Source organism: Hyaena hyaena, unplaced genomic scaffold, assembly GCF_003009895.1.
Source record: "Hyaena hyaena isolate Hyena2069 unplaced genomic scaffold, ASM300989v1 scaffold_393, whole genome shotgun sequence".
Classification (NCBI taxonomy): Eukaryota; Metazoa; Chordata; class Mammalia; order Carnivora; family Hyaenidae; genus Hyaena; species Hyaena hyaena.
In genome coordinates this window covers 223,070-295,158 of record NW_024081025.1, presented here as the reverse complement: position 1 = coordinate 295,158, position 72,089 = coordinate 223,070, and the positions used below count along the sequence as shown (strand labels likewise).

Sequence of the window (72,089 nt, the reverse complement as noted above, 5' to 3'; positions counted from 1 at the left end):
TCATAAGGCTATAGCTGGTATAGATAGTGATTCTTCTGAAGGATCTGGTCAAAGTAAATTGAAAACCTTCTGGAAAGAATTCACTATTTTAGATGCCATTAAGAACATTAGTGATACATGGGAAGGGGTCAAAACATCGACATTCACAGGAATTTGGAAGAAGCTCATTCCAGCACTCATAGATGACTTTGAGGGGTTCAGGACTTTAGGGAGAAAGTCACTGTGGTAGAAGATGTGGTAGAAATAGCAGGAGAAGTAGAATTACAAGTGGAGCTTGAAGACGTGTGTGAATTTTTTGCAATCTCATGATGAAACTTAGAACAGATAAGGAGGTGCTTCTTATGGATGAGCAAAGAAAGTGTTTGAGATGGAAAGTTCTGTAGGAAGATGCTGTGAAATCTGTTGAAAATTGTTGCAATCTTATGATGAAGTTAGAACAGATGAAGAGGTATTTTTTATGGATGAGCAAATAAAGTGGTTGGGATAGAAACTTCTCTTTAGAAAGATGCTGTGAAAACTGTTGAAATGAAGACAAAGGATTTGGAATACTACATAAATTTAGTTGATAGAGCAACATCAAGATTTGAAAGGATTGGCTCCAATTTTGAAGGAAGTGGTACTGTGGGTAAAATGCCATCAAGCAACATCACATGCGACAGAGAAATCTTTCGAGAAAGGAGGAGTCTAGTGATATGGCAAACTTCCTCATTGTCTTTTCTTAAGAAATTGCCACAGCCACTCCAACCATCAGCAGCAATTGACATCAAGGCAAGACCCTCTAGCAGCAAAAGATTAATGACTTTGAAAGCTCTGCTGATGATTAGCACTTTTTAGCAGTAAGGTATTTTTAATTAAGGTATGTATATTGAGTTTTTAGACATAATGCTATTGCATCCTTAATAGTTTACAATATAGTATAAACTTTTATATGCACTAGGAAAACAAAAAAAAACCCATTTGATTTGTTTTATTGTGATATTTGTTTTACTGTCGTGGTCTGGAACTAAACTTGCAGTATCTCTGAGGTATGTCTGTATAGATGCATATATCTTTCCTGAATCTGTCCATTAAAAAAGACTAAGGCAGTGATATCTACATAACAACTTGAAGAAATAAGTGATTCTGAGGCTGGGGTCAGCAGAGTTAAATATGAGCCATGATTATCTTGTGGTGCCAGAACATAAAGAATTGCTCAGAAAATGATAGAGATGTGTAAGAAAGACACAGGAGCTAGCTTGAAGGGGTAACCACAGGCCAAATTTGAGACAATTTGACTATCAAAATGCAGACTGCAACAAATGAATCTGTTACAAATGTAGGACATAATCTCTCTGGAGTAGGTGCTGAGAAAGGAGCTGACCTAAGTAACTTTGGAAAACAATATTTTGATTGGAAACCATCAGGCTAAAGACAAAAGAACTGTGCATAAATATTGTACTCTGGTTTGTAAACTTGTTTTTCACTAGAGTGTGGTTTATCAATTCTGAAAGTATGTTACTTTTGTACTAGGGTTGAACAAATAAACAAATTAATGTTAGATTATGGGAGCCAGGTTTCTCACTGCCAGAGAAAGAAAATACAGTCAAGTGGAGAAGTCTAGAATGAACCACGTGGTACTAAGTCAGTTGAGACAACAGTTTGAACACATGTTTAGGTTTCTAGATACATGGAAAATAAATAGATATATAGATGATAGATGATTGATAAATGATAGATAGATAACTTTAGGTATATGTACATACATCAGTTAATATACATGCATATAGGGGCGCCTGGGTGGCTTAGTTGGTTAAGCGTCTGACTTTCGCTTAGGTCATGGTCTCGCGGTTCGTTGGTTTGAGCCCCGCGTCGGGCTCTGTGCTGACTGCCAGCTCAGAGCCTGGAGCCTGTTTCAGTCTGTGACTCCCTCTCTCTCTGACCCTCCCCTGCTCATGCTGTCTCTCTCTCTCTCTCCTAGAAATAAATAAATAAATAAATAAATAAATAAATAAATAAATAATAATAATATACATGCATATATTCCTTAGCATTGTTCACTAGAAGTAATGATATCCCAATAGCAATTGGGAAACTTGAAACCAGATCTTGGTTTTTAATGCCATTCTCAACAGAAGGAGAAAGGGCTTTTCTAGGACTAGGGCAAAGAAAATAGAAGATGAGCCTGGAGCATGTTTCAGAAAGAAAGTAAATAAATGCTCAAAAAAACCTGCAAAAGAATACAGTCTTATCAAAACACATAGGAGCCAATGTGAAAGATCTCCCTTTGGCCAAAGCTGAATAATTTGAGCAACACGATAAATACCATCCTGTTGGATTATAATCCAAATTATAAAATAAATATACAAGAGTTCATAGCGATATAAATAACTGAAGAAAGAAAGAAAGGAAAGAGATAAATTCTCTTTATAGAAAAATTATAAAAAATATATGTAGATATTTCCTTCCTGAAGATGCAGGCTAATCCCGTCTCTCTCTCAATGTGAACTGGATTTACTGATACCCCCAAAGGATAGAGCATGGAAAGGGAAAATTGGTAATTTTACAGTGGAAAGAACCAACAAAGACTATATTAACCAGGTCATCAAGACACTGATGATAAATTATGCTAATATCATATACTCCCTGATTTAATGTGATACTGTTGCTAAGTAAGAAACATTATTTTTCTTAGGAAATGCACACTGATCATTCAGTGGTAAAAGCGTATGATATTAACATGCTATTACATGGTTCAAAAAAATATACGCATCACATATATGTGTATATATATATATATATATATATATATACATACATACAACACAGAAAATGACAAAGAAAACATGGCAAATATTAACCATTGGTAATTGAGATGACAAATCTACTGAAATTCTTTATACTATTCTTGCAGCTTTTCTGAAGTTTTAATGTTTTCAAATAAAAAGCTAACAAAATTTAAAAATGACAGTTTTTATTATTACAATATCAATCAATACATGGTCATCTGAAACAATTTTTGAGAAGTAAAACCAAAAAATTTTAGAACGAGAATAATACCCATCGATTATGAACATTTCATACTTTAAAGATGCATTTACCTTTTTTAAAGGAACCCTATTAGATAAATTGATTATTAATCTACTTTTTTCCTGTGTTGTGAATATTTTGTCATATCATTATAGTTCAACTATTTTAATGACTGAGGGGGATTTCATTATAGGATTATTTCCCCAATTCCCTAATGCTACTTATTCAGATTGTTGACATTTCAGCATAATAACCAACACTGATGTGAAACATATTTGCAGCTAAATCTATTCCCACATGCATAAATATTTTCTGAATATGATTTTCTACCAGCTATCAATTTTTCTGTTAAAAAATAACATTATAAATAATAAATACTTTTCTACATATAGATATATACATAGAAAAAAAATTCAACAACACCTAGGGGATCTACAGACCCCAGTACCTTAATTCCATCCTGTGGATGTCATGACTATAAAAATGTGTTGTTTTTAGTTCTGGTGGTTCTAACTGGATTATAATTTTAAACCACAGAGCCCTTCTTCTTTGTCTGTCTACTTCCAGATATGAAAGGTGAGAATTAGTGCACTTAAATCACCACCCACCTTTCTTCCCCCCTCTACCTTAAAAATTATACTATAATCTTGGATTTATTATTAGTGAACATGAACCATAAGCCAGGCACTATATAAAAAGGAAGAGTATCAGAGAAAGAATAAAGGAAAAATAAAAATATTTTATTTTTCTTATTCTTAATTGATCTATAGATAACTATTCAAAATAATAAGAGCAACAATGTATTGGGTGATTATACTATGCAGATTAAGAATAGGAGAAGGAAATTAAAAATATTCTGTTTTTTTTTAAGTTTATTTATTTATTTTGATAGAGAGAATGTGCAAGCAGGCTCCACACAGTAAGCACAGACCTGATGAGGAGCTCAAACTCATGAACCGTAAGATCATGGCCTGAGCTGTAATCAAGAATTGGAAGCTTAACCAACTGAGAATACTCTGCTATAAAACATGTGCACTATCCATGAAACATTATGGTGTTACTCAAAGATGGACTTACTTTGCTGTAAATGTATACTGCAAAGTCTAGGACAACTACTAAGAATGTTTTAAGAAGTAAAATTGATATACTAAGAGAACAGAGAAAATGGGAGTCATGTAAAATGCTCAGTTAATACCGGAGAAGGCAGAAAAGATTAAAAAAAAAAAAAGGGAAGACAGAAAAGAAACAAAAAACAAGGACAATGAATAGAAAGTAGTTACAAATATGGTAGGTATTTTTCTCCCATGTGCTCAGTAACAGAACTATCTGCTGTAGGGTGTTGCAATGATTACCTTTTCTTCTGTTTGGATCACTTGTGTCACCAAGTGCCAAGGATTCTGATACTTAGAAGCTGTCCTGCTGCTGCTGGTGATCAGAAAAGTGGAAAGAATATATTATATTATGTGTATCTTAAAGCTGTAGTGAGGAGTTCTGGTGAAACTCTTCTTTCAGTTTTTATCCCCCAACCCTTCTTTCTAGGAAAAAGCACGAATTCATGGAAACTGGGTCAAATGATTGTCTGAAGGACAGACACATTTTTTTTTCTCAGAATCACTGTCCTTTCTTTTTCTGAGATAAAGTCTTTAAATCAATCTTTGTTTATTCTGAGAAGCTCTTATAGGTGGTGGGAAGCACTGGTGACCAACATGAATACAACCAGTTTCCGCCCTCAGTAACCTCACATTCTAGCAGAAAAGGTAGAGAACAGAAATAGACATCATTATGTGGTAGTATAATAGATGCTATGACAGAAAGAAACATACAGTAGAAGCACAGAGTAGAAGTAACCCAGACTGGAGAGGCTATCAAGATAAGTCTTGAAAGGTGGGGAAGTGTTAGTTAGGTGAAGAAATATATTATAATAGACAATGTGAACAACATGTTCAGGAAAATGGAGGTGAGAGAGAGCCTGGCATTTTTAGGGCTGTGGTAACATTCTTAGGGTAATTTCTTTTAAAAAAAATTTGTTTTGGGGTGCCTGGGTGGCTTTGTGGGTTAAGCGTCCGACTTTCGCTTAGGTCATGATCTCGCGGTTCGTGGTTCGAGCCCCGCGTCGGGCTCTGTGCTGACAGCTAGCTCAGAGCCTGGAGGCTGTTTTAGTCTGTGACTCCCTCTCTCTCTGACCCTCCCCTGGTCACGCTGTCTCTCTCTCTCCTAGAAATAAATAAAACATTTTAAAAAAATTTTGTTTTAAGTTTATCTATTTATTTTGTGGGAGAAAGCAAGCAGCAAAGGAGGGAAGAGAGAGGGAGAGAGAGAGAGGGAGAGGGAGAGAATCCCAAGCAGGCTCTACACTGTCAGTGCAGATGTGGGGCTTGAACTCACAAACTGTGAGATCATGACCCAAGCTGAAATCAAGAGCTGGATGTGACTGAGCCACCAGGCGCCCCTAGGATAATTTATTTTTTTAAATTTACCTGGTTACTTTTACAATGTGGCTACTGTCTGGGCCTGCATCTCAATCTACCAGGCATCTATAAAGCAAGGGTACATAGTTAAAGTTCAAAGTGGAATCATGTCTGAGGAAAAATCATTGTAAAAGCATTGCTAAAAAGAGAATGCAAGAAATAAAACAAGGAAGAAGAAAAGAGACAATACCTAACTCCCTTCCCCACCAAATGTCAGGAAGTAGGTGTTTGGTTCTGGGTCAAGAAGTGGCCTTGGAAGATGGAAGATACAATCAGGCATGTCATGCAGAAGATATTTGCACTAGCATATTTGTGACCTGAGAAATACCAATACCTGGCAAGTTAAAATATGAGAAAATATAAGACTTTGAGAGCAACTGTCAAAAATGGCAGGTGCCAGCTTTCCTAATATTTGATTCAGTGAGTTCTCATCCTTTGCTGCAAAAACAACTCCAGAAATTATCTGATGATCTGACCTGTGTTATCCTTGGTCACTGGGCTGACATAACATGCAGGATGTTTGGCAGTTAAGAAGACAGTCAGTTGTATTATTTAAGGAGCATGCTTTGGGGTCCCACATTTCAGTGTCCATAGAAAATCTAGCTAATTTTTCTTTAATTTTTATGTCTACTTTAATACATAGTGTCCTACTATGAGTTGAGAAATCAGCCAGTGATCCCTAAGCAGACTTCGATGTCAAAATCTATCATACTTCATCTTGTGAACAAGTTAAACAAGTTGCAATCTTGACAATATGTACCAACAGCAATAAATTGTAAAATTAGCATGTCAAGGAGAACACGTCAAGGCAGACCATAATATAATTGGTCATCTAAAGTTCTCTCTGCAATGAGACTGGATTTTGAAGGAAATGATTTTTTAGAATGTCAATGAAAACGCATACTCTTAACTCCTTGCCTTTCTTTTCTACTCTGCTCATTTTTTTTTTAATTTTTTTTTAATTAATGTTTTTTATTTATTTCTAGGAGAGAGAGAGACAGCGTGACCAGGGGAGGGTCAGAGAGAGAGGGAGTCACAGACTGAAACAGGCTCCAGGCTCTGAGCTGGCAGTCAGCACAGAGCCCGACGCGGGGCTCGAACCCACGAACCGTGAGATCATGACCTAAGCGAAAGTCGGACGCTTAACCGACTAAGCCACCCAGGCGCCCCTCTACTCTGCTCATTCTTGATCAAGATTACTAAATCAATAATGTTTTTGAACTTTTACCTTGATTTCATAAGCATTATTATCTCTAGCTTTCATAAGCATTATTATCTCTAGCTTCACATCTTCTCACTTTTCCCCTGGATTCAATCCAAAAGTCAGCAAAGTGTTCTCACCTGCTGCTTAAACCACAGCAATTCCCATTCAGAGCAGTTCTTTTCTTTTGCATTATGTCCAGGTGATTTAGTACAAAATAATTTATTTCCTCAAATTAAATTTTGAACTAAATGAAGGTATTGAGTAGATTTGCTTTCTAAATATGTTTTCAGAAAGTTTTATGTGGAAAAAAATTAAATATAATATATTGCTTCAGAAATTATTGGTTTACGTAAGTCTTTTATGTCTGGTAAGAACCTAACCCAAGCTTTTGATATAGATATACCTGTTTTGTTTTTAAAAGCTTAAAGGATCTAAGGTAGCATCTGGAAAAATAAGTAGATAAGAACATTTAATAAAAAAAGATTTCAAAATCCTAGACTGAGCTCTAAAATGCCCTTCTAGATAATAAAAGCTATTCTGAAATTAACATAACTTTTATGAGGCCATTATAACGTAGTACTAGACACAATTCAATAAAACAGACTTGATGGACCAGAACTGACTCTATTATATGTAAATTATAATATAATATAACATAAGAAGCACCACAAATCAATGAGAAACAGATGGACAATGCAAAAAATTGCATTGGCCAAAAAATTCAATGTCATAGGAAGGATGGAAAGAGACAATTAGAGACTTAAGAGACACAACATGCAACATATGTACTTCGGTCTCAGAAGCAAAGAAATCAATTGTAAAAATACACCCTTGAATTCTTAGGGAAATCTGAATATGGACTGAGTATTAGTTAATATTAAGGAATTATTTTTAATTTTGTTTCATGGGATAAAGGCATAGTAATTATATGTACCCATTTTAAGAGAGAGAGAGAGCACGAGCATGGGAGGGGCAGAAAGAAAAGGAGAGAATCCAAAGCAGGCTCTGCACTGACAGCAGGGCTCAATCTCACAAACTATGAGATCATGACCTGAGCTGAAATCAAGAGTCAGTCGCTTAATTGACTGAGCCACCCAGGCACCCTGGTAATTATATATTTTAAAAGAAGGTGTCTTTCTCAGAGAATCATACGAGATTATTTATGGTGAAATCACCAGATCTCTGGGATTTGTTTTCAAATATTCCAGATTAAAGAACAAAAGAAGGGGAGAAGAGGAGAGATGAAATAAGAATACAGAATGATCATTGGTGAAGTAGGAGAATTCATTATATTGTTCTTACTATTTTCCTACACTTTTGAAAATTTCCATAGCAAAAAAATTATTTAAAAAAAACCACTGGAATCAGTTCTTCAGATAAAATCTCCAACATCATAATAGGAAAAAAAAAGACAAAATATTTTTCTCCCATCCAAGTACTAACCAGGCCCGACCCTGCTTAGCTTCCGAGATCAGACGAGATCGGGCGCGTTCAGGGTGGTATGGCCGTAGACGACAAAATATTTTTCTAGAGGAAGAGAGAAGAGCTACAACTTCCTAGCTCTTCACCCTTTCCCAAGAGAGCCCCTCAAATGTATCAGTGGAACATGGCTTGAAAACTGCTGCAGCTCCTTGGTTCAACTCCCTAGGCTAACAGCATAGGCTCTTTCCAAGCATCAGAGTTTCAGAGTTGACTGTTCCCATCCCACAACTGACCTGTTTATAAGAATACATATTGTACTCACCTCCATGTACAATCACCTCCTCCTACCTCATCAGGTAGTAATCTTCCTTGCATTCACACTGACCTTACTGCTTCCCTTGTTTTTGATGACTAAGCACTTGGTAAATATGTTCCTCACCTTTTGATTTGGTGTCCTTTTGGGTAGAATATTTCACCGTAGCACTAACCATAATTTTCATAAAGGACTGTTAAATTGGAAAGAAAATACCGTTGAGGCAATTGGTCAACTATTCAGAAAATTTAGTATATGCCTTAACATACATTTATCAAACTTTCAAAAGCAATAGTCAAATGTAAAGTAAAAATAAAAGCATAAAATGAAGAGTTAAGATAAAATTGTAGTTGAATATCAAATCTCTGTGTGAAACATAGGATTTTGTAATCTTGAAAGTCAAGATCAAAATTTTTTACTATAGAGTCTAAGAAATTTCATACCAACAACATACCAATGTTTTAAAGTTAAAAATCACATAAAAAGCTAGAAAAAGAGCCAGTGGAAAAAAAACCCAAGTGGTTAAACTTTTTATTATAAAGAGAGCTTTTCAAAACACTAAGATCACAAAAGAGCAAAAGGCAAATGTCATAAACAGTCATTTTATATGTGAAAATACCATAAGCATAGCTATATATAGATAGATATTATTAATGTCTCTATTAAGTTAAAAATGTAAAATAATGAGCTTTACTTATTAAAACAATACTAAAAGGTATCAAATATAATTCTTGCTAAGTTTCAAAAAGCCTTTATTATTTAAAAAATTTTTAAAAACTTATTTTGAGAAAGAGAGGATGAGCACACATGCAGGGAAGAGGCAGAAAGAGGGAGAGAGAGAAACCCAAGAAGGGTCTGCACTGTCAGCACAGAGCCTGATGCAGAGCTCAAACACACAAACTGAGAAATTGACCTCAGCCAAAATCGAATGCTTAACCAACTGAGCCACCCAGACGCCCCTCAAAAGGCCTTTAAAACTTTGACTCTAATTCTTAATATTTATCCTAAAGAAACAAATGTTAAATTTTAAAAAATGAACAATGACGGGGTGCCTGGGTGGCTCAGTCAGTTGAGCGCCATCTTCGGCTCAGGTCATGACTTCAGTTTGTGAGTTCAAGCCCTGCATACATTCTGTGCTGACAGCTCAGAGCCTGGACCCTGTTTCAGATTTTGTGTCTCCCTCTCTCTCTGCCCCTTTCCTGCTCATGCTCTATTTCAATGTCTCTCTCTCTCTAATATAATATTAAAATTTTTTAAAAAAATGAACAATGTTCATTAAATGTTATTTATAATAGCAAAAAAATTGGAAACAAATTACTGTTCAACAACAGAAGATTAATTAATAATGGCTCAAATGCTTTTGAAAAGATTCTGTTATTAAAAGATAATCTACTGAGTGGGAGAAGATATGTGTAAATGATATATTTGATAAGGGGTTAATATCCAAAATATGTAAAGAACTTAGACAGACAAAGAAATAAATAAGCCAATTAAAACATGGGCAGAGGAACTGAATAGATATTTCTCCAAAGAAGATATACAGATGGCCAACAGACACATGGAAGATGCTCGACATCATTAATCATTATCAAAATGCAAATCTAAATCACAATGAAATATCATCTCACACTTGTCACCAACACCTGTGTTGGTAAAAAGAAAGCCTCACACACTGTTAGTGGAAATGTAAATTGATGCAGCCACTGTGGTAAACAGTATGGAGGTTCCACAAACAATTAAATGCCATATGATCCAGTAATTCCATTACTGGGTACCTACCCAAAGAAAATGAAAACACTATTTCAAAAAGATATGTGCATTCCTATGTTTTTATAGCATTATCTACAGTAGATAAATATGAAGCAACCCAAGTATCAATCTATAAATAAATGGATAAAGAAGTTGTGATAGATATATATATAGGAAATATTACTTGGCTATGAAAAAGAATGAGATCTTGTCATTTGTGACAAGGTAGATGGACCTAGCAAGTATTATACTAAGTGAAATAAGTCAGACAGAGAAGGACAAATACTGAACAATTTCACTTATATGTGGAATCTAAAAAACAAAGCAAAAGAATTTAAATAACCAACAAAAAGCAGAAACAGACTTACAAACACAGAGAATAAACTGATGGTTGCCAGATAGGGAGAGAGGGGTGGAAGGATGAGCAAAATGGGTGAAGGGGAGTGGGAAGTAACAGCCTTCCAGTTATGGAAACAGAAAGTCACAGGGATAAAAGGTAGAGGTAGGAAATATAGTCAGTGATAGTATAAGATCACTGAACAGTGATGGCTAGTGACTGCACTTACAATGAGCATAGCATAATGAATAGACTTGTTGAATCACATGATGCTGTAAACCTGAAATAAATGTAACATTGGATGTCAACTGTATTTCAATAATAAAAAAAATTCAAACTTAAGAGATTCTGTTAATGCAAAAATGCTTACATTTTATGGTTAAGTCTAAAAAAATTGAAGGATTAGGTTTGCATACAAAACTGTTCCTAATAATTTCAAAATAAAGGCAAGCTTATTTATAAATACAAAAAATATTAAAACAAAATCTCTATATTTAGTCATTCTTTCCTTTGGATATTGAGATTATGTGAGGCTTTTTTCTTTTTCGTTAACTATTAATTTTTCAATTTCTTTCAAATTTTCTCTAATAAATTTTCACCACTCTTATAATTTTGTTAAATACTTTTTGGAAAAGATATATGCGGTACTTACAGTGTGAACAACTAGTGTTTATTAGGAAAGAATGACAAAGAAGTTGGGCAATCTAAGCTGTCCCCAGATCTTCACAGTGATATAGTGTGCTGTAATGAAGTTTATCTTGTCCTTTAATTACAGAGCTTTGTCTCAAGCTGCTAGCTAGGCAGAAAGTGAAAAGGAATTGCTGAGTACACATGAGATAGAAGTCTCTGGCAGAGGTCTTCATCTTCCCTTGGACCTTATGAAAGATAACACTTTATGACATATAACACCAAGAACTGCCATCATAATCAAGACTTTTAATAATTACGAGCCAAACATAATGTCAATCATACTACGAACCATATGCTGATTATGAGGAATGGTGAAATATTTGAGATATATCATGTAGGGGGAAAAGGACATTCTGCTAACTAAAATGTTTCTTTTAATTTTAAATACATGGCTAGGTTGTGTGTACAAAAATTGCAGTGTTGCTTGTAATACTGATGTAGTAGGAAAAAATAAAATACCCAATAACAGAGGAATAATTAAATATTATACAGAATATTCATTCTGTAAAATGTTATAGAGACATTAAAAATGAGGTAGGTCCATATAGTTTTACATGAAACTTTACCATAGAGAATAAATGATTCATAAGGAGCATGTATATGTGTATAATTTGGTAACATTTAGGGGGTGGATAATAAGGGACCTTCACTTTTTTTTACATACTTCTACCTTTGTTTGCATTTTGTGATGAAATGGCATTGTTTTTATAACTAAAGGAAGAGAAGAGGAGAAAGAGGAAGAGGAAGGAGGAGGAGGAGAAGGAGGAGGAATCAGCAGTGACTGTACCAACAGTTACAGCAGCAGCAGAACAAGGAAGGAAGGAAGAAGAGAAGCGAGGAAGGAAAATAAGAAGAACTTGGAGCTGCTGCCACCAGAGTCATGTAGGGCTGTTCTCTAGGCTTGACCTTGATTATCCACAGAGAGTATCACACTATAGCATTATCTTAGTAAATTCATTGTAGGCCAGGGTATGGGTCTGAAATTTTGCAACTTGAATGCGCATTTACCAAGAGCTGATCTGTTTGTGAAAGGTGAGGTGAAAATTTCCTCCAAATATGAAGCAGATATAAGAACTTGGAATTAGAAATAGATGCAAGTATTGGACTGGAGCCTTATATTCTCTGATCAGCCTAGTCCCCTCTACAAGGCCATTTGGGACAGCAGAATACTTAAAAGAATACAGACATGGTTTCAGATCTTGGCTGGGCCATTTACTTTACTTTACTGGTCAAGTTACTTAACGTCAGTTTACTCCTTTGTGAAATGCAAAAAAGGTGATATTAATATCCTGAGGAGGGAATTGGATGAGCATAGAAAAAGAAGGAAGAGATTTGATGCGAATGGTTAACTTCAACTTATGCAGGTTTCCCTAATGAAGATACCTCTGGTTTAGAACTAGAGAGGTGTGTGTGCTACAATTGCATTCAGAGATTAGCAGTCAGTAATTGTGAGGAGTTACTGTTACTTCCATGCCAGACAAAATGCTAGGCACTGATGGCAACAGCAGAGAAAAAGACAGAAGAGGCTCTCTTTTTCATAACAGTTGAGTATATGCAGGAAGTCACACACTGAATCATTTAGTCCATGTGATAAGAAGAGGGCAAGGTGCCATAAAGGGTATAAAATGAGCATAAAAAGAGAAAGATTTGAGGAGGAAGCAAGATTTCAGCTGAGAAATGAAGGGTGAATAGGAGGTAGCCATGTGAAAGGGGAGGAGCAATGTGATCTGAGCAGAGGAAACCATCTGTGCAATGACCACTGATGGGAAGAAATCAAGAGTTTCAGAGGTACTGGGAAAAGTCTAGAACAGCTGTGGCTCAGAGAGCCCTGAACAAGGCAATGAGACAGAAGCCCAGCTGATGTAATGTCTGAGAGGCAACTGAAGGATTGTAGTCATTATTTCCATAAAGACAAAGGGAGCCATTAAAGATTGCTAAACTGGAAATGCATCGTTCTTTCCTTCTCTATTCTTCTTTTTTTATGTTAATTATAATGCTCCTTCTAGCTACTGTATGGTGGAGACACATTCTGACTCACCCTACAGATTTATATGCATCAAATTCTCAGAGTTCTGAAGGTTACTTATATGTGTGCCCATCTACTATAAGAACTGAATTTATTTAAAGTGCTTCTCACCTTGTTTTCTTTTCATATTTGTACTATTCATATTTTCTAGTCCTTGTATACATCATTGAAGACGGTTTAAGACACTAAGACTTGTTTTCCAATGACCTTGTGATTATACAAATTGACATAACACTGCTTCACTTATAATGTTTATATAAGTAGAAAGTACACACACACACACAAAAGAAAAAGAAAATACAGGTAATGTTTTGACACTGAATTTGACTGTACTGGATTTCCCCCCCAGCATTATCACCTTTCTCTTTGTTCATTTCCCTTGAAAGGAATTGTAACTATTAGTTACCATTTTCCATTTCTCAAGGACTCGTTACATATTCTATGTACTTTATTCATATCTCATTTAATCATCAGAACAACCTTGCAGAAATGAATTTTTATTTTTGTTTATAGTTAGGAGACTGAAGCTCAGTGGTTATAAATCTTGTTCAAGGTCACACAGTGAATAATGACAAATACTAACCCAAGTAGTCTGCTTCTGCCAGCTTCAAGAATTCCTAGAACCATAAATTTAAATTAATTTAAAAAAAAGTATTGGAGCACCTGGGTGGCTCAGTTGGTTAAGTGTCTGACATCAGCTCAGATCATGATTTCATGGCTGGTGGGTTTGTGTCCTGTGTGCTGGCAGCTCAGAGCCTAGAGCTCTGATCCTGCTTCGGATTCTGTGTCTCCCTCTCTCTCTTGCCCTTCACCCATCCAGGCTTTCCCTCTCTCTCTCTTTCTCTTAAAGATAAATAAACATTAATAAAGATTAAAAAGTATTTCTACATAGACTCAAAAAACTCATGTTTGAAACTATGGGCAATTGAAAATTATGGGCAGGTGGCAGCGCCTGGGGGGCTTAGTCTGCTAAGCATCCAGACACTTGATTTGTCATGATCTCATGGTCAGTCTCCACACTAAGCATGTGCATCCTGCTTGGGATTCTCTCTCTCTCTCTTTCTCTCCCTCTCTCTCTGACCCTCCCCAGCTCTCATGTGTGTACTTGCACACACTCTCTCAAAATAAATCAATAAACTTTAAAAAAAGTATGAAAGGAAAAGTATTCTACTCCTCAAACCTCTAGCCTACAAGCAAAATATGTAAAATGTGATCATTGATGAAAAATACATGTTACTTGCTATAAATGGAAATGATGGTAAAAATAAAAGTACACCATGTCCAAACCATCAATACAGCTTTACCCTGACATATGGTTGTATTTATGGTTTGGGGAGATACTAAAAATAACAAGAAAGGGCACAAGGCTTGTTTAAAGCACCATCTTTTAAAAATCTGTAGTGTGTAAGGATGAATACAAGAACAATTCTTATTTAATGCAGCAAAACATTTTCATACACCATTTTCTTGAAATTTCCTAATCCCACTTTTGTCATTTTTGCTTAACATATGATTTCACCACACTGCACACGTGTATTGATTACCCAAGGCTTGTGAACACTTTTCAAGGAGCAACAGAGTTTATGTTCTACAAATATTGGAAATTCCCCAGAAGTCCTGGGATTTTTGGAAAATCTTAAGACATTCATGCTTCTAATTCTTGAAAACATTCGCAGCCTTAGTGTAATGTGGCTTTTAAAAACAGTGCCTGCACTTTAAAGGTCATCTTACATTTAGCCACAAATTGAGAGGATTGTTAAAAATACTTTTTAAATGAAAAACAAAAACCCGTCGAAATACCTGAACCAATCATCAGATTGTCTTTGTCACCACAAACTACAGGTCTTCCTTAATTTACGAGAGGATTACCTTCCAATAAAACCATCTGAAGTTGAAAAGATCATTAAGTTGAAAATACATTTAGTACATCTAACCTATGGAACATTATAACCTAACCTAGCCTAACTTAAACAAGCTTAGAACACTTCTATTAACCTATAGTTAGGCAAGAGCATCTAACAGAAAGCCTGTCTTCTAATAAAACATGGACAAGCTCATGTAACTTATTGAATACTGTACTGAAAGTAAAAAACGGGATGAGTCTAGGTGCAGAATGCTTGAGTGTTTGCCTTCTGATTGTGCGGCTGGCTGACTGGGAGTCCCAGTTCTCTGCCTCTGCTCAGTATCACAAAAGAGGATTCTACCCCATATTGCTAGCCAGGGAAAAGATCCAAATTCACAATTTGAAGTACGTTTCTACTAATTCTACTATCACTTTTGCACCTTCATAAAATCAAAAGATCCTAAGTCAAAATATTGTAAATTGGGAACCATCTGTATGAGTTCAGCCCTGTGTTAGACTGACTCATGACAAATCGAAACAGTGAATTTGTTTGTTTCTTTTAATATGTTATTTCCAAAGCTACAGTGCTACTGTAAACCTACCAAAGCTGTAAATTCCAATTTACTAGCTAACCACATTTTTTTCTATCAGAGCTGCTCTTTTTTTTTTTTTTTTTTAACAGTGTTAGTGTACTTTATGTGAACATATTCCCACATTGAAGTGTTTCTCTAATTCGGTGGCACTTGGAATACGTTACAGCTTCTTTAGCTCTTTTTCTGCTCACACATAACAGTTAATTATCATAAAGAATCATCAGTTTAAAGGGAGCTTGGCTATAATGCTGACTAAAAATGACTGGTCAAATGCCAGGAAACACCCTGGTTCCCACATTTGCCACGTCTGGAGTTTTAGATAACCATCACCTATGGTCCTTACACTCTTTAATTATAAATGCTGCAAGTCCTCCAGACAAGTGAGGACCAGAGTAAAGATGAAAATCAAATGAATATTTTGATGGTTTTCAATGATAGTCTTTAATTACAAATGTTAAACATCTGCTAGATTATTCCAGAGTTACTACTGAAATGTTTAACTTGGCACTTGTTTGCTAAAAAGAGGATATTTATGGGAGGAAGGTATAACATATAAATGATGAAAGGAAGTCTTTCTACCACAAATTCACAAACACCTAACACTAGTCTAACAAGAAAACTGCTCTAAATGTGTGTAAGAAATAGAAGGGAAGGAGTTTGATGGAGGCTTTATGGCATTTCATCTATTTTATCTTCAATTGTAGATTCGGGGTGGAAAAATTCTAGAATTGAAGCTTCAGCTATAAACAAATCTTGAGAGAAAAGTGTATATATATGTGTGTGTGTGTGTGTGTATACATATATACAGCTATCACAAATCAGAAAACTGATGAGATGTTAGACTCGAGAAATTAAGAATATGAAAATGGAGAAGAAATGTGATTTAAAGTTCTACACTGAAATGCCCTCAATTGCAATCTTATTTATTGTATCTGCTGCCATTGTTTTTAAAATTGTGAATTATAAAATTATAAATTATGATCTGTTTTAAGTATACAGAAATTTATGTAACAAGCAAATCTCTGTTATAGTTTTAACTTACATTGAATTATAGATGACAGTATGCTGGATATAGTTACATTTAATTTCCAAATTACTTTGGTCTCGCTGAAATCTGAAACTCATGAATACAAAGTGGTTTTCCCCAAGTACTTTCAAATTACCTGCTCCCCAAAAAGGCAGTCATTGACAAGCTTGGCCAAACTATGGAAAATTGTCTCAGAACAAACATTGTCTTCAATTAGTTCTCCTGTTGTTCTATCTTTGAGTAAATCTTTATATAGTGAATAGCTTGGATGATTAGAAATCAATATGGTAGAGGACTATAAAGGCCAATGTAATTCCAGTTTCTCTGAGTTGAGAAAAACTTGAACTACAGCCACAGTCACATCAAAGTGTTCAAGGGCAATGACCAACTCAACTTTGGGCTTTCTGGCTGGACTTGAGATTTCAGGTGCTGTTTTTTTGATTCTCAACATTTTTCCCTTTATTCTCCAGAGTTGAGTTAACTTCAACTGTAGTCATTTTCTCACAGTTTAGGCTTAAGGTTAGTTTGCATTTTATGTAGGGAAGGTTTTCTAACTTAGTTAACTGTGTTTAGAATTAATAAATATGACTGAATATATGAAATATGTAACTCTGACTCAAGGTTTTCGAAGCACAAGACAGTCTTACACTTTTCTTCATTTACTTTTAAAATATATTGCATGGTTTCTCCTACCATAGCAACTAAAAACTATCTTATTGTCTATATCAATTCCAATTGAGTTTTGGAAAGAGTAACTGAAGGACAAGACATTCCAGCACAAATGCCCGGCCAGGCTCCAGTGAGCTTCATATTGTGTAGAGGCACATGGCTCGTTGCATTAAATAAGACTCAGGCCCAGGCTCTGCTTTCAAAGCGGGTGCCTGTTGGGACAGTTTTTGTATTCAACAGGAAAATGTGTAGGCATTGAAATTACACGTCATAGCCTAAATAAGCATTTGGGTGTTTTAAAGAAACATCCGGACACCAGGAGAAATAATCTGACTTAAAATTTCAACACTTTTGGAGACCAGGAAACAAATGAAAAGTTTTTCCTCCAAATTAGCTTTCTTCTTTACACGATAGTCTTTATTCTTGTTGAAGCAGTGTTTCTATGGTGTTTGTTCCATGACTGCTCTTGAGCTCTGAAAATTGCCAGCTGCGAATTCTGACCTGCCAAGGGCTCGGCTCTATTTGCCCGACCAAGGAAAGGTAAAAAGAGAATCTCGCAGCCAGTAAAGATTATAAACGTGTTTCTACACTGTTGGTGTGCTGTTTATAGAAGGAACTCACTTTAAGACTTTAATAAGCCCCCAAACTTCATTATTTTGCTCTCCCTCAGAGTACAAAGCACAGATGTTTTGGCATGTTGGAATTTGAAGTTTGGAATTTTTAGGAGAGGCACTGTGTGGGCAGAAAGCTAGCATCCTGGGCAGGTTGAGGTTCAGTAATTTTCTCAAAATAAGGTAAAAGAACAGCCCATGGCCTGAAAACTTAAGAGACACTCACAAGGGTTAGGGTGCTAATGCACTGGACCAAATAAGGGCACTGAACTTCTTCCTAATATTTGAAGACATTAGACAATCAATCGTACCCCTTTTAAAAACAGGCAGCATAAGCTTGTATATAAAATTCTGAAGCAAAACAATGGTAACATAAAAATATATGATTACTTAACAAAAGACTAGTGAATTTCACATAAAAGGAGAGGCTTTGTTTAAAGTAAGAGTTTCCTAGTGTTTACAGAATAAGAAATACTGTTACAAGACTCTAAAAAGGACCTCGGAGTTTCTGTTCCCTGGTCCTTTCTAACATGACCATCCTCTCCCTCATTTCCACTCAATATTAAACTTTTTTCCTCCCCAGCAGACTCTAGAACTGCCCTGTCCAATATATCCACTAGCCACATGTGGCTATTTTAATTAAAATTTAAATTAATCCATTTCTTCAGATTCACTAGCCGTATTTCAAGTGCTCAATAGATTTATGTGGCTAGTAGCTATGATAGTGAACAGAATAAAACATTTCTACCATCACAGAAAGTTCTACTACTTCTAGAAGATTCCAATTTTTATTTTTTTAAATGTTTATTTTTGAGAGAGAGGAGAGAGCGAGCATGGGGGGTGGGGGTGGGGGAGGGAGGCATAGGACCCAAGTAGGCAGCACAGAGCCTGATATGAGGCTCAACCTCACAAACTGAGATTACGACCTAAGCCAAAGTGAGATGCTTAACTAACTGAGCCACCCAGGCGGCCCTTAAATTTTAATTTTTTAAACATGAAATTTAATGCAAAAAAGTATATATTTGTGGAAATGAAGCTGCATTGTTTTCTCACAATTTTTAAACACAGCTCAATTTATTTTTAGGTGTGGAAAGCAGGCAGTCAATTAAGCAAACTGAAGTATGGAACATCGTTTTAAAAACTTCTGGGAGTAAAAATAATAGATACTTCTGGAAGGATTCACATTGTAAGCTTCCTTGGACTGGAATTATTCTAAAAATCACCACTCCTTAACAAAGTGCCTGGTATGTGGTTGGTGTCTGACTCTTGACAATGATTTCCTCTGGGAATTAAAACTTCTCTGATGTATGTATACATATACAAAACTGTGTATATTTACTATATGCTTATTATTTTTTTTTTGTAGATAGTGAAAGCTTTAAATTTGGGAAATGGTTAGAATGCACTTCCTGAAAGCTGTAACTTGCCCTCCCACCTCCATACACCTATATCAGAACCCTATTTCATACCTCCACTCTCCTGCTCCAACATTTGGTGGTCTAATCATTTATCCATCCATATCCCATGAACCCTGCATGTGTACGATGTAGAAAAACATTCAAATAATTCATTTCTCTATTTTCCAGAGTAAATGCAAATACATGCACAGAAAGCTTGCCTCTTCCATCAGTTTCTCAGCCAGCCAAATGATAATACCTGAAGACATGTTGACATTACCAATTTTGGTAACTGACTGGAAAACTGGTTATTAGATAATCCTTTGATTTTAGGCAAATCTCATAACCGTTGCTCATTAAAAAATAAACAAAAGAAGCAATTGAACTGGACTAGATTATTTCTAAATTAGTAATAACTTTATGCTCTAATCTAGTTTCTTTTGGGATAATGTGTATGCAAATTTTTAAAAATTAAAACTCTTGAAATGTGACTCAGAAGTAGTATTAGTATATTTTATATGTTTAAAAACATTTTTTTAATGTTTATTTTTGAGAAAGAGTGTGAACAGGGGAGGGGCAGAGAGAGAGGAAGACAGAATCCAAAGCAGGCTTCAAGCTGTTGTCCCAGAGCCTGACGTGGGGCTGTAACTCAAGAACCACAAGATCATGACCTGAGCTCAAGTCAGATGCTTAGCTGAGTCACACAGGCACCCCAATATATTTTATATCTAAAATTATAGCAATATTATTCACTGCCCCAAACTGTTCTACTCCCTCAGAATGACTCAACTGGGTGGGGGGTGGGGTGTTAGGAATTTCTAAAATCTATTTTTTTGTATTTTCACAATGTCTTGGTAGAAGATTCCTAGATCTATTTCATTCTTTTGTCAGAGTATAGCCACACTTAAATGACTTTGTTCTTAGTCTTTTATCTCCAGGAGGCTCCACAGCTTTAAAATTACATCCTTAACTTTTTATGCTTACTTCTCTCATGTATGGATCTACTAAATTACTTAACATTACCTTATTTTAAGCTTTATCACACATAGCATTAATCTTATATTCCAAGTTCAACACTTAATGTACTTTATCTTCTCTTAGTTGAACAAATACTCAAAAATGTTATCAATGTTGCACTGAACCTAGCTAATGACATTGTTTTTAAAGACTCCTGAATCTTGTGAATCTTATTTGCCTAAATCATCAAAACTAATGGAAAAATGTCTTTGATAATTGTGAATAGATGGAATAAAAGTTTTAAAAATCACACAGGATATAGATGCTATCCTTATACTAAATTAAAACTTTATTGAATAAAGAACACTCTCCAGAACACATGATCTGCAGGACTAGGTCTACATTACATGCAACGAAGCTGAACAGGACAGTAGTTTAACATGGAATGTCAAACAAATTAGTATTTTTCATTGTACAAAACTGTTTACGTAGCTGACATGCAAGAAAAGTATGGTACTCTGCATTTTCATGAATCATCTCTGATGAGTTTTAAGAAGACATTTGAAGAAACTGGTAAATTTATTTAGGGTATATTTCAAATAAATTACTTACATGTGCACTACTGAAACTTCTTTTCAACTTCTCTTGCATTCCAAATAAAGTCTTAGTGCAAACATCAAAGTTGCTGGTCACTCCAAAAGACTGTCAAACTCCTGACAGAATACAAGTTCTGAACTAATGTGTATTAAGTAGGACAAAACCAAGGATACCAGTTACTGCAAAATTCATTTAGGCACACTTAAAAGCCCATTCTAAGCATTTCTTCTAAGTGTCTCACATTAATTACTAAAGCCTGTTTACAGTACTAAAATTCTATCATTCAAGCATCCATGATTACATTTCAGAAAAAAGAAAATCATTCATTTCAGCAATAGCATTACTGCTATATTCTAAAAAAGAGAAAGAAGGGGAAAAAAAATCATAATTAACAATACCAGTATCCATAATAGGATACATGGGAAAAAAAATACTTAAGGGGAAAAAAAAGTGTGCTTTACTTGCACAGCAGGAATTATAGAATGTAAACACCATATTGGCCCACACCACAAAATCCATGAGAAAGGCTCAAATTTGAACACTGTGTATGCATTATTTTCAAATCTGTGTTTGTGAGTTTATACTGCATCTGCTTGTACCAATATATGACAATAAAACACACTCTTCCACACACGTACATATACAAGTGATTGTTAAATATTGAGCATGGCTTGCTTCCCTGACTCTAATTCAAAAAATGTTAAGTGACATCCCAACTGTTTAAAAATGTTTACAGAAACCATTAATGAATGTGAATAGTAGCTGAGGAATGATGAAATAAGTGATGGCAATAATATGTCACAAGTAGATGTAAAAGAAACAATGTACATAGGACTGGCCGAGATTTGAAAATGCATGGGAAGTGTCTTTCCGTGGGCCTTGTCTGGACTTTTAATCGCTACCAAGAATAACAAATATAGTGTCACAAGTCCACTGACACGTGGAGGGTCAGGCCTAGAAAGCTTACCTTCAAAGTGCAAATTTTAACAATGGAATGTTTTAGCAGGGACATAAGGACAACCCTCTAACTTTTTCTTGATAAAAAGAAACAAGATGTCCAGGAGGTATTTTTTTTTTTCCTGGTCTAAGTTATTTCAGTTTCATGGTAGAATAAAAAAGTACTTGTCCAAAAATATCACCCACTCTTTCACATACACAGAATTATTCTTAGGGGTGTGTGGGGGGAGAAAAAGCCCTTAGCTATGTATCACCTAATGCAACTTATATTTAGAACTAAAGTTCTTTGACCAACTACATTAAATACCAACATGTACCTCCCTTAGCCCCTCCCTCTCCACCCACCTATCCCAAATACCCCCAATGAACCTAGGTATTCTAATGTCTTTGTGTTTTTCTAAGCCTCATGATGAAGGCTGTTGAGTACCACCTCCACTGCAACAAAATGAACACCTAAGGTGCACTTTCTACAGCACCTTTTCTCCACAAATGAGCAGAATCTTGATGCTCTCAAGTCTGGATCTAGATCTCCAGGTCATCAGGCCGAGGTCGGCTGCTGGCACGGCTGCTGGCTCTGCTGGAAGGTCGCTGGTCCACAATGGCTAGTGGTTGCAGTTCATGCCCAGTAGCTAGTTTTTTAGAATTCTGGTTGTCGTCAGGGAAATCAAAAGGCTGTGCGTGGGAGTTGGAGATGGTGCTTCCCGCCTGCCCCATTCGATTTTGTTCTGCACTGTAATTAGCCCAGTTCTGCTCACTTGCTTGTTTGTTGTAATTGCGGCAGGAAGAATTGTTTCTGTCTCCAGTAACCAGCTTATACCCAGGAGGAGACATGGGTGAGAGGGGAGCAGTTGGTGAGGAGCAGCCATTGAAATATGCGTATTTCGGAGATCCACATTCTTTGGAGGGGCTCAGTGGGCCAGTGGTAGCATGGTAAGGATCGCTCTTCCCTTTCACGCGATCCTTAACACCCTTGAAGAAGACATAGAAGAGTTCGATGATGTTCAAGGCAAGAGACACCAAGGACACTACCAGCATGAAGATGATAAAGATGGTTTTCTCCGTGGGACGAGAGAGGAAGCAGTCTACCTGATGAGGGCAGGGATCTCTTTTGCAAGTGTAAACAGCACTCAAGCTGAATCCATAGATGTACCACTGGATCAGCAAGAAGGCCACCTCAAAGACAGACTTGAAGAGGATGCTGATGATGTAGGTTCGCAGCAGGCCCCCTCGCATTTTCACCTTGCCATGTTCTTCAATACCATACTTGAATTTCTTGATTTCAATCTGCTTCAAGTGCATGTCCACATTGACACCATCCGTTTGGGCAACTTTGAGTTCTTCCTCTTTCTTGTTCAGTTTCTCTTCCTTCCGCATCACATAGAACACGTGCGCCAGGTACAGTAGTGTGGGAACAGACACAAATATGATCTGGAGGACCCAGAAGCGTACGTGAGAGATTGGGAAGGATTTATCATAGCAGACATTTTCACAACCAGGCTGCTGAGTGTTACAACGAAAGGCAGACTGCTCATCACCCCAGGCCGACTCAACCGCTGTCCCCAGTAGCAGGATTCGGAAAATGAAAAGAACCGACAGCCACACTTTCCCTCCAGCGGTGGAATAGGCTTGAACCTTGTCAAGGAGTTTGCCTAAGGCACTCCAGTCACCCATGTTGCCTGGGCACCTCCTGAAAAGAAACAGAAAGGCAACTAAATGATCACAGACTGCAAATTATTAGTTAAAATGTATAATTGTTTCCAGTCAATAGTCAAAATATCATTAAAGGTCTCTCTTTAATCTTTCTAGCACTCTCCTCACCCCCCACCAAAAACGTGAAGGCTCTTCCTGTACCATTTTCCACTTGCAAAGAAGTCTCACAATTTTCTTGAAGTAAGGTAAGTCTTAGAAACAACAGAGCTGTTGTGTCCAGTAAATTGCAATCTTGACTGGCAAAGATACGTTACTTGTTCAACCTCTGCCCTACCATGTAACTTGGGAAACTGTCTATGCTAAGTGCCTCTGCTTATTTTATCCATCTGATAAATGACAACAGTCTTGCCAGATAGGGTTGTGTCTGGATGCATGCCCAAGCAAAATGCTGATGGATGGTATTCAAAAAGTATGAGTGTTTAAGAACTGAGGTAAGAACACCCATGAACACATTTACACACAACCGGTTTCCAAACTTTAACGCTATTATACAGCATTTTATTCCTAACTGTACTCTGAAAATGTTTCACCTTGCTATTTCAAGCATAATTTGTGTGTATTCTGTATTCTGGTCATTTATGGTTCTGTTTCTTCTGAAGCAGCGATTTATATGGTCCAGAAGTCTGTCTTCTGCTCAAAGAAAAATATGTTGTACTAAAATACACCATTTTGACATACTGCGTCATTATATGCACGCCACTACTTTCAATAAAGCAAAGACTAAATAAATATACATCACATTTCAAGTAAAAGTTCAATTTGTCTCAATACTATTAGACCACTTTAAAGTGTTATATCTAGCAAAAATGATTGGTTTTCATCTTTTGATTGCTGTACACTTTCAAGTTCACTTACCAGGCTTTGGGCCCTGAGCTGATATACTATATTTAACTTCCTATCAATACCTAGATATCTTAAGCCCAGGACTTCCCCATTGCTGGGGATGAGAAATAGACCCAACTCTATAGAGATGACATGGATCCCAAAAGTTATTTATCTAATTCGATTTATACTTCTAATTGTCAATAGTTCATTTAAACGGATGAAGTTGAGCTCTTAGGGGTATAGGAAATATTAAACTATTAGTAGAGTCACAAGAAGACTTATGATCCCAAGGCCAAGGATATCTAGGACACCGCACTGGTTTTAAAATTATAATAAAGCTGGAATATTAAGTCTAGAAATGTTTTCATGCTTTCATACAATCTTAGCAAGGGCTGAAAGCTGGGAAGAAATGAGTAACATTACATGTGGCAGGCATAGAGAATACAGTCTAATTTTCACCATAGTAACTGGAGAGTTACAGAAGAAAGAAGTGCTCGAAGATTATTTAATAATCAAAAACAAGCTAAGCAAAGTCTTTCTAGGAGCTTCGTAATAAATTTTAAATAGTGTATCTGAAAGTAGGATTATATAGGCTTCTTAGAAATAGAAATATGTTCATTATCTGAATATAAAAGTTCCTCAGCTGGTATTGAACTATAAGTCACCTTCTACTTGTAGGAAGTTAATGAAATCCAAGGGAGTCTTTCTTCCCTACCATGCAAGATTAAAGGGCGATTTAATGCCTGCACCTCCAGGCTGAAGAGGCCAGAGGAAATAAAATGGAAATCTGGCTTGGAATTTCCTGGATCGAATCAAGAGATGGTGGATCCATAAAGCGAAACTATGTGCCAGCTATCTAAATTAGCAGTAGATGCGTATCTTTGATGGCAACCCAAAGAATGCTGAAGGAAGAGGGGGAGGTGGGTGGGCAGGTCACAGAAGTAATGCTTTTCCAATGGTCATTAAAACGGAAGCTTCCCTTCTACTTTTGGGAAGGGCCATTTTAGATTCTGAAGCCACATGTTAGACAGTGAAGCTGATGTATGGAAAGAGCAGTCAAAAAAGAACAAAGGGAAAAAAGAACAAAGGCTTACAAGGTTGACAAAGAGAGTTAAAGAGTCAAGGGGAGGCTCAAAGTGATAGGAGTATTTAGCTATGATGGACAGTTTAATGGTGAGAGAACGTATAAAAAAAAGAAAAAACAAAACCAAACCACCCTATAATTTAGCAGAAAATCCTGCACTGAGAATGAAGAAGTACAGTCCATGAGGGTCAAACAAACATAACAGAATTTTTGGAGCAATATCAGTAGATAGTTTCTATGTGATGATGTGTAAATTGGCCTTAATTCTGTTTGCAGAGAATTACAATATTTTGCCAGTGTCATCTGCTTTTGCTCAATACTCCAATTGCTGGGGGAAAGGAGGGGACCACAAAAACAATCAACTATAAAATGATAAACTGTCTACAAACATCTCATCATATTCACCCAATGATGGAGCTCAAGACAAACTTAACATGTTTAGATATTACCAGGCACACTGAGAACTTGTCATTTTGGTCAGTGTTTCATCATTATTCAAAGTAAAATAAGATTATATAGATACTTATGGCAATTAAGTACTAAGTTTCAGTACATCCTATGGAAAATAAAACTTAACTTTCATGTAATTCTGAGATTCCTAAAAACCACTCCATAATGCAATAGTATGTGAATTGGGTCACTGGGCAGTTCACTAGGTAATAGTTCTTTATTAATACACCAGCAACTTAACTGTAAAGCTGTGTTTTCTTTAAGCACTCACATAGTTGTAATTTGCATTAATGAGTTATACTCTTTCATCTGAGTAAGATGAATTATCTAGTTGCACACCTAGTATCCTGTAACCTGTTATTACCACTATCATAGAGACCATCAGATACTGTTTAATGTGATGGCTTATAATGTTTGCGATTTTCAAGGAGCGGTAACAAAAATAGTTACCTTGTCTGGTAGTTGTTCACTTTGTTGTGAGTCAAAAGTTCTATCAACTAGTTAACCCTCTACCCCATTAGTATTTTAACTTTTCCAAATCTTAGTTGAAAAATTATTATCTTTTTTATAAAGAATGGCATAATTATGTTTACTGAATCCTTGGCATTGATTTACAGACTATATACCTCATTCATATTTACCATCATAAGGCAGGTATATTCCTTATGTGATACAGGAGAAAAACACAGGAGCTAAGTGTACTTCATGTATACTCATGCCTTCACCTCTAGGTTCCCAAGCTGGGACTTTATATGTAGAATACGGTCTAGGTTAAGGAGTTATGCAAAATTCTCATTAGAAGCAAATGCTTGACAGCAACTGATCATCCTTCTTGTCTTCTGTATACCATGTCAGGTCACAAATTTTTCCATTGCTCTTCATGGTCCTCTAAACCAGAGTACAAAAGCCACTGGCATCCATGCATGACCTCTCCAAGGACTCCCGGACCCTCTGCAGTGGTTCCTGAACCACACCACAATCATTTGGTAGTAGTTGTTAAAAACATACATTCCTGGTACTCACCAGCCTGACTGAATCTGGTTGGGGGTGGGGGGGAGTGCAGGGAAATTAGGGTTTTTTCCTTTTTAAAACAAATGCACCAGGTGATTCTGAAAAGTTGAAAAGTTTCAGGCCAGGAGGCAAACAATGGATCCTTGACATTTTTGGTGCTCTCTTGTTGAAAAATATTTAGGATTGGGGAAATGTTAGAAGAGCCGAAAGGAACAGAGTATCTAAAAAGGACAAAGGGGTGGTCTAGGATGAGGAGCAGAGGCTCTCTGGGCATCTAGGAACTGAGCTCACCCTTCACCGAACCACCCCGTGTCACTCCACTTCCATCAGATGCTCCCCAAGAGCACAAGGATTCAAACACTATTCAAAATGAAAAGAAAGTTTCAACTTTAAGTTACTTTTGACTGTCCCTTTTGCCAGGGCCTTAAAAACAAATCACCATGCCAAAGTTGTAGTCAAGTCGCTCCATGTCATTAACGTCCTAATAATTGTTAGGAAAATTAGAACATATTTTAATTTCGATTTTAGAGAATTTCACAAGTGACAGCTGTAATGAGTTTAGAGTAGGGACTTTACTGTCAGCAAATATTATAGGCTTTATCTTCCCCCAAACCCCAGATTGACAGAGTCTCCCCGCCACTTAGCTTGATCTCGGCCATCATCACCTCTTTGGGTTTCAGGTTATTAGCCTAGTCACCTGCTTGCCAAACTATTCTCCTCCAACAGCCAGTCTTGAAAGAAAAACTAACAAGTTGATCTGCCTTGATCAGCTCTGCTGTCTAGGTGGTTCACTTTGTCAGGTCTGTAGATCTCCCTTCTGGTCTCGCTTCATCAGCCAGCCCTCCAGTCCTGTCACTTCCTATTTCCCTTTGTCCTGTTTCTGTTTCTTTAATGGTCTTTAGCTCTACTTCACAGGTTTTATATACTTTTAGCTGTTTGTTTGTCTCCCTCCAGGACAAGGACTTATTTCTGTCTGCTTTCCTCAGCCAGAATGCAAGCTCCACTAGGGAGACTGTCCACTGCAGTCTCCACAGTACTTAAAAAGGCACCAGGTTCCATTCACCAGTGTTATTACCTCTTTGAGATTCTCTTACATATATCCCAAACTTCTGAAGTTTCAAACTAATTTTAAAGAAGACTTTCATAGTATAAAAAAAAAAGGAGTATTGTCAGCATCTCATATTATGCAGACATTAAGTTTTCAAGTGATAATTGCTAAAACAGAAATTTGCCTGTTGAAACAACATGCTTCAAGTGACTTCTGAGCAGGCAGTAAGGACTGAGGTAAGTAAAAAGGTTCCTTAACAAAGAGCTTCTTGAATATACTACACGACATCATAGTAATTTGGGATTCTTGCAGAACTGTGTCAGGTGTGAGAGATGTTTATTCAGTCTATTATGTTGTTACAGGTTAAGATTTTAAACAACAAACTTGTGCTGTCATCCCCCAATTCTGCAGTATTCTCACTCTGTACACTAAGTGGTTTAATTGTTGCCCAGAATAAATAACACCATAGTGTCCTGCAATACAAGAAATAGCCTGTTTAAATATCTTATTTTTTTTAATGTTTTTTATTTATTTCTAGGAGAGAGAGAGAGAGACAGCGTGAGCAGGGGAGGGTCAGAGAGAGAGGGAGTCACAGACCGAAACAGGCTCCAGGCTCCGAGCTGGCAGTCAGCACAGAGCCCGACGCGGGGCTCGAACCCACGAACCGCGAGATCATGACCCAAGCGAAAGTCGGACGCTTAACCGACTAAGCCACCCAGGCACCCCAGAAATAGCCTGTTTAAACTTGTTTCTATTTCAAAAATGAAAAATTTTGAGGTAGGGCTGGGATTCTGAAGGGGAAGAGCAGCAGCTGATATTAACCCTGGTTAACATAACATCTCTATGTAGCCTCAGTCTATGCAGGCATTGAATGATCTGAATCCGGTACCATGGCAAATACTCCCAGTTCATCAAGTAACACACAATCTTTTCTTCCTCCTATCTGGAGATTTAGCCTACCTCTGTGGTGTATCAAACCTATTCCATTTAAACATCTATTCTATTTAAAAAGGATACCATTGTATTTCCTCAGCTTTGATGTGTAGCACAGAACTGCGTAGTTTTTTTTACAGGGTAGGGGGTACAAGACTTTCGTTCCTTGGTTCCCTCTTCACCACAAAATCAACCTGCATCAGCCTCCACAGAACAATAAGAGATAGGGGTTGAGGGACTCCGAAGACAGTATGATACCTATCAAATAGAGACACCCCTCCCCCCTTCAATAGCTACCACTCAACTCCCCCACTAACAGGAGTGTCTCATGATCACTTTAGGGATGCTAGAAGAAAAACCCTAAGCCAGAAGCTGCAGGCTGAAAGCCATGTTCTTCTATTGTGATGTGGTAGACCTTAAAAAATGTAATTTCTATTAGTTCTTGGTGTTCTCCTCCACTTACCTCCAGATTGACTATTTTATTGAACAGTCTGGTTATTTTGTCATCACGTAAACACACTATGAGGGTACTCACAAGCGTATTGACTAAGAACAGTATCTTTTTCAGTGAGCACTGAATAAGAAAATTCTTGTACTTGAAGCTTGTAGTAAGAGCTCAATGAAGTTTAGCTCTTATTCTTTAAAAGATCTTTAGATGTAGATATAGTTCATTTATTTTCTTATCTTGGAATAATTTCTGTTGCAAAATGGCAACTAGGAAATCATTAACATTTTCCTAATGATAATCAAAATTAGTTTTCAAGAAGCTCTTATAAAGATTACAATATTGCTATTTTAACAATTCCATAGAGATCTAGAAGAATTTACCCTTTATCAGCTGATAAGGAAAAAAAAAAAACCCATGAAGAATCTGCCTTGTCTTTGTTTCTATTTGAAGGCATCTTCCTCAAGTCATGAAAAGAGCCATAGTCTATAGAATGCATCTGGCTCACAGAAGTTGCTTTAAAAAAAAAAACAAAACAGAAAAAACCCATACCATATTACTGTGAATTTCAAGCATTCCATAAAACCTTTATTTTCTAGAACTTACTTAGAAAGTTAGGGAAATTTGAATTTGGAGATTATGGCAATTTTTAAGGCTAAAGCCATTGATACATATCTCACCATGATTTGTGTTTTCATTTTGGCAAAAACCAGTATGTCATACATAAATGGTGAATTTAGAAACGCACAGTGAAGAATTTTAGGTAGTTATCACAAGGATCCAAAAAAAAAACCAAAAAAAAAAAACCCCAACAACACCGCACAATTCACACAATTAACCTCCCATGAAGGAAAACTCAGGATTTTTTTTTTAAACTTGACTTACCTATATTGACTACTGACCTTAATAATAAACACTAGATAACTACTTTTCACTTCCAAGCTGAGCTGAACTGGTGTCTGCGGATAAGCTTCAACAATCTATTCAAACAACCCAGAATCTTGGAGGAAGTCAGAACAGGAAAGGTGGAGTAGAAGGTATTAATCACTGGTGACTTTCCTATCATTCCCTTCCCTCGGGTGTCATATATAAAAGGCTCTGAGGCTTCAAACCAAGCTACACCTCTGGATATTATAAAAGAAAGGAAGGAATGCACTGTATCATGAGTTTCCATCCTTTATGCAGGAATTGGAAACATCTAAGTAAGAAAACAACTTTCAATGTCTGAAAACACACCCTTTCAGATGCTTGCTAGAGTATCTTTGGAACCTTGTTTCCCAGTCAGCAATGAAGGAATCACACGGGAAAGGCTGGAAAATCCAGTGGATGGGGCAGCTGTGGTGATAAACTCTAAAAGGCATTAGAAAAATGTGAAACCTGTTTGAACTGTGAAGAAAGGAGGAACACAGCACTACCACTGCATGTTTCACCCAAAGGACAGGTGACAGCTATGCCTTGACTTTGGGAAGTACAAAGCATCACACACACTGCCAGGACAGAATGTACTCCTGCCGCTGGTATAATTTCCAGTCAATTCGGCCTACCTAGAAAAATTAACTTCCGACTTATTTTCTAAGCAGTTTATTTCATTATTTAAGATGAAATTAATGAGATCTCTGCATTAGTACTGGCTTTTATTTTCAATAATCCTCGTACAAAAGTAAAAATTAGGCTCCTTTAAGAAATACCAATCGATTTTTTAAAAATTGCAGCGGGGTACTTGGTGATCAAGTGTGCCCAATTTTCGGGGGGGGGTGTAGAGATAAAGTATGTTTTCATTACTAACTTGGTTCGTGAAGTAAAAGAAATTAAACTAATTTCCAAATAAAACCAAGTCTATTTTACCAACAATTTATAGGTCTCCTCTTCCCACCCCCACCTAGCACTTGCAGAGAGACAGACGCGCTTCAGGGTGAGGATGAGGATGAGGCTGGTCAAGGGGAGATTATGATAAACTTTATCAGAAACGCTCAGTAAACATTTGGATGCCTAAGTGGATTTGTGGGCAATCCGCTGCTCGGAACTCAAGGTTGGAGTTTCCGAATCCTGTACTGATTCGCCTTTGGACACGTCATTAGTTCTTTCCTCATTTCATTATCCACTCCCCCCCCCACCCCTCCCCATTCTTGGGAAGTTTCGAGAACTTGCAGGAATTACAAGTGCAATACGATCACGGTAATTCCCCAGGTCTTCAGATTGCTTTACCAACGTTTACACAGTAGGACTCAACAAGTTTGAGAAGAAAAAAAAGGGGGGGAGAGGTGAGGGAAATTGGATTGACACGTTTAATTAATCGTTTGCTCTTCTTTTACCATTTGGCACGCCGTCCTTCTGCCCCCGCTCTCTCCCCCTCCCCTTCCTTTTCAGTGGCGGAACGCGGACCTGCGCTCGGTTTGGCTGCTAAGGATTTCAGGGAAACGTCTCAGCAAACCTCTCCAAACCCCGGAGCTCGGGCAGCGCAGGAGCCCGGGGCGAGCCAGACAGATGCTAAGATGGCAGAGGCGTCCCGCGCCACCCCCCACCCCGCCCCCGGCCTCCGCAGAAGCTTTCATTTTTATTTGCTTTTCAGCATTCGCCGGTGCAGATACTTCAAACTGTAGGGTCGCACCAAGAATTTAAACTAATTACTTTGGCCTGTGAAGTGTGAACAGACTTAGAAGGCACGAAAATGCATGGTTGCATTTCTGGCTACCAAAATGTGTTACCAATAGAGCATTTAAGGAACGGAACCCTTTGAAATAACAAATCAACGCAATCACTGCCTACTGGCAGCACCCTAGCAGCTCCAACCCAAAGTCGCCCCAGAGCTCTTAAGTCTGTTACAGGTTCAGACCAGCGGAAGAGGGGCAGGAGTCGGGGGCTGGGGGCTGGGGGTTGGGGGGAGGGCGGGCGGCTAGCTCCCTTTAAGGCGCTGTTTAAGAAATTTTGTTTCATATTCTTTCTAGGAGTTTCAGTCTTAGGAGACAGTTTTGGAAATGCACCCTAGCACTCAGTTTTTTCTAAAAGTCTCTTCCCTTTTAATGCTTTGTGAGTAACCACCACCCATTCAAGGGATTTCATCTGCTGAATTGCCAACGTGGTCGAGTAAAAAAGGTGGCTTCTCGTAGGGTCTCGGTTTTTCCATAGCGGTTGCTAACATAAAGTAACTATTTACTGTTGTTTTAAAAACCTCAATTACAACTCTGATTTTTATATCTTTTTGTTTACTGAGGAAAATTCTAGGAAGGGACCACGTGGAAGTCAAGTAACCGCAAGGTCTTAACAAAGCACTTTGTTAAGAAGTTTGCATTGCAAGGCTAAAGAACATCAATCAAGATTTACATATGAAAAAGTACAGAGTGTAGAATTCTATAGCAAGCACGCTAAGCAAATTTGCACTTTGATTTTTGTGCTGTTGTCAGTCAAATTCCCAACCCAGGCCAACACCCCCCCCCCAAGTTACAAAGCACCTAACTATTATCGACTTCAGAAAAAAGAAAAATTATTCTCTAAAATGAAGAACCAAATATCCAGTAAACTAGTGCTTCATATTAATTGGAAAAGTTTGAATCTTATTTTACCTGTTGCATTGTTAGAAACTTTTCAACAGTCAAGAAAACATATACTGAACGTTCAATTTTATATTTAAAACTACAGACATTTATTTTCAAGTTCACCATTCCATTTATAGTATCATATCAAAGCTCCATTTAATACATTTTCAAACTTTAGAAAACTTTTACTTGTAGAAAAAGAAACGAACAGGTAAAGTATTTTTAAACTTACTCTTTCTCTTAAAAGAAGTGAAGTAGGCACGCCAAGTGATTGAACTCCTTTGAGGATGAAATGAAAAAGCAAGTTCAGGCACTCAGACCTGTCTATTTAAAGTTTAAAAGTCTGCTGCTGTTTGGTACTTTCTTCACTCCTTCCCCCTAATGAAAGAAAAGTGCTGATACCTCGTAAAAGCTTTTTTCTAATTGGAGCACAGAGCTTTTAAAAGTTTCAAGCCACTGACTCAAGAGGAGGAGGGGCTGAAGAAGGGGAGGGGCAGAGGAAAGGCGGGGAGGAGAGCGGAGGGAAGGCCGGTGAATGTGGAAGGGTTGGGGAGAAAAGGCACTGAGGAATAGCCAGGTTGAGATCAAGTTGTAGTTTAAATTTGCTGACCAGAAAAATGGAAGAGCATTAGAGGCGTGAATGCCACTACTTGTAGTTACTCTTTATAGATAGCAATTACTGGTTTTAGTTAGTGCTTGTTTCACCAAAAGTCCAGGGATAATAAAAAAGTTCTCTATTTTATAATATTACAATCTTTTCTAAAATTATATATATTGCATATTTTATGTTGCAGTAAATAAGAATGGTGGAACAGAGTATAGCCAGTGCAGACTTGTTTCATAATGGCCAAGGTGTGTGAAGTTAAAGGTGGGTGTGAGCTATTTGATGATCTAATGCCTTTCCTCTTAAGTGGGGACAATTAACAAAGGAAATGGTGGGATGGGAGAGAGACATTGAAAAAATGAATATACATAGTGGTATGCCCATCCCAAATCTCGAATCTACTTTCCAACCCCCCCCAACTGCTTTGAATTTTTACTCTTTCCTTCAGTTTAGCAAAAACTATATTTATAACTGTATTATCTATAAAATATTTTGACTTCGAAATTGTGGTATCAGACCTTTATCAGATCTTTGAGGAACTGAACATTTATATTATCTCAGTCCCATTCATGGCAACACATTGAAAATAAATATCTTTTGTAGTGAAGTGTCAAGATTTTTTTTTAAATGAAGTACTCATATGATAAATTGGGATTAAGTGAGTCCCATAATTATCGACCCTCCAGGTGACCACCTCCCTCTCCAAAACCACTGTAGAGTTTTCTTCCCAATGACAGTAAAGCTGTGAGTATAATTTTTGTGTATGTGCATACAGTTTTTATGTGATTTTCCTCCACTTCCATGGCCTTCCCTCTTTGGTGCTCTGCATTAGTGTTTATAATAACCTGAGTCATGTTGCCTCATACTTAGAGTGGGTAGCTCCTTTGAGGACTCCCCAGATGCCATACCACAGGACTGTGGTAGGACAATTCCCCATAAACAGGCTTCTCTGATGCTTCTGAAGTTGGGCAGGGAAATCTCTTGGCCATTATTTTCTGGAAACAAAGCAAACTCATCCAGCCTTGATATTCCTTACTGTTTTCTCAGTAATGCAAATACCAGGAAAACAGAGATGGGAAATATTTCTTGACAGGTACCTTTCCCTAAATTTAGTTTTATTAAAATGATTATAATTCATCTTTTGAAATGTTGTATTTTAAGACACTATTTTGCTCTCATTTGCTGGGCGATACTATTTCCAAGGGTACATTTTCTTTAAGTTAAAGAAGGGAAATAAAGAAATTGAAATCTCACTTTCTTGTCTCCAAGTTCCGCAACCCATGAATATTGCTTCGGTCTTCTTTTAATATTGTCCTTTCCTTCAAATGAGGCTACTGTGTTGTCCTTACTAAAAATTATTCAGTTCAAAACACATTAATGAAAATGTGACTTATTCTCTGTATTATAAGAAAATCTGCTTTTTTTCTTTAAAAAGAGAAGTCTATGCCTTATTTAGTTTATATAACTATGTGTTTTACTTTAGTGAAATTATTTACCTAGTAAATTATTACTGAATTTGTCCATCTTATTTAAAAACTTTATTAAAATGCTAATTCAGAATTAGTTGCCTGATTTAAAAATTATGATTATTTTATAACATGGTTTTTTAAAATGAAAAATTGTGTTTTTTAAAATTATGTTTTGTTAGGTGTATAAAAGAATATTGATGTCCAAGTATTCTGCTACCTTTTCTTTTTAGTCTATGCCTTTATGACCAACTTGAAATAAGACTAAAAAACTTCTTTATACCAAATTAAGTTATTCACGGATATCACTTGAACCATTTTCTAAGCCAAAGGGATTAGTTAAAGCATGAACCAGTAATCAAATATTCCTTTAACATATGGAATATACTATATCTCTTATCTCTAAAATTATTTTCACGTGATCCTTCATAAAAGACACAAAATGTGATCTTCTTTTCTTTTGGAATAATTATACCAAAATGTGATCCAATAAGTAAAAATGCTCAAGGGGCATTGCGTTATTATGGATGGCTTCCTGGTGACAACACCAACAACATAGTTTTCTCTCATGAACACCTACCAGCTTCTCCAAATGCCTAGTAGTAGTTTCTATTATACTTCATACTCTAGCAGTGCTGATGAGTTACATTTGGCCAGTAATGTACTTTCATAAAGAATCTCACTTATCTGACCTTAGAATCTCATCTAATAGAAATGTTTTGTAAAAATTGTGGGACAGATTTTTTAAAATATGTTTTTCTCAAACTCTCAGAAATACTAATGCTATTTCATTAATATAAACACTGACTTCCCATTACCAGAACTTCTGAGATTGCGAGGTCTTATCTTTGCAGAATGGATGCACTTTGATTTGCTAGTCAGACAATACTGCTCCTGAGGGATGAGGGGCAGTCATTTACAGTTCCTATCATCTGTATGGCTTCTTTAGGCCCCACCATGGCCAGGCCTTTGAGTCTGCTTTATCCATGTCACCCTGTGTGTTGAAAAATACACATGATTGGCACAGTGGAGAGTAGACTCTTTTTCAGAAATGTGAGAAAGATTTCTTAATATGGGAGCCAACTGCATTTTTGGAGTTTTACCTTGTTTCCAAACATCAATTTCTGAAATTTTAAGAGATAAATGGATTAGTTTTTAAGCTCTTTAAATGCCTATCTCACGTAAACTGTGGTGGATTACTCTCACTTCAATGAGTAGCATAAACATTCAAAAATAATTTGTGGCTATAGGTTGGAGACCAGTAAGGAGAATACTGTAATGGTAGATGAGTGAGTCATAAGAAATTGAACTAGGGTACTAGGAGTAAGAAAGATAAAGGAAAATCGAATTATCAGAGCTTGATAGACTGAATGAGGAGAACAAGGCAAAGAAGGTATGGAAGCAGAGACTGGAGTTTTGATTGACAAAATGTTAGTAACAAAAAAGGAAGTCTGGAGGAGGAACTGATTTGCTGAAAAAGATGTAATAATTTCAGCTTGGAATATTTTAATATGAATAAGTGAAACATCTAGGTAAAGATATCTCACTGGCAGTTTAAAACGTGGGCTACAGAGTTCAGGTTAAAATTGTTATAAGATTTGATTTTATACTTATAGAACTGATGTTTGAAACAACAGGTACACACAAGATTACTAAGAGATGTGATGATTTAGGCTAAGTGCCAAAAAGACAACCAACACACACACAGCCTGAGTGGATTTCCTCATTTAATGTAAACAAATAAATAGATTGAAAAAAGAGGCAATGTAGAATCTGGGAAAGAGAAGGGTATTTAAAATGACCACAGGGGGTTATTTGTAAGGAAACTATCACTTGAGTACTGCGGAGGGTCTCAACTTTGGGGGAAAAAAAAAAAAAAGTATAGTTATTCCTTTAAACGAAGAGTGAATGCAGAACATAACGGGAAAAAAATTACAAGTTTTGAGGTGGAGAGTATGAGCGTTAGGAAGCTGGGGGTTGAGGATAACTTCTCAACATGATGAGGTTATCAGCTGACTCCAAATGAAGAGCAAATTGAGCAGAGTTGAAGTGTACTGCCTCTGAGAGATTCTGAAGACAGCTGTAGATGAATAAAAAGATTATCTAAGACTGGGAGGGTCTAGGATGATTATATTTTGGAGTAAGATGGTATTGTTTTATAGCTTTCTTTAGCATCAGAATCATCCCTTCTATGCACCAAATTTCCATTTTATCTAATATTTACTGCACAATAGTTAGGAAGCAGAAAAAGTTAATTTGAACCTCAATAGTATGCAAGTTCAAAAATACCTAAATTAGTAAAACCAGCCTTAAAATTAGCTCTTAATGTGACTGTTGATCAATCGTATTTCCTTTAGAGTAGTGAAAATTTCCCAACCTATTGCTGACTTGTGCTAGAATCCGTTTTCAATAGATATAGTTCTGGGGTCTGACAATTTGCTTCATAACTCCAGAGAATTCACTTAACCGAGACTTGCTTCCTGTTTATTTAGCATTCTGTCATTCTTGAGAGAAATTTAAGGATCAAAGTTTGTTTCAACCTGGGTAAAATCTGAAATTACTCTGTTGGTAGCCCATATGTATCTTCAAGTGAGTCTTACTGTGAGGCTACACACAAAAAAAGATTTGTCAAGGGAAGAATTTTGTTTTGTTTGGTCTTGTTGTTTAATGGTAGAGCCCCAGACAGTAGATAAATTTGTCTTTGGCTCCACCTTCTGTACAAAATGAAAATGAACATCATCAGAAGTAACTGGTAAATTATTTAATATTTCCACTTAAAAAAATTCACCTTTTTAAAAATTAAGCTTGTTTAGTTTTATGATAATTGGTGAATGTTATATTCCTTCATTCAGCAAATATTTCCTATGTCCGAGGAACTATGCTAGTAAGGATTGTTTTTGTTATGCATTGAAAACAAAAACAGTATTAGGTTGAAATTCATTCAGCTTTAGAGTTTGAGTTTTCTTTAACTGAATTTTGAAACAACAAGCAAATAATGTTTGGAAAAATAATGTTTTTTTTCTTTTAAAGAACATGCTCTTTTTCTCTACAGTTCTACAGGGGATTGCTATTTTTAAGCATACTATTAGTGGAATGCCCAGTTAAAAAAATTACCAGAAGCAAAGCTACAGGTTTTGGATCTGAAATACTGATTTTGCTCATGTGCTAGTTTATGTTAAGGAGGCACAATAAGGCGTTTGAGGGGCGCCTGGGTGACTTAGTCGGTTAAGCGTCCGACTTTCGCTTAGGTCATGATCTTGCGGTTCGTGGGTTCGAGCCCCGTGTCGGGCTCTGTGCTGACTGCCAGCTCAGAGCCTGGAGCCTATTTCAGAGTCTGTATCTCCCTCTCTCTCTGACCCTCTCTTGCTCACGCTGTCTCTCTCTCTCTCTCCTAGAAATAAATAAAAATATATTAAAAAAAAAACAAACAATAAGGTGTTTGAACAGGCTGACAATTGACTGTTTGCTTTAACAAACTTAAGTCAGCTAAATACCATCTAATGAATGAGAAAATATGTTAGGGCAAATAAAATGAACATTATTTCATTAATTAAAAATCATTCAACAAAGTAGTTATCTCATCAACTAAATCATTCACTGTCATTTTATATTTGGCACTGTACTAAATTTAGTGGAATTTTGGAAAACAGAGAATATTTTATAAGTACAGGTGGTTGCTTTACACAAAAAATGTTTGCAAACAATCAAGAACATAAACAAACACATAGTTATAATAACAAATTAATGCACAAAATTATTTGTATATGTGTTGAGTTGATGCCAAAGGAGAGGAAAAGACTTAGTATTGCTTCAGAGATCAGCTGAGATAAAAATTCCCAAATGAAATATTTATATGCTTGGTTATAGCACCACTTACCAAAGTCATTAAAATGCTTTTCTGTTGTATGTGTAAGTCTGCTTTGGTGCACAGGGAAAGGTACCTATGGGCAGCTTTATATAGTACATGTCTTTTATGGGCACCACCAAATTTAATAGAGTCTTCCTTTAGGATAGTACGAAACAACACAATTATCTATAAGAAATTATGTGTCATAGTAACTATAAATTCTGTATGTGGTAAAAATATTCCAGCCCACATGGCTCTAGGAATGACAAAATTAACAAACAAAAGACCTTAAGAGAGCCTCCAGTTTTCTTATTAATTAATTATTTGCTACTGGAAATGAATAGTACTTTCATGTCAAGTGGTTACTGATATAAAAACAAGGTCGAAAACTATTGTAGCAAATTTAATATGTTTGCAAGGCTTTGGTGACTTTTTAAAGTCTTGAAGATTCATGTAGTCCTCTACAACAAAACACTAGAGGTCAGAGCCAGCCCAAGATAAAGGGAGAATATTACCACCCAGTGAAGTTAGCGTTAAGATATTCAAAGCTCTTTCAGACCAAAACCATCTTCCCTAGTCATTCATTCTGAAGGCTAGATTTTCTACCACTTAAGTCCTACCTGTAGATTAAGACATTAGAGTCCTTAAATAGGTGACAAGTTACCTGTGGGCAATTTAATAAAAATTAATTTATTATCATGACTTACGAAGAGAGCTTTAAATATCTGGGGAAATAAGTTTTAATGGGAATAAGCAGTCAAGGGATCTATGAACTGACCTAAGCCAGTTTGGTTGTGCACAACTTTTGTGTTCTTTTTGGCATGTGATTAATGGCCATCGTAAAAGATTGAGATATATTAAGGCTACTCTCCTGTGACACTAGTGCTAGATTAAAATAAAACAAGCTTTTAGACCAAGTTCAGCCTCACATTTAGATACTTATTTAATAAGCACTTATTAGTAAGCAGGCACTAAACATTTTATATAACTTGTTTAGTATTCCCTATGAAGTCCCAACTCTGTTCTTTGTAGGTGCTGAGACCTCCACTTCACATGAAAAGAAGTGATGATATTCCAGAAACAGCATTCATTTTGTAATACAAAGGCTTGGCCAGATACCCTCCAAACCAATGAATGGACACAGAACAAAAGGGTCAAGTTACTGGTTTCTTAAATCTTGTTCATGCTAAATTATAGCCAATGTACAGCTGTTGAATATCATTAATTTCACCAAGGGAAGCCTATTTCTAGCATTCATTTTGCTGATTAATAAACCACTAATTTTACTAGCGAAAATGTGTTTCTGACATTTGGGATGATAATTAAACAAATGTCTCGTGTATTTTAAGGACTTGGATACAGAAGCACTTGTAGTTCTCTCTGAGGTTGCCTTGCTGATGTGTATTTGCCACCGACCCCTAGAACGTGAATTCTTAATTATCTTCATTCTACATGTAACTTCAACCAACACACATTTATAGCACTGTATCTTTGCTGAAGTTTTAGTTATTTGTTTATTTTTACACATTTTTTAAAGTTTATTTTTGATGGGGTGCGTAGGTGGCTCAGCCAGTTGAGCATCCAACTTCAGCTAAGGTCATTATCTCAAGGTTCATGAGTTCAAGCCCCACGTTGGGCTCTTTGCTGACAGCTCAGAGCCTGGAACCTGCTTCGGATTCTGTCTCTTTTTCTCTGCCTGTCCCCTGCTCATGCTTTGTCTCTGTCTTTCAAGAAAAAAAAATGTTAATAAAAAGTTTTAACCCTGCCCTGCACAAGCAGGGGAGAGGCAGAGAGATGGAGACACAGAATACCCCTGCTGAAATTTTAAAAAGTGAGTTATAGACAACATAAAACAGGTAAACTATGCTTGCTTACTTTAGTATTCAGTATACTAGGTTTAATATACTCAAATTTAGTACACTAGAAAATGGAGTTAGCTTTTGGATGCCTGGTGGTAAGAGGGGAAGAGAAAACCAAGAGTTCAACAGATATACTGGAAGAATTGGAGGGTATTAAGAACACACAGGGATATTTTAACAATTTTACCCTTGAATGGCCCCATCTCAAGAAGTTATGTATTTACTCCTGAAAAAAGGCATGTACATTTTTTTTTTTTTCCTAGGAGAGAGAGAGAGAGACAGCGTGAGCAGGGGAGGGTCAGAGAGAGAGGGAGTCACAGACTGAAACAGGCTCCAGGCTCTGAGCTGGCAGTCTGCACAGAGCCCGACGCGGGGCTCGAACCCACGAACCGCGAGATCATGACCCAAGCGAAAGTCGGACGCTTAACCGACTAAGCCACCCAGGCGCCCCAAGGCATGTACATTTTAAATGCTTCTAGTTAAAGTATAATACTTCATAATAATACTTTATATTTACTTCATAAGTAACTTGAATCCTACCTCATGTAAAGATTTACTCATATTCAGTAGGCTTTTCTTTATGTTTCACACTGACCTTCTCCACACCATACCCCTGCCATTTTCCTGACCCTGAATCACTCTTGTTGAAATGCTTGTAGGCAGGTTGTCATCACCTGACTTCTGATCTTGCAAGCAGCAGAGATAGCTGGTATTTTGATATTCTCTTGACAATCTTGTTTTATAAAATTTCCAGGAAAAGTAGCAGACTCGATATGTTTGGAAGGTTCACATGACTTTTTAATCTAATAGAAATTCATGCAGTATTGGTTTGAATTCATTCCAGTAACTGATTTCCCTTCTGTAATTTTAGTAGTTGTTTTATTTCCATTCTTGAATGAAACACAAATGGTTTTAAATACTGAAATTCAAAATATTAAAATGTGGAAAGTAAGGGCGCCTAGGTTGCTCAGTTGGGTTAAGCGTCCAACTTCGGCTCAGGTCATGATCTCACTGCTCTTGGGTTCGAGCTACACATTGGGCTCTGTGCTGACAGCTTAGAGCCTGGAGCCTGATTTGGATTCTGTGTCTCCTTCTCTCTCTGACCCTCCCCTGCTCGTGCTGTCTCTCTCTCTCTCTCGCTCAGAAATAAATAAAATATTAAAAAAATTTTTTTAATGTGGAAAGTAAAAGAAATCAAGTTATGATTATTATAGGTAATAGAGTTTTTTTTAATTCTAAAGCATTAATAAAGGCAATGGATGTACTTCAGTAATATAAGTCTTGTTTCATGGATTTGTATATAAAGATTTTATTAACTTACTTGGCTTCTTTGAAATAGCCTTAGCCAGTGGGGAAAATATTTCAGAGTGTGAATCAGACCTTTTGATTATACCCATCCATAAAAAGACAGCATATTATGTGTTTAGACTAAATTCTAAAATATAGCCAGCTTGAACAGACATTTTTAATGAATTGACCACTAAACCAGATAGGACATAAAATCAATCTTTATTTTAGACCTTAATTAGGCAATGAAAACAGCAATTTTGGATGCAGATTCAAGAAACAGTTATAGAAAGCCTATTATGTCTTTAGTATTTCTGTGTTTTTATCTACAGGCAATCCTGATAAGTCAAATTCATTTGGAGGGGCTCCCAATATCCTTAAATATGAAGACATGCTAAGGCCAGATTATAAAATTCTTGGTATACTTTAATATTTAAATTAACTAGTTAATAATTTTAATATAAAACCCTACAAAGCTATACAACTTTACTATTCATAACACAAATTACAGGGTTTATTTAAAACAATATAAAGTTGCCTATAGTTCATCATGAGGCAAGATGAGCCCACAGTGTTTAAAGGTTTCAAATGTCAGTTTACCTAATCATATGTATGGTTTTATTTGGAAATGATATCAAAATTCCACATTTGAGGCCCAGACCAAATGGCCCTTTTGATAATGGCCTTTATGTTTAGCTCCTACTCTGTCCCCTGGCCTCTTAATAAAAGGATCTGGATTCTAGGCTAGAAGTTGGAGCTCCTCCTTTGCCATTGACTTACTAATCACTTTTGCCTTGGTTAATTCCCTCCCTTTTCTACCAACTTTTTGACGTGTAACATATCTACAGAAGAGGGAACATATCCTAAATGTGATTTTTGCATATCAGATATGTCTGTTTAACCAGATACCTACCAAGAAATGGAAAATTACATCAATATCATCCCCATAGCTTTCCTTGAGGCCCTTTTCTCTCATTACTTCCCCCATAAGGGTAATATAATCAATATCAGCCTTTCTTATTTTTCCTCCTCTCTTTAATTAAATGGAATCTTAAAGAAATTGCTTTTTTGTTATCTGGCTTCTTTCAGTTTCATCTACATTGTTGTAAACAGTTATAGATCATTCATTATTATTGGTCAGTAATATAATCTTCTATGAAATACCACAATTTATTTTTTCTACCTTTAATGGGCTTTTGGGTAATTTCCAATTTTTGGGTTTTGCAAATAAAAATCCTCTTAACATTCTAGTACATGTCTTTTGAGGTTTATGTCATTTTTCAGTGATTTGTAGGAGCTCTTAATTGTATGAGTCGTTTGTCAATGAGTATATTGTGAAAAACTTTTCTTCTTCTGTGCTGCCTTTTTATTCTCTAAAAGGTTATTTTTATAAAGAAAAAATTCTAGATTTAGTATACTCTAAACTGTCCATTTTTTCTTTATAATTAGGACCATTTGTATTCTTTTAAAGAAATCTTTGCCTACTCCAGCTAAAATCAAGAAGATATTCTCCTATGTTTCCTTCTAAATTTTATTGTTTAAACTTTCACCTTTAGATCTGTCATATCTATAACATTGACTTTGTGCATGGTATAAGGTAAGGGGTCAAATTACGTTTTTGTTGATATACATCAGTATCATTTATTAAAAAGACCATCCTTTGTGGTGCCTCAATGGCTCAGTTGGCTAAGTATCTGATTCTTGATTTTGCCTCATGTCACGATTTTATGGCTCATGAGTTCAAGCCATGCATTGAGCTCTGTGCTGACAGCATGGAGCCTGCTTGGGATTCTGTCTCTCCGCTCCTCCCTTGGGTGTGTACTCTCTCTCCCTCTCTTAAATAAATAAACATTAAAAATTTTAAGAAAAATAAAGCCATCTTTTTTCCATTGTAAGAGTGTTCTGTCAGTTGTAAATCAGCTGACTGTATATATTTGGTTCTATTCTGAGACTCTTCCTTCTGTTCCATTGGTCAGTTTGTCCTTGTAACAATAACATGTTCTCTTAGTTATTATATTTTTATTAAAGGTCTTGATATATTGATAGTATAAGTACTGCAGCTTTCACTTTTTCAGATGGTGTTGGCTGTATTTGGCCCTGTGTTTTCATATGATTTTTTAAAAATTATCTCAATTTTCATATACATGCAAAGTAAAACATAATAAAAAAAACCTTGTTGGAAATTTTATTGGGATGGCATTGGGATGATTCTGTAGATTTTTATTTTTTATTTTGCCTTCATTTTCAAGGATATTTTCACTGAATAGAGAGTTTGGATTTGACAGTTTTTTTCCTTAAGCACTTTTATACATCATGTTCCACTCTTTTCTAGCTGCCTAGTATCTGAGAAGTGAGCTGTTACCTGGGTTATTATTCATGTACATGTAAACTGTCATTTTTTTTCTTGCTGCTCACACGATTTGTTCTTTATCTTTGGCTTTCAATTGTGCAGCTATTGTAACTGAAAATTTCTGTCTTTCATCAAATTTGGGGATTTGGAGCCATTACATCTTCAATGTATTTTATTATTTTTTAATGTTTATTTATTTATTTTGAGAGAGACAGAAAGCACAAGAAAGGCAGGGGCAGAGAGAGAGGGAGAGAGAGAATCCCAAGCAGGCTCTGTGCTGACAGCACAGATGTGGGGCTGAAACTCATGAACCATGAGATCATGACCTGAGCTGAAATCGAGGGTCAGATGCTTAACCAACTGAGCCACCCAGGTGCCCCTTCAATTTAAAAAGGTGGGGTTTTTTTCTGCTACATTCTCATTCTTATGTCTATTTTTGACCATGATGTATGTAGAACTACATGCTATCACTTAACAGGTCCCAAGTCTTTGTTTGTGTTTTTTCTCCCTATTTTCATATTGGATAATTTCTTTTGATCTATCTTCAAGTTCATTTGCATTTTCTTTTGTCATCTCCATTCTGCTGAGTCTATCCATTGATTATTGTTTTAACATATTATATATATTTTTGGTTTTAAAATTTCCATTTTTTTCTTATATCATTTTTCTTTCTCTGCTGAGATTTTGTATCTTCTTATTCAATTGCAAATACATTTTGTTTTACTTCGTTGAGGTTAGTTAAAATAGCCACTTTAAAACTTTTAACTTCTAGTACCAACACTTGGGGCATCTTAGGGCTGCTCTTAGTTGATTTTTTTCCTATTGGCAGTGCATTCCATTTGTCTGGTTTTTCATGTTAGGTGATTTTAAATTATACCCTAGAAATGATAAATGTTAAATTGCTGAGGTTCTGGATTCTGTAATTTTCCCCTCATGCTTGTTATTTCTTTTGTTTTAGCCAGCAATTATCTTATTGGATTTTTTATAGGATAAAATTATTTTAGAGCTAAACTAGTGCAGCTCTATGTTTATCTTCAGAACATCTGGAAGTCTGTCACCTAATCTTGGCCAACAAAAGGTCAGTCAGCTAATGATTTATAATATGCTGTTTTAAGTTCAAAACTCCCCTGGAGGACCCAAGATTGGCTTGTTTATTGATGAATTATACCTAGCATGACCAGTTAAACTTTTGGGCTTGGCTTTTATACCTAGAAGAACATAAAAGGGCCCACTGAAAATTTCTGGGCAAGTCTCCTAAAACCAAGACTTATCAGAGAAATCTTGGCCAATTCAATCCCAGAATGATACACATATTCATAAAACAGCATAAGGTGCTGTGCTTGGAGATTTCATACACCCTTAGTGCCTTTTTTTGGATGCTTTTTTCTCCTCCTCCTCTTTTTGTAACATATCCTTTGCCTTCAATAACTGTCTTATATGAGAATGCTCTATAGAGTCTTGTAAACCCTTTCAATTATCTAACCTATTGTAATCCATGCAAAATTGAACTGCCAACTCTATTTCTTGGGTGGCAGTGTTTAATTACTATTGGCTAGGATGTTTCCACACAGGTGTGATTAAGGCATCAGTCAAAGATATGTGAAGGAAGAATTTGAGCAACCCCCTTCTGATTCTTTTCCTTCCAAAACTTATCTACTCTCTTCAATGGTCACAGTTTTCTGAGCTCCAGTTTTATGGTTTATGTTCCATCACAGCCCCAGTGCTTCCAGCACCATCTGCCCTTGGCTTCCAGCTAAAAGTTTGCAAAAAAATGGAAACTCACTTCATGGAACTCCATCTTCTATACAAGTACATAGTTGATCTTACTCTGTTTACTCTCCAGTGCTTTAAGTAGCTCCTATTTGTATTAGGTCTATATTTTATGATTGTTTTCTGTGGAGGATTCAGGCTGGTTTGATCTTACTCTGTCATTATTGGAAGTAGAACTACTCTCATGAGATTTTTTAAACTATCGCCTTCCCCCCCCCTAAAAAAAGTTGTTTTAAAAAGAAAAAAAAAAGCACTATATTTTAGTTTGTTTGCTTCACACAATATATTGCCAACCCTGTAAGCTAACAGAATGTTTAGAACCAGATTATTTATTTATTTTGAGAGAGATAGAGAGAAAATCCCAAGCAGGCTCCATGCTGTCAGCGCAGAGCTGGACATCAGATGCAATCTCATGAGCCAGGAGATCATGACCTTACCTGAAATCAATAGTTAGATACCTAACAAACTGAGCCACCCAGGCACCCTCGAACCAGATGATTTAAAGGACAGGTCGTCTTATTCTGAGAATAATTATGAATCCATTTGGTCAGAAAAAATATTTTTACCAAAAATTAAAAGCTTCATCAGTTGCCTGGTAATTGTAACTAAGCAGTCCAATGATGTATATGATTCACTATAGTCCTAGCATTATTGGTTAGTGACAAATAGATGTAAATGACATCCAGGAAAAAAAGGTTGCTATATCTAATACATGAATATCCTCCCTTTCCCTTTTCACTATGTTAAAATTTAATCAAGCAGATGTTCTGAGAAGTGAAGTAACCTGCCCAAAGTCACTGTACTAAACAACAAAGCCTGGTCTATTTGATATCTAAGTCTGAGCTTTTAGTTATATATAATACATGATTAACTACTGTGAGTTAATTGGTATTTATAAGGATGTGTGTGTGTGTAAGTACGCTTTAAGTATATTTTTGGTAAGTGGTATTTCTGGCAGAGGGAAAAGAGCATTATTGAAGAAAAGTACACTGGCAAACGCTGACTCTAAGTTTCTTGCTTATAACGGTATTGTGTTTATCAGGAAATGAGTATGTATTTTATGAGAAATATAAACAAGTTTATATTAAACCATAATTATTCAATTTCTTTTAGTATATTTAAAATAATTATGTCCTATCATTAGTGCCTATAGAAGCATAAATATATTTCATTGCATTGTAGGAAGACCTATAAAGCAGATTGCCAAACTATAATCCACAGGCCAAATCCTGCCTACCATCTGTTTTTGAAAGTAAAATTCTATCTTATGTTATTTAATTGGAAGACAGTCATGATTATCTGTGTATTTATTGTCTATGGTTGTTTTTGAGCTATAACAGCAGAGGTGAATAGTTGTAGCCAATACTGTATGACCTCAAATCCTAAAATAATTCATTCTCTGACTCTAACTAAGGAAATTTGCCAATCCCTACTCTTAAAGTATTCTTGAGATTTTCTTATTTTTCTTTCTCTCCCACCCTCCATTTTTCCATTTTATTAATAAGGTGCTTGCAATCCATAGAGGCCTAGTAAATAAATTAACTGCATATAGAACCCAGGTCTCCTATTCCTCAATTTGACACTTTGAATTAAGTCTTTCTTACTTTCCTTCCTTCCTTCCTCCCTCCTTTCTTTCTTTCTTTTTCTTTCTTTCTTTCTTTCTTTCTTTCTTTCTTTCTTTCTTTCTTTCTTTCTTTCTTTCTTTCTTTCTTTCTGTTCATGTTTATAGAAAGACATAGTTCTCTGATCTCTGAGTGGATTTTATTCTGGTGTTTCTCTAAATCATTTCACTCATGATGAATTGGGTTTATAAGCTAGGAAAGTATTTCCTTCAGGTTCACAAACACAGAATCAAATCACAGGACAACGTGTTTTAAAAGGCTACATTTTTACACAAACAGTACATGATTTCACAGGCTAATATTTAGATAATCAATGTCAGTGGGTAGAACAGTTTGTTCACTTGATACCTGCTTTTCTTAATTTACCTAACCTTCATGTTTGCTGAAATTTTTGGATGTGTAATTGACCTGTCTAAAGGTGGTTGCTGCTTATCATGCTTTCTGAAACTCTAAGATTGATAGTAAAACATAGTGTGAGGTTTTATTATTTTTTAATGTTATTTTTTTATTATCTTTAAAAAATTTAAATCCAAGTTAATTAACATACAGTGTAATAATGATTTCAGGAATAGAATTTAGTGATTCCTCACTTACAAATGACACCCAATGCTCATCCCAACAAGTGTCCTCCTTAATGACCCTCACCCATTTAGCCCATCTCCCCACCCAACACCCCTCCAGCAACACCCCTCCTGTTTGTTCTCCATGTTTAAGAGTCTCATATGTTTGTCTCTCTCTCTGTTTTTATCTCGTTTTTGCTTCCCTTCCCTTATGTTCATCTGTTTTGTATCTTTTCTGACTGACTTATTTCACTTAGCATAATACGCTCTAGTTCCATCCACATTGTTGCAAATGGCAAGATTTCATTCTTTTTGATCACCATGGAATATTCCATTGTGCATATATATACTACGTCATCTTTATTCATTCATCCATCATTGGAATTTTGGGCTCTTTCCATAATTTTGCTATTGTTGAAAATGCTGCTATAAACATTGAGGTGCATGTGCCCTTTCAAATCAGCACTCCTGTATCCTTTGGATAAATACCTAGTAGTGCAATTGCTGGGTTGTAGGGTAGTTCTAGTTTAATTTTTGAGGAACCTCCATACTATTTTTCAGAGTGGCTGCACCAGTTTGCATTCCCACCAGCAGAGCAAAAGGGTTCCTCTTTCTCTACACTCTCACCATCATCTGTTATTGCCGGAATTGTTAATTTTAGCCATTTCGACATATATAAGGTACTATCTCATTGTGGTTTTGATTTGTATCTCCCTGATGATGAGTGTTGTTGAGCATTTTTTCATGTGTTTGTTGACCATCTGGCTGTCTTCTTTGGAAAAGTGTCTATTCATGTATTTTGCCCATTTCTCCACTGGATTATTTGTTTTTTGGGTGTTGAGTTTTATAAGTTCTTTATAGATTTTGGATACTAAGCCTTTATCCAATAGGCCATTTGCAAAATCTTCTCCCATTCCATCAGTTGCCTTTTAGTTTTGCTGATTGTTTCCTTTGTTGTGCAGAAGTTTTTTATTTTGATGAGGTCCCAATGGTTCATTTTTGTTTTTGTTTCCCTTGCCTCTGGAGATATGTCAAATAAGAACTTGCTGCAGCTGAGGTCAAAGAGGTTGTTGCCTGTTTTCTTCTCTAGGATTTTGATGGCTTCCTGTCTTACATTTAGGTCTTTCATCCATTTTCAGTTTATTTTTGTGTATGGTGTAGAAAGTGGTCCAGGTTCATTCTTCTGCATGTTGCTATCCAGTTTTCTCAACATCATATGCTAAAGAGACTGTCTTTTTTACATTAGATATTCTTTCCTGCTTTGTCAAAGATTAGTTGGCTATATGTTTGTGAGTCCACTTCTATGTTCTCTATTCTGTTCCATCGATCTATATATCTGTTCTTATGCCAATACCATACCATCTTGATGATTATAGCTTTGTAATACAGCTTGAAGTCTGGAATTGTGATGCCTCCAATTTTGTTTTTCTTTTTCTGGATTGCTTTGGCTATTTGGGGTCTTTTTGGTTCCATACAAATTTTAGGATTGTGGGTTCTAGCTCTGTGAATAATGCTGGTGTTACTTTAATAGGGATTGTATAAGGTTTTATTCTTAACATTGATTCCTTCTGAAAACCAAATGAAGATTTGGACAGGAGACTTTAAGCCTACAGTTTTATTTGTGAATATATGCTACCTTCCTCTTTAGGCACAGATCATGATAATGGGACAGCAGATGCATTTTCCATTAAAATCTTATCTAAATATTTTTCACAACGGCTTTTACTTACATCATTGGAACTTCTCTAACTTTAAACTCTAGAATAGTGGTGCCACATTTGCAGAATATGGTTTTAATTGGTGAGCTTATTTTAAATGCAGATGTTTGGGATCCACCAAAGGTATAATGAATCTGAATCTCTGCGTGCTGGCAGTTGAGGATATATATATATATATATATATATATATATATATATTTAATTTTTATATATATGTTTTTAAAATTTTTATTTATTTTGAGAAAGCGAGCGAGTTGGGGAGGGGCAGAGAGGGAGAAAGAGATGTATATTCTTTTTTTATTTTTTTAATGTTTTATTCATTTCTAGGAGAGAGAGAGAGACAGTGTGAGTAGGGGAGAGCCAGAGAGAGAGGGAGTCACAGACTGAAACAGGCTCCAGGCTCTGAGCTGGCAGTCAGCACAGAGCCTGACGCGGGGCTCGAACCCACGAACCTCGAGATCATGACCTGAGCGAAAGTCGGACCCTTAACTGACTAAGCCACCCAGGCGCCCCAAGAGATATATATTCTTTAAAAGATCTGCAAGTGACTTTGAAGAACAGCAAAGTACCTCTAGTAATGAGGAAATTGTTTTCATCTGACAATCTGGAAAACTGGGTTCTTTTTTTTTTTTAATATTTTTATTTATTTCTAGGAGAGAGAGAGAGAGAGAGACAGCGTGAGCAGGGGAGGGTCAGAGAGAGAGGGAGACACAGACTCTGAAACAGGCTCCAGGCTCTGAGCTGGCAGTCAGCACAGAGCCCGACGGGGGGGCTCGAACCCACGAACCTTGAGATCATGACTGCAAGATCATGAACTAAGCGAAAGTCGGACGCTTAACCGACTAAGCCACCCAGCCCCCCCTGGAAAACTGGGTTCTAATCCTGGCCACCCTGTTAAATTTTAATGTGTCTTTGGGCAAGTCACTTAAGTAACGAATAAACAAACAAATACAGGAAGGGAGGACTTTCTCCATAGTTATTCAATTTCTTTAGTTTTCTCTTCTGTGAAATAAGGATGATATCCACTTTGGAATTGTCATAAGAATTAAGATCATGCAGATAAAATGTTTAATATAGTGCCAGGCACATAATAAAAACTCAGTAAAAGTTATTCATTAGACTTATTATTGTTATAATCATTATTACTACCAATACCAAAATGACTTAAAACTATAATTCAGTATAATAGATGTACTATTTCCCCCTGCAAAACCAACAGCTGACCTTATTCATTTACTGATTTATTTATCCATTCATTACAATAAATAATCACGGCCACCTGCCAGGATCCAGACTCTGCACTGCCTTGCCCTGATGATACAATGTTGAATATTATGGGGTCTCTGACCTCAAGAGACTTATATCCCAGTGGAAGATAAAGACCAAAAAATCAACTCAATATTCCTACAGCTTCCCCTTTGGAGTACAATCACTTTACTAAGAAGATAAACTGACAATACTATAGGGCGTCCCTAGCATCCATTTCTTCCCTCATGAAACACACAGTGTATTGCTCATGTTCAAATACTCAACAAGGGAGAAAAATAATGGCTCTTTTCAACAATTTGCAGTGTGAAAATTTATATCCATCTTGTCAAAAGACTTAATAGTCAAACAATAAGCTGCTGCTTTTATTTTAAAAAAGAAAAGCCCTAAGTACTTGGTAAAAAGCAATTTCACCCACTTCTACAAAGACAATAATAATTTCCACTAGATAGTTTTATCTTTCTTCTTGAATAGTGTGGTATGTACATATTAAACAAGCTTGCATTTTTGGAGAACTTGTTGCTGTAAGAGTAGTTTAAATAAAAATGAACTAAGAGCATTCAGTTAAGCTCCCCTCACTGTCTTTGACATCTAGAAGAGGTTTTATAATCTTTGTTGCTATCGTTTTAAAGACTTAATAAAATTGGTGTTAATAGTCTTCATCATTTAAACTGTCTTCCCTTGAGAATTCCATTATTTCTTCCCCTAAATTCCTTATGGGGAATTGGAAAGGAGGAAAGGAAATGTTTAGATGATCATGAATACGCACCATATCAAAGTTTACTTTATTAGAAATGACACTAAGAATTTTGAGAAAAAGCCAGTCAAGAGATGCCACGCTTATTGTTCTATAAACTAAAACTTATGTTTTCTACTAGGTAAATTGAGATTGTTGATTGAATATGCTTGCTTTTCTAATCAGATCTCTCTTCAAGTTCGAATTGGAGAAATTTCCTGGAAAAAAATAGATCCTACGTGCCTAAAAGTGAAGCAACAGATTTTTAAAAAAATTTGTAACACACATAGCAAATAAAAATTAGAAAAACCTAGCAAAAGACTAATTCAGATTACATAAGACAACATCAATAGCACTGATACATAAATAGACAAAGTATATTAACAAACAAATCAAAACGGCTAACACATTAAAAAAAAACTACCACCACTAGTAATTTAAGAAATATAGATTAAAATAAAATAACATTTTCTCTATAAATTTGGTCGAGATTATAAAACACTGATAACAAGGTATGATGGTGCCATTATTCAATGCTACCATATTTATAAATTATAATTTTTGGAAGTAACTTAGCAATAAAGCATCAGTCTTAAACATGTTATAGTTTTTTATTGGTCTGGTCTCTCAGAGTTGCAAGCTATAGAAACGCCCACACTACACCTGCTTAGGTTAAAAGGGAAATTATATCCTAGTTTTAGAATGGAATCTGCTGCTGCAGTGATATTATTAGAAATCTCCAATCTCTTAAAATGAATCTCTGGTTTCTATCTTTCTTCCTTGTTAGCTTCACACCAAGGCAAGCTCTCTCCAATGGTCACTAGAAAATTGGGATTATGTAACACCTGGTTAGCATTAGTTTCCCTAATGAAAGAAATGACTTTTTTTTTTTTAAATGTTTTTTATTTATTTCTAGGAGAGAGAGAGAGAGAGAGAGACAGCATGAGCAGAGGAGGGTCAGAGAGAGAGGGAGTCACAGACTGAAACAGGCTCCAGGCTCTGAGCTGGCAGTCAGCACAGAGCCCGACACGGGGCTTGAACCCACGAACCGCGAGATCATGACCTAAGCGAAAGTCGGACACCCAACCGACTAAGCCACCCAGGCGCCCCGAAAGAAATGACTTTTCCACAGTAGTTCTTGGAAGACTGAGTCTCATCTGAGTTGGGTCTCACATTCAGTCCTGAGCCAGTCACTGCAGCCAGGAGAATAAATGCCTTAATTCCCAAGCTTGGGTCTTGCACACACCTTAGAGCTAGGGATAGAGTTGGCTTTAACCCAAACCTCTTGGGATATAGGGTAAATCTCTAAACTAAGGTACTGTCACCAAAATGAGGGTAAATGAAGGCCAGTCAGGGAAATAGTTATTAGAATACAGTTTCACCATTTAATAACACTCCTGTGAATTAATGTAAAAAAACAATAAATGCAGATTTACATTTATTACAGCTTTAGTCATGAAGTTTTAGCAAAAAACAGAAAACAAGACAAAACAAAAAAATAATCCTATTGCCCAACAAATAGGGGAATTGTAAATTAAGAAATATAAAATATTTTAGAGAGTCATTAAAATTATATTTTCAAATGGTTTATAGTGCTTATGGGGAAAGGACATTTTATAATATAAAGCCATAAGGGCAGAATATAAGATAACATACAGTATGATCTCACTTTGTAAAAAGCACACAGGAAAAAAAACTTAGGAAAACCTATTAAAATAATACTTAGCTCTAAAAACTGTTGGAATTCACATATTCATAAAGCAAATATTTTTGAAATACTTATTTTATGGCAGGAATTTTATTCTGACTATAATTTTCATATTTTTGCATATACAATAAGCAACTAAGAGGTGCACTGCATTTAAATTGAAATTCTAATAACCTTACTTAAATCCTTATGATGTTCCAAATATCGTTCTATGGTGCTTCCAGGTACACTGTCTCATTCAGTGTGTCTCTGATGAAATCGGTTGTCAGTTTTATTTGCTCCATGTGAGTACTGTTCTTCTGCAGAAGCCACAAATAAAATTTGTTTATTGACAGAGTGATTCATTTGTTCATTCATCCAACCACCTGTGAATTGTTGGTGGGATTAAAAAATAACCTCTAAAGGAATTTCCTAAAATCAAGAAGGTAAGAAAGCTTTTAAGTTAGCATGGGTCAGTGAACAGATTTTCTCAATGATTCGAATATGTTAATTATACTTTGCTTTATGAAATAAAGAGTTAATGAATGCCAGCAATTCTGTCTAAGCCATTGTGTGTGAAGAGGTTATGCTCAGATACAGCAGTGTTCAACTGCCATCACCAAAATCATTTACATAAATGGTCTTTCTGTACAATTCTATAATTATTGTATCATATTATTAGTGTTTAAATATATTATTGGTGTTAAATATACTCTAGATACATTAACTATACTCAGAGTTCATTTATTTTCTAGTCATTCATATATGAATAATTTTTACTCATTCTGCTGGCTCAGGGATGGGATAAAAGGTTACAAAGTTTTGTAGACAAAGGGTCTTCCGGCAAGAATTTGTGGCTGCCACCCGCTGAAACTTGGGCTCACAGGAAAACATTATTGGAGGATGTAATGCCTCTAAGCCTCAGAGGAGACTGCTGTGGCCAACTTTTATGAGAAAAAAAAAGAAAAATGTAGGGAAAGGTTTCCAGCAAATTCTGCTAGGAAAGAATGCACAATGGCCTTTAAGGCCAGCTGGAGGCAGTAATCTTTACTATATAAGACTGACTAGGTCAGTTGTGAGGGTGCTGGCTAATTGTAAAGAGATCCAATAGAGACACATGAGAAATTTTCTCTCGTTTTTATTGTAACTCCCTCCTTTTTTATTAATATTTACTATTTTATTTATTATTAACTTGGATGTTTATTTTATATCTATTGGAATAATTATTTTGGAATTAGATATATATTTTTATCATATATCACTTCTGGGCATGTACACAAAGGAATTATAAGTAAAATAAGATAATTAAAATATTATGCATGCTTTTCACATGCAGTGTCCAACTCTCTTGAGAGATTCAGAGTTACTGATAGAAAAGAATATTTAATATATCTGTACAAGTCAACAAATAACTAGAAAATGACCCCCTATGTTAAGAGAATGTTATGAGCACCCAAGAAACCCCTTGTACTCTCTCTCTTCCTCTTTGGAGTCACTACAGTCTGTTTTAATAATAATCATTTCCCTGTTTTTCTTTATAGTTTTACCAACTGTATTTGTATCTGCAGCCCCACCCCCACCCTACCCCACCCCCAATCTACCCTTCCAGTATCACAAAGGTCTCTAAATCAGAGCTCAAGTACCTGGGGCCCCAGCCCTGTGAGTGATAAAGGGAGGGGGCAGTAACTGGTAGATAGTGTTGAAATAGGTCCCAGTGGAGTCAAACCCATCCAGAGTTGCTGGGGGATTTACAGTAGGATTTATAGGAGATACCTAAGTCATTGATTTACGTAATGGGCTCTTCCTAGACTTAAGATCAAGGGCTAGTCAGTCCATTCAATCTCCTTGTTAGGAGTCAGAAATGAATAGTGGAGTAGGCCACCGACCTGGCCTCTGATTGAGTTGTCACTGAAAACCCTGAAGACTGTCTATAAAGGGTCACAAAACAGGCAGTTTTGTTTTGCAAAAGCCTGGGGTTGTGTTTGAGCAGGCCAGAGGAGAGGTACTGCTCACTTCTTACTTTGGCCACCTAATGCAAAGCAAAAAAAGCAAGAAGGTGACAGATGGCTGTCTGTCTACACCCAGAGCTTAGTGTGCCCATATAACTTAATAATTATTATACCTGCCATTTATTGAATGTGAAACACCATTCTGAGTGATTTACACACAGTAGTTCACTCCTCGCTAAACCCTATAGGATAGGTACCATTAAACAGATGAAGGAACTTTTTTTTTTTTAAACAAATGAAGCAACTAAGGCTTTGAAAATTTACTTGTGCAAGATCTCACAGTAAATGAGCTCAAATTCATGCTTAGGGTCTCAGGGATGGCTTCTATAATGCTGAAGGAACACAGATGAATTATACTTGATAGTGGTAGGTTTTCATTTCTATCGTCATGAAGAGTGCATAATTTTTACCCTGTATCTAAATAAATAAAATATCTTTCAAGATGACCTCCTGTATTTTCTTAAAGTTTTATTATGTTTCCAAAATATGTTTGTTTTTGGCAGTTGAGAGGATGGGATAGATAGGTCTGTTGAATAATGTACTTGGATTTCCACTACCACCCTCCTATTGGGGAATGGGGAATTCTATCCTTGCAGTTGCAGCATTTGCAATGTTTACCACTAGAGGGAGGGATCAGACCATGGAGAGCAGCCACAAGTTGCTAAGCACCTCCTTGGCCATTTCAGGCTCTTCATTGGCAGCTAGTGTGGAAGGAGCACGAAATTGGGAGAGCCATTTGTTAATAAAAACAGATGTCTTCTTTGTTATCTGGAAGAGATGATTTCACAAGAATAGTAGAGAGAAGAGTCAACTTGTGGAGCCTCGAAGTGAAAAGGGCTAAGTATCCTAGATTTGAGGATCCCCAATAGCACTCTAGACACCAGTAGTAGCACTCTTCCCCCAAACTGTAAAAAATCAAAAGTGTCTCCAGAAATTGCCAAATGCCCCCAGGGTCAAAATTGCCCCTGATTGAGAACCACTATCTTAGAGATTCAAAATGTCCTGAAGACTTGAGTTCTCAAAGATAGTAAAAGATCCTCCCATCCAGGTCAGTGAGGAATCTGGGGTTCTTCTTGGTCTGGGGTTTCACAACTCAAGGCTATGAATAGAAAGGATAAGATTAGTCCCAGTTCACTTCTCATAAAAGAAGTGCAGACAAAGGCACAACACCAGACAAAGTGACTAAGGAAGCAAGAAACAACTTAAAATTTTGCAATTATACGGACAAAAGAGTAAGAACTGAATCCAAAGGCATGAACTAGAGGTTGATGTTAGGCAAGAAGGAATTATCACACTCAAGAAACAAAGCCTTCCACAAGAGACCTTGTGTGAGATACCTGCCTGGATGGGAAAAAGCTGTTACATTCTTGGACTTAGTTCAAATGCTTGTCTCCTGAACCTCCACTTTAAGTATTTTCTGTCTCACTTGCTTGCTGGTACTCTTACTCCTTATTCAATCATGCCAGAAACTTGGGAGTCATTCTATGATTTAAATTTGAATTTTCCTGTCTATTAGAGATATCCATGACCCATAAGACCTAGGGTACATTGAGGGTTGTAGTGAACACTCTGCATACTCCAGCAGGCTGGCAGCACCTTCCTTACTTATAAGTATGCTGACCATAAACAACCCCAAATAAACTGAATCAAAAGAAAGAACCAAACTCATAATATACAACTTGGAGAGCACATGAATCCAAAGCCCCATGTGTTCTGTAATGCCAGATAGAGGCCCTGATACTGCCAAAAGCTCCTTTTTGACAAAAGTAATATCCATGGCTCCTGGGTCTTGACACCAAAAGGTCACTGGTTGGCTCAGGTCTACTTCCTGGTGCATATAGCTCAGTCTAAGCTTTCCATTCACTTCAGAGATCTTTTGCGGAAAGTATGGTATATGGATCCATCCCACCAAGTGATGAACTCTTGTTAAAAGGTACAGTTTCTTATACTAAACCAATAAAAACCATTAGCAGGCATCTGGGTGGCTCAGTCAGTTAAGTGTCCCACTTTGGCTCTGGTCATGATCTCATTGTGAGTTTGATCCTCTGGAGATTGCTTCAGATCCCGTATCTTCCTCTCTCTCTCTCCCCCTCCACCGCTTTTTTCCCCTCTCTTTCAAAAAAATTAATAAACACTTAAAAATAAAATTAAAACAGTAAAAACCATTAGACTGTAATATTCAAGGGCATCTGACTCAAACACAGTTGCATTGTTTGCTGGAGGAGCCCATAGTAAGCAGGACTCACTAAATGTTTATTAGTTGCACATATGAAGAAATGAATGAATACATGCATGGCTACACTCACAACTTAGAATATTCTAGTATTAAAATTTTTCCTCAAACATAAAAATAATTCTGCTTTTTTAGTACTTGCTTCTGCTCTGGGATGCAAAGGGATTTTAATCAGAGAATGGTGCTGGTATCTGCCTAGATTCCTTTTATCAGCTGAAACACCCCTCCTACAGGCACTCTGAGTATTAACTACTAACAACTCAAAGCTTTCTCTTTCTCTTTCCAGAGAATTGCCCCTAGGTGAAGTGGTAGCCAGGAACCAACTCCCCTATCTTGGAGGCCAAGCCCTCCCAACCTTGGCCAATGACAAAGGAATCCAAAGATCAGCCCCTTTGCCTCAAAGTGAGTAAAATACATGGTGTGATTCATGTTCCAGAGCTTCGTTATGGGATCAGACTGAAACTATTATTCAGCATCCCTGCTGAGCTTCATTTTTCCCTGCCTTGTTCCTCTGCCTTCACTTTCCTTCTCCTGAGGATACTCCTCCAATAAATCATTTGAACAGGAATCTCCATCTCTGGCGCTTCTTCTATGGAACCTGAGCTACAGCATTCACTGATGGCATACCAAGACCACATGTCAACATGGGCGCTTTCCCAAACTTTTCAGAAAAAAAGGGATGGCACAGCATCCTAATTGCATATAACTCTTCTCCATTTGTTTCGAAGTCACCACCCTCATCTTACTTTAAACTTACATTTAAATGCAGTGTTATCAGTGTCAATCCTTGAGTGAAAGTAATATAATGGTGAAATCTCAGGATTGGTATTTGTAGAATGGTAGATTATTCCAGCTGAAAAATAAATCTACTAGCTTGAGTTCTTTTACAAATAAGTTGATTGTGGCCCAAGACATGATTTTCTTAAGTTGATACAGTTAGTGAGTAGCAAAGCTGGGACACAATCAGATTTCCAATCTCCCATTTAGTGCTTTCTCTAAACCCCTCTTCTTCTTCTGTATTTTTAAAAAATGTTTAAAAAATATTTGCTTATTTTTGAGAGAAAGACAAGAGCACAAGCTGGGGAGGGGCAGAGATAGAGGGAGACACAGAATCCAAAGCAGATTCCAGGCTCTGAGCTGTTAGCACAGAGCCCAATGTGGGGCTCAAACTAACGAACCATGAGATCATGACCTGAGCCAAAGTCAGATGCTTAACAGACTGAGCCACCCAGGTGCCCCCAAACCCTTCTTCTTCTTGTTAGTCACTGTTCTCACATGAAGGAATCTTATAAGTTGGGTACTATGCAGGCAAGTTGGACGAAATTCCTTACGCTTTCAACATCCATGAAATATTATTTTAAGTGAATGTTAAAAACAATGTGACTGTAGGGTGATTACTATATAGATCTTTATAGTTTTAATCTTCTATAAAATTTACTGAATTTTCTTGCTAGGGATGAATAGTACGGCAGGATTTCATCTTCGAGAAGTTTTGTAGGGGAGACAGTCAGGTAAATACTGGAGCTACAGCAGTGCTACAAGCAAGCTGTGGAGCCAGAGGGGAGGAGCAGTGATTAATCTCATCTAGCAGAAGTAGGGAAGGTCTCCCAGAGCAGAAAATGTCTGAGATGTTTTGTGAAGAGTGAGTAGAATTTTGATAGGTAGAAATCTATCTACCTATCAAATAGAAAAGTTTGGGACATGGAAAGCCTTCTTTTGTAGGCTGAAGTGGGTTCTTCCAGGAGGAAAGGCTAGGAGCTTAACTGTTTGGGATCACTGTGATGGGTCTCAGATACCATACACAATGTTTTCTCTCCTAATTATAATGACTCTCCACTCCTTCCCCAGTTTTCACTTCCATAAATTGTTTTATTTATCTTCAGTTTTCATGGGGTATGGCACCATGATGAATGCTTTGTGGTATGTGCTTACATTAAATTAGAGACGGGAAAGAGGAGAAGAAGCCTGCAGCTTTCATATTCACCTCCTTTCTTAGGCATTAAGGAAGAAAAATAATATACAAAATTGGGAGATAAAATGGTAGCTTCAATAAAAAGATTAAACTGTCAATCCGTGAACTAATCAAGAAAATTAACATTGAGCATCTATGATGACTGCTGAATTTGTTAAGCACTTTAGAATTGCCTAATTTAATTTCCACAAATTACTATATCAGATCTATCGCTGTAATTATGTCAAGTATAAAGAAACCTCAGGAACAGGAATTCAGTTACATGGCCAAGGTCACAAACTACCTTGACATGGAGAGCTCTGTCTGGATAGTTTCTTCTGTGCCACAGGCTTCCCAGGAAGCAGCCAGAAGTATAGCACCTGAGAGCCAGGCACTGGAATCCTGGGGGTTCCTTTTGTAAAAGAAACAAATGAGAAAATAAAAGAGGAAGAGAGGAAACCAAGACAGAAAGAATAATAGAGATAGGAAAGTGAGAAACAAAAAGGGACAATAAGGATAAAAGCTTTAAAAACATAGGGTTGATTATAAATTATTATTCTCTCCACCAAGATACTTAAGTGTACAAACATCACATTTCTCAGTATATAATGGGGAAAAAAATCCCAGGAAACCATTTTGTAGTTTAAAATATAGATGTACATATATGTGTATACCTATTTTGATGTTTGTTTTTCATCAACTTTGACTTAAATTATGAAGTAAGACTCAACAAAAGAAGACCTTGAAAGGAATGATCACAACATTTGGTAATAATGAAAATGCCTTTTAAGGATTTGCCATCTAAAATGCTTTAAAACTATTCCCAATAAAATATGGTATACATTTCAAATCAATTAAAAACCTTTATTTTTCTTAAAAGAATATACTGAATTATTTTGAAATGTTCTCATCCACATGGATAATAATGATAAATAATTTATTTCTTAAAACATTAGTTTCTTCCCTGTGGATTAGCATTGCTAAATTAGACTTGGCTCTGAAATGCAATAGGAAATATTAGATTTCAGAAACTCAGAGGAAATTTTCTGCCCATGCATGGTGGATAAACACACATTGTACTATTTACATATATCGTATTTCTTCTCTTTCCCACTTGAGAAAACAAAGCCTATAAATTGTATTTATACTGTTAGGAATGGAGTCTTTGTTTAGTGAACCTTATAGAGCATCAGGTGTTCTTCTCCTTGGGTCCTTAAACTGCAACTTAATTGTCCCGTGTCACATCTGTTCACATCAATCACATTACATTATTTTCTTTACAATGTGTTCTTTGAGGTGATATGATTGATGTGACTAAATGTGACGGATCAAAAAGGTCTGTTAGGCACTACAAAAAATTTCAAAATCTCAAGCCCAAAGGCCAAGGAATCTCTGTCTATGCATAATTTGGTATAGAGTTAAATTTGGGAGGGCAATATAGTTCATCGGATTAAGAGTTTTTGACAGTGATTCTTGACAAACTACTTTTTGATGATCAAGAAAAGTATGAATAATTTGCTAGGGCAGAGTCAAGGTTAAGGAGTCATTGCCTTGTTGTAAATCACATAAACTCAGGAATGAATCCATGTGGAAAAGGATTTGCAGTCTGAAGACTCTGTTTTGAATCTCAGCTCCTCACGTTCCAGTTATGTGACCTTGGAGAAATCACTTTAATTCTCTGAACCACAGTTTCTCATCTGTATCATCTATCACAGAGAGTATCCTGAGAATAACAGGAAAGAATGTATCTAGCAGAAGGCTATAAATTATTAAGTATTATCTCAAAACCCCGCGACCATGTTGTTTTATTGAAGGTCTGCACTGAGTAGGAATCAAATTACTTCAAAACACAGAAAGAGTAAGAGTTAAAAGTAGTTAGGTCTTTGATGCCCAGGACTCCTTCTCATTGTAAAAGGAAGGGAAGTGGTGGAGAGGGAGGGGAACGCCTTGCGTTCAGAATCCTCACATATCATAATAACTACTTCTCTGTTTCGACCACCCGTACATTGAAGCAGTTGTCAAGAGTCAGAGCGATCATTCTTGTTGAAAATATTCTCTTGTCAGCTGATATATTCTCCACTTATATTTTCACCAGAGTTGTATGGTCATTATAAACCTTAAGCTGGGAAAGTAGTATCACTATTAATACAACTTTCCAAGTGGGGACTGTGGTTTGGATTTTTCTCCTCCCTACATTCCATTCTTGCCAAAAATATCTGATCAGAATTTGTCAGTGACTTTGGGGTCCTCTTTGACTTGTTTTCATAGGTGGCCTGCTATAAAAATATAAATTTTTTTAAAGCAAACTGTATCCATAATAAACATCAAACATAGTCCTTAGCAGGACCATAAGCAGAATAAAAAGCTGTATCTTATTAACTAGAAGTTAGGGATGGGGAACGAAAGGTAGTGACAGTCAATGTAGGGATAAGAGCCCTAGATGAGGAATACAGATACTTGTATTTGGCAAAGAGAGCCAGTTTGTTACTAATGTCAAGTATAGTTAAAATTGCCCTTCTTTTGGGGCGCCTGAGTGGCTCCATCAGTTAAGCATCCAAATTCAGCTCTGGTCATGATCTCGTGCTTCATGAGTTCAAGCCCTGTGTTGGGCTTTGTGCTGACAGCTAAGAGCCTGGAGGCTGCTTTGGATTCTGTCTCTCTTTCTCTTTCTGCCCCTCCCCTGCTCTGTCTCTCTTTCTCTCAAAAATAAATGAATTTAAAAAAAAACTGTCCTTCTTTTTTCAGCTTTAGCTTTGGCAAGGACATTTACACTTCTCATGAATGACACCTCACGTCGGCAACTAAATTTCTGTATTGTGAAGTGGCAAATTGACTCCACTACAATTCAGATATGCAAGACAAAAGAACTATAAATCTCCTAGTTAGTGAGAAAAAAAAATTATATCAACTAATTTCAATCCACATCCGCTTGAAGCAGAAGGATCCTATAATTCAGTTTAATTTTTCTCTTCGGGAAATAACCCAGTTCATCTTGCATCATTCAGGTTCTTTTAGGATTCTGCTTCTTCCCAAATAACAGTTTTCGAGAGGGAAAATGGGTTATTGAACCTTAGGCTTTTCAAAGAATTGAGGGAAACAGGCTCTCCTTGGCTTCAGCCTGGTCCTTAGGAGTGCACTGGCTGGTTTGTTTCATTTCTGGGCTGTGCCCACTGCTTAAATCCAGTGCTTACAATTATGGCAATGAGCTCATTCTCTCTTGATCCTTAACTTAGTGAGGACCTGGTGTTCTCTCCACACTGACTTTGTCCCAGTTTGGCACTCCCTAGTGCTGTTTAAATTTCTAAACTCTAGTCAGAGTGTTCTGTTCTTCAATCTCCAGCTCTGAGAACCCTCATTCCTACACAGCAGCCACTCCTGACAAGCTCCCAGCTAGAATTCAGAGTTGCGGCCAAATTTACTTGGCAGGGTTTGCCTCTGGTTCTGAGAGGTGGGTCTCCTTTCAGAGCTCCAAAGACAGAGAAGAAACAGGTCTCCTGCATTTGACATTTACCCAAGTTACTTGGCTTCTTTGGAAAAGAGATTAAGAAAGTATATCAGCATCCACTTGTTTTACTTCCCACTCTTCCTCTCTCTTTCTTTCTTTTCCACACCCTCATCCCCATATCCAAAGGAAAGAGCTTCCCTTTTACTTCCTCCATATCATATTCTCCTTCCACAATAGAACTGCAAAACATCCTAGCCATTATAAGTAGAAGAAAAAAATATTTCTACTCTGTGGGAGAAATCCTATGATCTGATCTATCAGATTGGAGGGTTTGGGTTATTAAATGTGCACCTAATATTTGTTAGATCAATATTCATTATTTGCATTATTTAGACATTTAAATAAAAATGAGCCGAGCTATAGAGTAAAATAAGAGCACCTTCTCTTTGCACAGAACTTGTTTTCTCTGTTAGCAATTATTTTGCTTTATTGTTTTTCTTAGAGTTCTAGGTACTTTTTTGTAATTCCTCCATTTATCAGTCTAAGCTTCATCAGGAAAAAAAAACACATTTAGTATTTACAATAAAGGGAGTTTAATGCATGGAATTTGAATGTAGGCAGAAGCTGAGAAGCTAAAAGAGGTCAGTAAAGTAACTGAAAAATTTAGCAACAGCAGAAAGTTACTAGCACCTCTAGGCTAGAGAGAAAAAAGAAGGTGGTATTGCTGTACCCCAGGGTCAAAAGCCATGGCTTCCATGTCCAAGGAGAGCTGGAACCAAAAAAGAAACACCAATATTGTTAAAGAAGCTGCCCAAGATAGAGAAGGAAGAAAACAAGTCATCTGATTTTCTTTCCTTTCCTTTCCTTTCAACTGTCACCAGTGGCTTCAGTCATAATCTTGTTGCTATGGTCTGAATATCCTTGTCCCTGTACCACCCATATGTTAAAATCCTAGTGATTTATGTGATGATATTGAGGGGGGTGCTTTGGAAAGTAAGTAGGCCATGGGGTTGGAGCCCTCATGAATGAAATTAATGCCCTTATAAAAGAAGTCCAAGAGAGCTTCCTTGTCCCTTCTGCTATGCTAAGATAAAGTGAGAAGTCTACGACCCTGTAAAGGGCTCTTGTCCGACCATAGTATCACCCAGATCTTTAAGTTCTAGCCTGCAGAACTAGAGAAATAAATGTCTTCTGTTTATTAGCCACCCAGTCTGTGTTATTTTGCTATAGCAGCCTAAATAGAATAAGACACATGGTAACATAGAGGCCTGAGAAAGTCTTCAGCGGTCATCCCTCTTGAAACATGGGGTAAAGCAGGGGAATGGCAAAGAATGGCTCAGAGAACAAGCAAGACCAGGGGTGGAACAAACCAGTTTTCTAAAAGTCCTCTCAGGATTTTCCAATGCACTAGGGGCTCAAGCCCCTTTGGGAAGCAGTTTCTCAAGTTGGAGGTTTCTGAAGTCTCTGACCATCTCTAATTGGATTGGATATCAACTAGGCTTGGCTCTGAGGTGATCCTGGGATCACTCTTTACTTGAGGATTCTCTTTGCCTCTCTCCTGAGCTGGATTTTCTATTTTACATAACCTCATCTTTGTCTTTTTAGGTTTATCTGTTCAATTGCTGAAATATATTTGCTAGTAGCTTCCTGAGAAATGGTACCCAGGAAGTACATTTTGAGGTCTTTTATGCTAGAAAATATCTAAATATCTTTATTTTATTCTCATGCTTGATAGTTTGACTATGTATGATAATCCCAGTAATAATTCCATATATAATACAATATGTTCTCAGTGAAAATTTTTCATTAGAATTCTGAAGGCATTATTCCATTGCCTTTTATCCTCCACTGGCTATTGAGAAGGCTGAAGCCATTCTTTTTCTCGTGTGTGTGTGTGTATGTGATTTTGATTCTTGAAATAGGTAATACGTGCATGGTTCAAAATTCAGAAGCAACAAAAATGCTAACTGAGAAAATGAAAGAAATCTTCAACTACCCCCATGTTGACCTTAGTCTATACTTTCTAATTGATTAAGTTCTTTCCAGATTATTTCTTAAGTCAGGCAAAAGGCCCAGCAGACAAAGCATTCCCTGATGGAACCAAAACTACTTCCTCAAGCAATAGGGACTGCCCTGAGACAGGAACACACCACATGATTGACCCCAAGACAATGATAGACCTGACTCTTACTGCCCAGTTGAATGTGCCAGCAGACCTTTGTCCCAGATTTTTCTTACACAAATCTAGAAGTATTTTTGGCACTTTGGAGACAGGCTTTGAGACATTAGTCCTCTATCTTCCTGGTGTTGGCTTCACTGAAGTAAGTTCCTCTCTTGTTTCACCACCACTTGTATTCTCTGCCTTTGGAATTCTGTCACTGTCAAGTGGTCCAACCTGGTCTATTTGAGACTCCTGGGGCCAGGTGCTCCTGCACTCCTGTGCCCCGGTTACAAAAAGTCTTTCTCACACTCCTTTCCCCCAGTCAACTGATTTTCCACCCTCAGAGTTGCAAGCACTATTACCAGCTTCTTAAAATATGCAATTTCTGAAGCTATTCTATGTACATCTATATTCAGGCATCAATTCATCAATAGTGATTCATCATCATTCATCTCTCATTTGCACAGATTGTGTGTGTATGTGTTTTAGACACTGCAGTCTGCAGACATCTTTTGCTAGAATATTGCTTAAAAGAGAGGCATTAAGCTCTAATATAATGATTTATGTTAACCTAGGTCATTTATTCACTGACGTATCATTCAGTCTCTGTCATACATTATAAGCATTCTAGATCTTATCAACAAAAGCAATGGTTCCATTATTTTCAAAATGTTATCTGTTTATTTACTGTGGAGAGAAAAGTTGATGCATAGACCTTCACATATTCTTGATTTTATTCTTTTAAACAAATTGGATGCCTTCTCTTGCTGGTACATCTTAACTCCCTTCAGTATTACCTAGGAATTCTCTTCATTTTTCTTATTTGTTCTGTCTCATGTATTCTTATTTGTTTAATTCCTCTCATGATTTGAAATATATACAGTAAAACCTTGTTTGATGAGCAGAATTCATCCCTCTTGATGAATTCTTCAAGAATTCATTCCAGAAACATGCTTGTAATCCAAAACTCTAGCCTATCAAAGCAATTTCCCCATAAGAAATAATATAACCTCTAGATAGTTCATTCTACAACCCCTAGTCATATAAAAATGATCACAATACTGTGATATAATACAAAATAATAAGGAAAATACGAAATATAAAGAAAATAAACAAATTAAACTGCAATAACCTTTGAAAATCTTCATGGCTGGTGTGAGGGAGATAAGAGAGAGGAGGGTTATTGTGTAGGACAACTTTCATTATCATTAACAGAATCACTGCTATCTATTGGCTCAATGAAGTCTTTTTCTTTTCATGCAACTTTAACCTATCCAATGACCTAAATTGAAGCAAAGCATTCCTAAACTTACTTTGGATGGAAAAGCAAAGGACTGTTTATAGGTGCTTTAAAGTGACAAAAACTACACTAGTGCCAGTTATGGGTACCTTCCAAAATTCTGAAAAATTACTGATTTTTGCCAAACACCTCTGCCTGAGACCAAACATCTGAACACGGGAGGCCCACAATCCTGCAGAGAAAGAGAGAGAGAGAGAGAGAGAGAGAGAGAGAGAGAACCATTGGCTCAGTTGTGATCATGTGCTGTTCAGTGTCATGTACTACTCATATTGCAAGACATTACTCATTTATCAAGTTAAAATTTATTAGAAATATTTGCTCATCTTACAGAACACTTACAAAGCAAGTTACTCAAAATCCAGGGTTTTACTCTATTCATATTCCTCTGTTTCTAGTACAGAGCTTCTAAAACCTTGGAATTTCCTGGTAAGAGAGCCATTAAGATATCCTTTGTTATGTTAATGAGGTGACTGTTGGAAAGCTTCTAAGGTGGCCCTGGTTGCTATTGGAGCCAACCATGTGATAAGAGGGCTGTAACTTTCAGCAACCCCTCCCCTGACCTTCCACCCCTACAAGGGGAGAGGCTCTGAAAGTTGAATCAATTATCAATGGCTAATGATTTGATCCATCATGCCTAGATAGTGAAACTGCCATAAAGCCCAAAAGGACAGGGTTCAGAGAGCTTCTGGGTTGGTGAAGACATGTAAATATAGGGAGAGTGGCATGCCCAGAGATCATGAAAGATCCTCACCCTTTCCCCATACTCCTCCTATGCATGTCTTCCACCTGGCTGTTCCAGAATTATGTCCTTTTTATCATGCTCTGAGCTGAAACCAAGGGTCAGACGTTTAACCAACTGAGCCACCCAGGTGTCCCTGAGGCCAATGTTTGTACAAGAATCTCATTTATTTCCTTATTCAATATGTGAATTTTGAGCAGCTATATTTTAGGTATTGTTTTAGGTGATGAGAATACATCATAACAACTAGGAAAAACCTGGTCTTACAGAGTTTATGTTCTAATAGACAGAGACAGAAAATAAGAAAAATAAGGTGACTGCTACCCAAAAAATAAAGTAGGTTAAGGGGACAGAGGAATGAATTTTTGCTATTTTATGTAAGATAAACAGGGAAGGCCCCTCTGGGAGGTCACAGTTGATCAGAAAGCTGAAGAAAGTAAGACAAGGGTGAATGAGACTTCCAGGCAGATAGATCAGGGCTGTAGGACACAAGGATGTTAGATGTTGGTCCAGAATAGTTTATTGTCAAGTTGGTTTCCATATAACACCCAGTGCTCATCCCCACAAGTCCCCTTCCCCTCCCCCCCATCTGCCCTCAGTTTGTTCTCAGCATTCAAGAGTCTCTCATGGTTTGCCTCCCTCCCTCTCTCCCACTATTTTTCCCCTTCTTCTCCCCCATGGTCCTCCGCTAAGTTCCTCCTAGTCCTCCTATAATTGCAAACATATGGTATCTTTCCTTCTCTGCCTGACTTATTTCGCTCAGCATAATACCTTCAAGTTCCATCCAGGTTGCTACACATGGCCAGATTTCATTCTTTCTCATTGCCATGTAGTATTCCATTGTGTAGATAAACCACATCTTCTTGATCCATTCGTCACTTGATGGACACTTAGGCTCTTTCCATGTTTTCGCTATTGTTGAGAGTGCTGCTATGAACATTGGGGTACATGTGCCCCTATGCATCAGCACTCCTGTATCACTTGGGTAAATTCCTAGCAGTGCTATTGCTGGGTCATAGGAGAGTTCTCCTGTTAATTTTTTGAGAACCTCCACACTGTTTTCCAGAGGGGCTGCACCAGTTTACATTCCCACCAACAGTGTAGGAGGGTGTCCATTTCTCCACATCCTCGCCAGCCTCTAGAGTCCTCTGATTTGTTCATTTTAGCCACTCTGACCAGCATGAGGTGATATCTGAGTGTGGTTTTGATTTGTATTTCCCTGATGATGAGGGACACTGAGCATCGTTTCATGTGTCTGTTGGCCATCTGAATATCCTCTTTGGAGAAGTGTCTGTTCATATGTTCTGCCTATTTCTTCACTGGATTGTTTGTTCTTCGGGTGTGGAGTTTGGTGAGTTCCTTATAGATCCTAGCCCTTTATCTGATATGTCATTTGCAACTATCTTTTCCCATTCTGTCGGTTGCCTATTAGTTTTATGGATTGTTTCCTTTGCCATGCAGAAGCTTTTAATCTTGATGAGGTCCCAATAGTTCATTTTTGCTCTTGATTCCCTTGCCTTTGATGAGGTCCCAATAGTTCATTTTTGCTCTTGATTCCCTTGCCTTTGGGGATGTGTCAAGTAAGAAATTGCTGTGGTTGAGGTCAAGGTTTCCTGCTTTCTCCTCTAGGCTTTTGATGGTTTCCTGTCTCACATTCAGGTCCTTTATCCATTTTAGTTTATTTTTGCGTATGGTGTGAGAAAATAATCTAGTTTCATTCTTCTACATGTTGCTGTCCATTTCTCCCAGCACCATCTGTTAAAGAGGCTGTCTTTTTTCCATTGGATACTCTTTCCTGATTTGTCAAAGATTAGTTGCCTGTACATTTTTGGGTCCAAATCTGAATTCTCTATTCTATTCCACTGGTCTATGTGTCTGTTTTTGTGCCAATACCATACTGTCTTGATGATGACAGCTTTGTAGTAGAGGTTAAAGTCTGGGATGGTGATACCTCCCGTTTTGGTTTTTTTTTTCAGTATTACTTTGGCTATTCTGTGTCTTTTGTGGTTCCATACAAATTTTAGGATAGTTTGTTCTAGTTTTGAGAAGAATGCTGGTGCAATTTTGAATGGGATTGCACTGAATGTGTAGATTGCTTTGGGTAGCAATGACATTTTAACTATATTTATTCTTCCTATCCATGAGCATGGAATGTTTTTCCATTTCTTTGTGTCTTCTTCAATTTCCTTCATAAGTTTTCTATAGTTTTCATCATACAGATCTCTTATATCTTTGGTTAGGTTTAGTCCTAGGTATTTTATGATTTTTGGTGCAATTGTGAATGGGATCAGTTTATTGATTTCTTTTCTGTTGCTTCATTGTTGGTGTATAAAAATGGAACTGATTTCTGTATCAGAAATCTCCCAACAAATAAGACCCCTGACCCAGATGGCTTCCCTGGGAAATTCTTCCAGACATTTAAAACAGAATTAACACCATTCTTCTCAAGCTATTCCAAACAATAGAAATTGAAGGAAAACTTCCAGATTCATTCTACAAAGCCAGCATTACTTTGATTCCCAAGCTAGACAGAGATCCAGCAAAAAAAGAGAACTACAGTTCAATATCCATGAAGAATACAGATGCAAAAATCCTCAACAAGATACTTGCAAATTGAATTCAACAACACATAAAAAGAATTATCCTCCAAGATCAAGAGGGATTCATTCCTGGGTTACAGAGCTGGTTCAATATTCACAAATCAATCAATGTGTTACATCACATCAACAAAAGAAAAGACAAAAAACATATGATCCTGTCGATAGGTGCAGAAAAAGCATTTGACAAAATACAGTATCCCTTCCTAATAAAGACCCTCAAGAAAGTTGGGATGGAAGGAACTTACTTAAACATCATAAAAGTCATCTATGAGAAGCCCTCAGCTAACATCCTCCTCAATGGGGAAAAACTGAGAGCTTTCTCCCTGAGATCAGGAACATGACAGGGATGTCCACTCTCACCACTATTGTTTAACATAGTGGTGGAAGTCCTAGCATCAGCCATCAGACAACAAAAGGAAACAAAAGGCATCAGAATTGGCAAAGAAGAAGTCAAACTCTCACTTTTTGCAGATGACATGATACTCTACATAGAAAACCCGACAGATTCCACCAGAAGCCTACTAGAACTGATCCATGAATTCAGCAAAGTTGCAGAATACAAAATCAAAGAGAGCTTTCAAAGTAGGGAAGACAAAGAAAAAAATAAATGGGGAGTGATAAATCTTATATATAGTTACAAATCTTAAGGAATTAGTAATATTGCTTAGGAATTTGTAACAGAATCATGAAGCAAAAACTTTTTAAACATAAGACACAAATGGTGTGAGAAACTCCAGTCACAGCCTGCAACCCAGAAGGTTAAATTAGAGAATAATAGTTGTGATTGGAGTAGGCTGGGTAGAGGAGTAATATATGCTAAAGGTTTTATTCAGACCAATAGCTACACTGAGTGACTATAAAATGATTTTTAAAATTTCATCTTATTATGGAGGAAGTAGCCAAGTAAGGTGAAAAAGATAATTGATATTTTATTTTACTATAATAATAGAGAAACATAGTTTTATTATGCTTGTTAGGAATGGGTATGTAAAAAGCAGTAGAACTAGTAAGTATAGTAGACCTTCTTCGTGAAGAAAGAAGAAAACAGAGAATGAAAAGATAACTGCTCATGTCAGTGAAAGAAAAGGAAAAGAAATTAGGGGGGAAATAGTTAAATAGTAAACATGCCACAAAATAAGGCAAAGTAATAAAAAATGACCTGAAACATGTGAACTACTGACTTTCACAACTAAAAGACAGGGAATTGTCAGCTTGAGTGAAAAAGAAATCTAGCCAAACTTATTTCAAACAAAGAGGAGGGAGGTTGTTTAAAACAATGGCCCAGGCAAATTATACCAGGCAAATGAAAAACTAAAAGAAAGCAAATGTGGCAGAATTAAAACAAGATCAAGTGAAAAGTCTAGGCAAATGCATTAAGCTATATAATGATAAAGCAAACAAAAACATATACACGAAATAGTACTATCAATGAAATATACAAAGCAAGAACTAGAAATGACAAGAATATAATTTTTTTAAATTGACTTATTTGACAGAACTGAGTGTACATAAACTAAATAATATAAATAAGAAACTTTCTTCAGTAGATGTGTATGTAAAAACTTATGCTCGACAGGACTACACATTCTCATGTGTTACAACATTTGTAAAAGTTGATCATATACTTCGTCAAAAAAAAAACAATGTAGTTTTTAGGGGTGCCTGGGTGGTTCATTCGGTTAAGTGTCTGACTACGGCTCAGGTCACGATCTTGGGGTTCTTTAATTTGAGCCCCACATTGGGCTCTGTGCTGACAGCTCAGAGCTTGGAGCCTGCTTTGGATTCTGTGTCTCTTTCTCTGCCCTTCTCCTGCTCATGCTCTCTCTGTCTCTCTCTCTCTCTCATTCTATCTCAAAAATAAATAAATATTTAAAAAATTCTTTTTAAAAACCATGTTAAATCAGAGAAGGCTGCCAGAGCTTGCAAAAGGACCATAAATTCAACTAGACACACACAATGAGATGTGTACTTTTT

General features: G+C 36.8%; 1 protein-coding gene and 1 pseudogene across 1 annotated transcript; one reads left to right on the top strand and one right to left on the bottom strand.

The window, feature by feature from the left end:
• Positions 1–834, top strand: part of LOC120244792 — a 2,357-nt pseudogene extending 1,523 nt beyond the window's left edge.
• Positions 835–20,638: 19,804 nt separating this feature from the next.
• Positions 20,639–33,301, bottom strand: GJA1 (gap junction protein alpha 1). Its single transcript, XM_039251521.1, has 2 exons — positions 33,138–33,301; positions 20,639–23,553 (listed from the first exon to the last, which is right to left on the bottom strand). Exon 2 carries the CDS (start codon positions 23,535–23,537, stop codon positions 22,389–22,391), a length of 1,149 nt encoding a protein of 382 aa, XP_039107452.1. The 5' UTR covers positions 23,538–23,553; positions 33,138–33,301; the 3' UTR covers positions 20,639–22,388.
• Between the last annotated feature and the right edge of the window lie 38,788 nt (positions 33,302–72,089).

Bases quoted from the DNA above. Each gene is read 5' to 3' on its own strand.
- GJA1 (XM_039251521.1), bottom strand. From the start codon at position 23,537: ATGGGTGACTGGAGTGCCTTAGGCAAACTCCTTGACAAGGTTCAAGCC.